Here is a 70419-nt window from a genome sequence, read left to right on the forward strand (position 1 = left end):
TAAATTATGTGTACGTGCAGGATTTTTTTCAAACTGTCAAACGTACACATCATTATTGACATTGGCGTAACCTAATTCTTTCTTAAATTATGCTACTGGCATTCGAATTTGTTCTACACACGTGTGTGAAAATGTGGCAATGATTCATAGTATTTCATAAAATATTGTAATTTTTCTGTTTCACCAATATTTAGTTGATTTCAGCAGCATTCTCACTTAAAGCCGTGCTTTGAAACTTGATGATGTCGCCAAATCGGCTATTTTTAGTATGATCGGTATTACTTCTCTCATAAATATATGTACATATGTATATTTGCAGTTTTATTTTCAAAATTTGAACGTTAATTAAAAAAATATATATGTATATAGGTATACTTATATGTAAAAATATAAATAGTATTGTTCAAAGTGTTGCTCATCTGAAGATATAACATTTTCTCATCTTTCTGGCTATTAGTGCATTCCATCCCAGAAGAATTGCGCCGCCTTGGCCTGGAATCAATGGCTTAATTTTTGATACCCTGTTCTGTTGTGAACCGTATTTCATTGAGAGTAGTTTTCAACAAAAGAGACCAAGCACTGTCATAATGGAAAATTATTTTATCGTGTCTAGTCGCAAAAGCCGGGCATTCCGGGGCGCGCCCTTTTTTGTTTGTCGTCACTTATGCATTTTTTATCAGAAATTCATATGTATATGTTGCAAAAACGTCTCAATTTCCTTAAAGCTTTTTTCTTATTAAAGTCGAAAGAGGGAGGTCTAGCGAGTGGTATTTTTTCAATCTTCTGCGTTGTAAACTATTGTCCAGCAGTTGGATTGCAAATATGCATGATGATCCAAATGGAAGGGGTAACGTCTGCTAAATTCTTCGATTGATTCCTTTACAGTAAACAACTTTAAATCCATGGGGCACGCCAGTACGAACAGATCTCAACTCCGACTCAGCACCACGGTATCTAACGTATAACGTCCGATTGTGCAAATAAGACTTTAACAGCAAATAATAGGGCATTATGCCAGACTTTGTGAAATGCTTGGCGGACATCAAGGAACCCGCAGAACAATATTTCTATTTTTCCATAGCATCAGTTACAAAGGGTTCTACCCTATTACATTGCTCAATTGTGCCATGAAATTGTCTAAAGTCAAACTGATGATTCGGAATAAGCTAAAAATTATCTTTGGAATACTTTCGAGATAAGTTCCAGTAGACTAATTGGTCGATAAGAAATAAGCAAATATTCAGGTTTTCCGGGCTTAAAAATTAAAATAACCTCAGCACATTTCCCAGGACCTTCTTTGTTGTGCAAGCCAAAATCACCACTCATGTCGAACATGTTCATCCTAAACGTCTACCAGAATACGATGACTTCGAGTGAAGTTTTCTTCACATTAAAGTAATGAGAAGAACTCTAAAAACACCTTTCCAGGCACAAGGTATAAGGTTGTATATTTGAGTAAATTAAATTATTGTAGTTTACACTTCAAATGATTCAAATAGCATAAACTGAAATAGACGCGTAGCTTTCCAACGAATATTCGGAATATTGGAACAATGGAATCAAAGTCAAAATCAATCTTATGGCAAACCGCACAATATAAGTAGTTATATATAGCACTATACCACTTGTCTTTCTCATCTCTTTACTGAATCTGATACATGCCTCAAGCTCAAAGGATTAAAAGATTCTCAGTGTAACACTAATTCTCAATGTATAGCGAACGAGCTGAAGACAAATTTAGAGTATTGATCGTATATACAGTATATTTCTGAATAGAGTATAGAACAGGTACCTAGCTGTAGAAATAGGTAGTTGGCACAAAGCAAATGCTCTTGAATCTAACTGAGAAGCAGCCAATAGAGTACCAATCAACATAAGTTTAAGCTTTAAGCGTAATAAATAATACTCCTAACTAACAATGTATTGACTGACACCCGATTCGAATGAAATGAGACCCCAAATCAGTTCTATATCAGAGATTATCGATGTCGAGAAATCTAACGTTTCAATATACTCTCCAAAGACCTGGTCGTTATCCATAGCACCAGCTGAACATAAGTTCATCCTTTCGTTTAAATGTATGGGCAAATTCCGATATAAATGAAAATAACATCTTGGGCACTCAGGATTAGGAAATTCTTCACCATATATGTATATATTTAATTTTGAATGCACCAATTTTCAAAAGTTATAAATATACCGATTTTCGCTTGAAAACGATTTCAGTACATTCTAGAGAATTAATGCTAAATAATGGAGTGAGCAATTCCTTGGACCATACATTGTCCGAATTCAATATTATTCTGAACTTTTTTCTCCGCGAAGCCATATACATACATATGTATACGTAGAGTTTACGTGTAGTGGACATCATAACTGCATTTCCGTCCACAGAATGCATAACTCTAGAGGATCTCGCATAACACTTACTACGGTATTTCATAGTGTAATGGCTGATATGTACTCGTATGCAATTATATAGATACATACTTACAAGTAAAAACGGACTTCAAACAGATAAAACTGAAAGCTAGAACTTTTCGATTTTTATTGCTGCTTTGGCATAATTGAGGTCGGAAATTTCCACCCACATAATGCTGAGTTATGTATTTTCGGCGATAATTAAAAACGCTCAATGCAAATGAATGAGTGAGTGTACGCAGCACTACACACATACATATGTACATAAGTATAAGAAAACACTTAAAGACTAAATGCACATATGCGTGCGTTACCGGTTAAATACCCAGTAGAAAATAGGAAAAATAAAGACATAAAGTTGCAGAGCAGAATAGCAAAAAAACGAACATATTTAAATAAAAACGAATTATAATTTTATAAAATTAGATATACATACATCTATGTATGTCGCTTTGACTTGATAAAAGTGGATTATTTAATGATTGTTATCCTTTTTGTTATGAAAGGTAAATATGCCTTTCTTATGTGTGTTTCCTCGGTAACTGTTCTTTGATAAAGCTCTCAGTAGAGCCTTCCTAGAGACTCCGCCTTCAAAATCTTATTGTTATACATATATCCTCAGTTTATTATAATAGCTTGATCACGAACTTATTTTTGATACTTATTTTTTTTATAATATTCTTCTAAAATTTGAAGTTGACAAATAGTTTTGGAGATAAAGGCATTTTTGCTAGGATACCAAAACATTAATCGCTTTTTTCTCTAATAGACTTTAAACGCTTTTTTTCGTCGGTGAGGAAAATTTCTCCGAAACGGCTGAACCAATCGCCTTGAAATTTTCACACAAACTTCTTCAACATTTTTGTCAAGATCGGACGAATACGATTTTTGACAATGATTTTATGGTTTAGGCTACTTTGAAATGCAATTTTTTCACAAAAACGATTTTTTTTGTGAAGTTGCCATTTTATCAAAAATTAATTCTTTGACTAGTTCTTCGATCATTATCTATATTCATCTACAATCTACATTGTATTGTATTACCTTTTTCATTAGGTTTTTGCATTTGAGATTATTTTGAGCAGAAAAATATATAATAAAAGCAAGTCCTTCTTACCGAAAACGGCTTTTTTCGTAGGTTCTTCTGGAGATCGGCAACGGACGAAGTGAGTGGAATTTTTTTTTTAATAAATCGCCGATTAATATAATGCATTCTTCAAGTTCAAAATTTTTGTTGGAGTTACCAGACTTGGCATATTATGATTAAAAGTGAGGACAAAACTAACTTCCTTATTAGCCAGTCCCCAAATGTGAATGGGAAGGGCTATTTAACATAACTCCATTAAATATGCATTTTCCTTTTTCTTTGACCATAGTCCAACCTTTGTAAGACTGATGCTGAAAATTCTATGTAACCTAAGCTTCGGCGAACTAGAAGTCTTAGACGAAACTGATACTAGCCGTCTCAACAAATTTGTGGAGACTCAAGCGGTTTGTCGATCTGTAAGGGTCTTATAATCCAGTATTTAGGAGTTTAGAGGTACAACAACGGACCCGCGTTCTAAACTGTACAAATGAGATCCTTCTTAAGATCGAACTTTTAACCTAACCTAACCAATTTTCTGTGCTGCAAAACAACTCCCACCAATTGTTCCAGCCGGGCAAGCGGAGTATATAAATATGTAGTTTTGAATATATATGTATGTATTGTATATGTATCTACTAACGTAAATAAAACAGTGACAAAGCCAGGTATCGTGTGACAACAGCCGTAAAAACTACAACAACTACAAAACAATCGACAAGTAATGTCTTAAACAAATAAAGCGCGGCGTCCGTCCGCCATAAGTCATACATATGTACATATTTACATAGCTTGACGCTGACGCAGAACTCACGAATTTCGGCGAGTTAACCAACTTTTACTTGCGTTTTCTTGGCGAAATTTTTCGTGTGTGCAATAAAAATACCAATGGGCTAACGGCAAACACAACAACAACAATAACAGCAACAGCGGCAAAATTTATGTGGTAGTGACAACCGTAATCGACAGCAACGGACACAAGCAACCCAAAGCGGTTCGTCGTAGCGATCGTAAAACGCAACAGCAATAACTGTTCTTTTGTTAAAAACCGAAATTCTTGCTGTATTGCTTCACCTTTTTTCCCTCCAACTTCATTTACGGCTATTTGTAGTTTTCGTCGTTTTAATTTCTTTCAGTGTTATTGTTGTTTTTATTTTTATATTTTTAATTTATTTTCATTTTCGTTCTTTCGCTTGTCGGTTTGGCAATTTGTATTTCAGAAGCTACTAAACGTAGCGGTATTTTATTGTACAAGCCAAAACATTGCGAGCGCGAGCGGCGCGTCGCGGCTCATTGACCCCAAAGCATGACGCCACAAAGTGTGTGCAGCTAGCTAGGCGGTATTTTGGAAGCGATTTCATTGCGGCTCATCTGCGTTGCTGTTACTTTCATAGCGGAAAAATCTCGACCGTACATACAGCCATGTGTAAATATGTATGTAAGTATATTTAAGTACGTGGTCAATGTAAAATATGAAAAGCGGTACCTTTTTCTATAATTAGCTGCCATTTAGCCAAGCATTTGCAAACGTTCGCGCCAGCACATATTCGCTCATGCATTTAACTATACACACACACGTACATGCATACACGTGACTGTAGATATGTAAGCATGCACATATGGTGATTTTAAAACTGTATTTTGGCCATAATGAGCTATTGCTTATTTTTAGATTCGGCTATTTTTTGCTCTTCCGTTTAAAGCGGAGCGAAATTCTAACATAAAAATAACTCAAAACTTTACTTTCATAATTTACGCGATCTCTCGCCAGTGCGCGGCTTGCACTTGTGAGCTTTAGTATTGCTCCATGTTAAAGCTAATCGTAGCTTAGAAGACAAGTGAAAATAACGGTAAAATGTATCATATTACCAGCATCACAGTAATACCGTTAACCACCCGTCATGCTGCTTTCTGATTGGCTTGCCAGCAATGCACCATGGCGTCGTCGTCTTTTAACGAGGCAATCGCTCGGCCAATACGAAGTTCTAGACTGCGTAGCTTTGGCATCTCGACGTTAAGGACATTGTGAATTTGCTACCCTTTCGTTAGTGGAGCCAATTGCAAGTAATGTCGTTTGCTAATATACATAAATATATTTACAGTTGATATAAGTATACTTGTATATTAATGGCTGTTTAGGGTCTTATACAGTTACTTATAGGCATGAGCAAGGTCTGACATTCGGTATAAATAAGCATCCTGTGTGTGAAGTGCTGCAGTCGGTGATGGCCCTCGGCCATGCTCGAATAGTTCAAAGTTTCAAGTGAATAAGTTATATAAAACATTTTTACCGAAATTGGTGTGAATATAAAACAGGCATTAAGAAAATATTTTCAAGCAGAATGTAGTGTAATTATAGAAAATTAAATGTAAATGTAATATTTTTCTAATTTTATTTAAAATAAGTTTGATTTTATTATATTTAAGGGGTTACATGGGTTTCCTCGGGTAAAAAACAGTCTTTTTTCAATAATTTTTTCTCATATAAAAAATTAAATATTTTATTAGATTTATTTATTGTTACAAACATACGCTATTAACAAAGAATTTTTGAAATTTTTGAAAACAAAAATTTTAAACTCGGCCATTGCGACGCCATTTCCGGTAAACCCGCGGAAAAAAGGTGCGCCCGCGTTAGCAGTATAACTTCTTGCAGGATCATCTGAAGTGCAAAAATACCTGTTTTACTTAAAACCTTAACTTAGAACTTGGACGAAGAAAAAAAACTGAAAATTGGATTTTTGGCAGACATTTTTACAAAAAATTAAAATTTCAGTGAAAATTTCGCGACATTTTTTTTTCAAATAGTTGTAATCGAAAAAAATAATACTTTTTCCAAGTCTTTAAGAATTGTTTCTCAAAGAAGATTCATGAAGATTGGTTGAGTAATTCTCGAGAAATCTTGTCAACCGGCTTCAAAAACACTGTTTCAAAAAAACGCGTTTAAAGACGGCGCACTTTGCCTAGCTAGGAGATTCATTTTGAAAGTCGATATCTACCAGAATCTTCGAATTTTCTGCTTAAAATTATCTCATACACAAAATCCAAAATTCAAAATATTTAAATCCTCAATTGAGTCAAAACGGTGTCCTCGGAGTGATCATTTGAATTTGCTGAATAGCCAGAAGTTACACGAAAGTAAATCAGGCGAATGCGGTGGTTGCACGATATTAGTTAAAAATGTGGCGAAATGATCACGAATAACCAATCCAGTATGAGATGGTGCACTTCTTTGTTCAATAAATTCAGACATGGTAAAAATCGAAGAATTCACTTTTAGAGCCTCACATCGACGCGTATCTCAAATACTAAAGAATATTTTGATGTGAAATTTAGCATAGATGTCACCATCAGTACTTCCAACTTACAAGAAAACAATTTAGCTACACGAAAATTCACCTTTCAATTTGATCACAGTTGTATCTCGTACATTTAGTTTTCAGTTGTAAGAAAAACGTAACTTTGGCAAGGTTCCCACGAAGTTTGAACCACCTATAAAGTGTATTCATGTATTCCTGTGTGCAAATGATCGGTATGACGAATTGCGTCGATTAAGCCAAGTTCGTCTAACGGTCTGTCTATATGTATACACGCGAATCAGTTCCTCACTCAAACGTTCGTTTCTGCCCAAGAATATGCTCATCAATCTGAATCGGCGATTTTGGGCCACTTTAGGTTACAGCTGCCATACAAAGTGAACGATCGGAATCAAGTGCTTGAAGTGAAAACTTTTTGCAACGAGATACTTATCTTCAAGAAAAATAGCATGGATTTGTCCAATGCAAAGGGGCAATCTCCGAAGAAATTGTTCAGATCCGCTGCCACAAAAGCTCACCGATTAAATTCAAGATATACATACATATGTAGATTTTTTAAACTCTTTTATGCTATAAGAAAGGCATAATAGATAATGAGGGGCGTTATAGCTTCGATGCAGCCGATTTTAACATTTTTTTTTTCTTTTTGGCTTGTATTCGGAGAATTAGAGAAAGGAAAAGATGAAGCATTGAACCTGAGAAATATGCTTCTAAAAAAGCATGAAACCACATGACAACACATCTATATATAAGTATTTATAGGTATATTTAAGTTTGTCTTTGGTTAAAATTTTGTAATTTGCAAATATTTTGTAGGGACCACCCTATCCCTGCTCACATAGAAATGGGACCAAGTTGGAGCACCTTTGGCGTCTGGGTTTTACCATTGAACCAATGGACCTCGCGTGCGCTTAACATCCGCTGGTCGACGAACAGTTGCTGTACCACTGCGAGGTCTTTCTGGCCTAGAGTAGAACGCAAGAGATCTACTGAACTTCTTGTCCTGAGCAAAGCTCATCTTGCCGCAATTATTTTTTTTACCTATTCTTACTGGACACTGTCCAATAGATTCATGTGGTAAGGTTTAAAATCTTATCTTATGCTAGTTGTCAAAGTGGTATGGAGGAAAAGGTGGAAACATCTTGGCACTTTCTCCTCCATTGTCCAGTCTTTTTACGACTAAGGCTAAAACATCTCGGTACTTTTACCTTCCTCAAACCAGAAGACATAGTCGAAACTGACATTAGCCATGTCAACAATTATACGGAAGCTTAAAGGGCTTCGTTGATTTTTAAAAGTCTTATGATCCGGTTATAGGAGTTTTTAGGTACCACGAGGGATCGACTCATTCTTAGCCATCCAAGTGAGATCCCTGTTAGGATCGACCTCTTAACCTAACTTAAATATTTTGTTCAGTCGTAAAGCTTTTCGCAAATCAAAGAAAAATTTTGTTATCGTTGTATTCAAAGTTAATTATGATAGAATTGCTGAAGCCCCGTTGCGTGATACTATGAAAAATAATTTTAAAAAATCACTCATTTTCAACTAATTACATAGGTCAGGAATGCTCAATGATATAACCGACAAATTTACTAGACAACAACTTCAATGAAAATTACACCAAAGTATTCAAACATGTACCCTGTCGAAGAGCTAAAATTTTCCCCATTTACTTCCACTGAACAATTGCGAGCCATGTGGCTCCAGCATGTTCATTTACGTATATTTTCTTTACAAAAGTGTGATGATTGTTGTAGTGAAGCCAAGCTGTATCGTAGTTATTTTTTAACCGAGGGAGCTACTGATTGGGCACCTCTGAATTTCATACTGTTTTCTTAAGAGCGCTTTTATAAATCTGGACAACTGCTTGTACCACAAATATTCCCTTACAAACAGAACAATTAACTAACTTTCATATTGTGACAAAAAAGTACCCGGAAGTTGGAAGTATAATGCAAAATATTTAATTATAAATGAATATTTATTTTAGTCGCCTTCAAAGTAATACCCACCAGATGTAATAAACTTATGCCAACGATTTTTCCAGTCTTTGAATCACTTTTTTGGGATGCCCTTCAAGGAATTTTATTTTATTTCTTTGATCCACTGAACCAAATCTAGTGAATATCGTAGTTGATTGATGGTATTTATTGCGTTTTTGGTTTTAAATTTGGTCTCAATTGTGGCTCAATGCGAAAAAATTCAGCTTTATCGTTTCATACCCATCCATCCATCTTTCGAACGGATTCGTGAGAGATGTCGAGCTCTCTTGCCATCTCTCTAACACTTGCCTGATGATCTTCAATTACCATATCCTTCACATTTTTAATATTTTCATCAGTTGGAGAGGTCGAAGGTCGTCCAGAACGATGATTGTAAAAATCGCAACTCATTACTGAGGTGTACCGACGTAAGCAGCTGCTGTAAACAAACTAGTTGACAGATCACGCTCATATTTGGCATATTAATTAATAAACCTACCAACTTAGCCAACTAAAATTTTTTGAAATATCATTTATACAGGGAATCTAATTACAATTTCCGGGTGCTTTTTTGTCTTAATGCAGTCTACATACTTTTATTTAACATGTAATAAATAATATACATATGTCCGAATATGTAAGAACGTACCTGCATAAACATATTGAATAAATATAAATATTTCCATTCACAATTTACAGTAACACCAACGTGTATCGTGGTGCATTTTTCCGGGCCCAAATGTCAACTAATTGTCATCTTACAATAACCAACCAAACAAACGCCAATAACAACAACACCGCCAACCGCCCACCCAACACCCCTAACTGCATGAACATTAACGGTACACGCTTTTGAAAATATTTTCGCAGCTGTTACGTGTTTTCGGTAAGCGAACATTGTCTATTCTCATTTCCACGCATTCTCCTCAACGAAATCAAGAAGCCTTACAAAAGGTCAATGCAAACACACTGGTATGTGTGTGTGTGTGTGCTTTGAAACCTTTTTGCGTGAGGCGCTCGAGTCAGCTGTGCGTGTAGGCGTTCGCTAGAATCGTGGGCGAATTTATTTTTCCGCAACGAAATTAACGCTTCAACCGAAGCAAGCGAGTGTTGCGCTGCAGCAGGTGCAAGTAAAGGGCCAAAACGTAAGACAAAGCGCATTTCGTGTATTCGCCCACGTAAATTGGTTTTTCACTCATACGGAATTTTTATTGGACATTGCGGAGCTGCATTAGAAACCACAAATCGTCATTCTCGACTTTTGCCCAACGCAAATATCCAAAATCGCGATTTGTGGTTTCTAATGCGAGCTCCAAAGGTTAAATTCAAATAAATTGAGTTTTTTCTTCTCATTTTACGCTTGCAAAAAAGTGACTTCGAGGAATTTCTCATACTCAACTTAAAGTGCAATCACTTTGAACACACAACTGGAACCACAGCCAAGAACAAGCATTGATTAATTCAAAGCGACAGCAGCAGCCTTTAAAAAAGCAATGGATGTGAACGAATACCGACGACGGGGTGAGTAATAAAACGAAATTTATATATTTTTAAGCCAATCTAAATGAAAATAGAAACAGTTACAATAAATGGTGTGAACGGAAAATTGCTTAGGAGCTGCAAGGAAAGGAATTCGCAACCAAACCTCTATTAACTAAGTCCGCTCTGTGGGTGTCCACATATAAAAATTGCATTTGCTGCGTCTATGCTCGGCGAACGCAGCTAGCGCAGCAGCAGATCCCGTTATTCCAATTTTATTCGCATATAAATTTCAACTTAATTTAATTTGCCAATCCTTTGAAAAATGCAATAAAAATAACAATAACAATAACATATACACAGTGTGAAAACCAATGAAATACACACACATATGTGTATGTGTGGTTGTGTGTGTCGGCTTTGTGTCTCATGTAAAATCATTTGCACATTTGCATTCCATAGTCTAAACTTTTCGTTTCGCTCGCACATAATCAGATTTTCAGAATTTCTTCTGACATTCGGTTTGCCTTCTCGACTTTCCCACTTTCACCCATCCCTTGTCGCTTGGTTCGGCTTCGCTTTGCGTTCTGTCTTGTTAGCCAGTTTAGCTAAAAGTACGTTTCATCATTTTTGATTTCTTCCGCCTTTATCCCTTTCGCACAAATTCGCAAAGTCCAACATTTATTTTGAAATACGAACGAAACCCCATGAATCATTTCGAAATTTTAACTTAATGCAAATAAGCTGACTCGTTACAACGTCATGTGACTAATGAAATAAAGTGAAAGTATCTCTTTTGTATATTTAATCTTAATTTTTTTGATTTGCTGACTGCGCATTACTTTGCAGTGCAAGCTTGTTTTTTAAGTGTTTCATTGTTGTTGTGAAATACGGGTTTAAAGCGCACCCAATTAATGTTCTTTGGAATGCCACTCTTAAAGGTCCGCCTTAAAATATTGGTATTATGTTAAGTAAATCAAAGTTGTTAGCATAAAAATATAACATATTTGAGGGGAATGCATGGAGTCTCCCCTGAAATTCTTTTTGAGCTACAAACTGAGGTTTTCAACAAATTTGTGGCGGTCTCTAAGCGCTTTGTCGATTTTTGAGAGATTTTTTTATCAATACTTAGTTGTACAAGGAGCGTTCCAAAGTAAACAGGACTTTAAAAAAATAGAACAAATCGTTTTTTGGCAAAATCAATTTATTTTATTCAAAATAGTCTTCTTCTGCTTCAATACAGCTGTTTGCACGGTCCAAAAGCATGTCGAACGAGTGTTTTAGCTCGTTGGCCGGTATGGCGCCAGTATGCTGGTGCAAGCCTTTTGAATGGCCTCTACGTCTGAATAACGCTTTCCTTTCATGAGCAAATGATTTTTCCCGAAAAGGAAGAAGTCGCACGGTGCCATATCAGGTGAATATGGGGAGTGGTTAATGGTTAAAATGTGATTTTTGGTCAAATAGTCGTCCTTCGAATGTTGGATTCTGAGCAATTTTTGGTCGCCAGCCAATCTGTGCGGAACAAACCGTGCACACACCTTTCGTAAGCCCTAATCGATGTTTTGGAGATGTTCAACTCCATTTCCATGAATTTCAATGATGATTTCGGCTGATTTTTGATGAATTCACGCACAGTTTCGATGAAATTTCCGGTGATCACGGATTTTGATTGGCCTACATGTTGATCGTCATTTATATCCTTACGACCACTTGAAAACGTTGAAACCACTCATGCCTCCAGGGGAAGCTAGATTCAAAAAGTCCTGTTTACTTTGGAACGCACCTTGTAATTGAAATAAATTTCGCCATTTAGAGTGCCCAATAGTCATATTTCTAACAAAATAAATATTTACTTTCTAAACTTAAAAATTTAAAAATGACATACTCATTCGCTCTACTCGTAATTAATTTAATATCATTAATAATTTTGATATTATAATTATAATGTAGATATAATTTAAAAAAACACACACACGAAATGAAGCTACTACTTGCACCAATTTGATTTATTTTTGTCAGGCAAAGAGATGGTGGACTATATCGCCGATTATTTGGAAAACATTCGTGATCGTCGCGTATTTCCCGATGTCAAACCAGGTTATATGCGCGGTCTGTTGCCCGAGTTTGCGCCGGTCGAAGGTGAAAATTGGGATGCCATATTCGCCGATGTGGAGCGCGTCATTATGCCTGGCATAACACATTGGCAAAGCCCACACATGCATGCCTACTTTCCAGCGTTGAATTCGTTTCCTTCACTTCTCGGCGATATGTTAGCCGATGCGATTAACTGTTTAGGATTCACTTGGGCCAGTTCACCCGCTTGTACGGAACTCGAAGTGATTGTTATGAATTGGTTGGGCAAAATGATTGGCTTGCCAGATGATTTCTTGCATTTGCATAATAAAAGTCCAGGCGGTGGCGTCATACAGACGACGGCAAGTGAAGCTACGCTGGTGTGTCTGCTGGCGGGACGCACGCGAGCCATACAACGTTTTCACGAACGTCATCCCGGCTTTCAGGATGCGGAAATCAATGCGCGACTAGTTGCCTATTGCTCCGATCAGGCACACTCAAGCGTGGAGAAGGCAGCGCTAATAGGTAAGTGTTACGCTCAGTTGAAGTTTTAATCAGCTTACGAGCTAAACACACGCTCACGCTCTCTCTCTTTGTATCTCTTTTTAATTAATTCAAAGGACTCGTGCGTATGCGTTTCATTGAGGCCGACGACAGCTTGGCGATGCGTGGCAAGGCGTTGCGCGAGGCCATCGAGGATGACATTAAGCAAGGACTCGTGCCGTTTTGGGTAAGTCTACAACAAAAAATAAATAAATAATTTATATGCTATTAAAATTGGTTCAGCAAAAGAGCTTAGCAATTAAATTCCGTCACTTCGTCCAGTAAATGCGGTGACTATTACTCTTCACCGATGTCCATTAAAGTAGACGCGCCTGCTCTTAGCTGATTGCCTGTTACCCCTTTGCGTCGGATCCCATTGGGACCAATTAATATTAAAGTCGACGCGAAGTAGATGTGTTTCACCGCTAAGTCACTTGTCGGCAGGCGGCACATGTCATGTGGCATACAAATTGCTTGGTATTTTGTTACAATGATTCCAAAGAGGATTAAATCTTACATTTGCTGCCAGCAAAGTAATCTCAGTGTTTTTCGCATTTCGCCGAAGAATTGTTGGTATGAGCGCCGGTGAAAGGAAAATGGCAAACAATAAACATTATAAAAATAATAATAAGCAACTGGTGTTTTTGAAAGCAGTGGTGTCCTCATCATTCAAAAGAAAGTGAAATGTGCGGCCTGATTTCTTATTTGAACTAATTGAGCAACTTAATCTGTTCTACTCAAATGAGATATGAAATATATATGTATATATGTATAAATATAACATAAAGAAATGTTTACATATTTTTTCGGGTGAGAGGATTGAATACGCCTTCTGTGTCATTAAAGCTATCATTACGGCAACGGTATAGACACTTGCAGGATACTGAACACCTCCCTCTAAAGAACCGTCGCCTACCCTGTAACCACTTTTGCATTATTTCAGTGCAGTATTCCATTTTTATCATTTAGAGATTTATATCTGTGCAGCTGCGTCCGGTTTCTGGATAATCCTTCCGTTTGTGGAGGTACTTTTTGATATAATCGTGACCTAATACCAGATGTCTACCGAAAAAGTCGATTTCTCCATATATACCACTTGTCCATAAGTTTAGATCTCTTATGTGATAAGTCTGACTACCCATCTGCCGCGACTCTCTTTTTGCCCAATTTGTTCGCTATTATATTTTCTAATATTTCTTTAACACCCATATCTTTTTTTCTTTCGTAACCTAGAAAGTCAGTTAGGACAGAACGGTTTATAACAAATATTGCATCTCCTGACATTGTTGAAAAAGTTGATGCAAAAGCCCGCTATGCTGTGTATTTTGGCCAATATTTCACGCCGACTTTCCCTTTTTAAGACATCAGCCCAAAACTCTGTCTCTTATAATAAAACTCTGATAGTGGTCGACATTAGAAGCTTTCTTTTTCCTTGGATCGGCTTTTCTACGTTGACCAGTAGTAGTCTGTTAAGTTTGGAGATAATTTTCGCTTTTTGTGGCGTGCTGGATTTATGACTAGATAGTATATCAGGGGTCTAGTCTTACACCTAGGTATTTTATTGTTGTTGTGCCCTTAGAATTCCCCTATTGTAAGCGAACGTCGACTTACTTCTAGCTAGGTAGCTGTATTTTTTCGTAGTGTGCTAAAGATTGTGTGTGTCAAGCCATATTTAGTACCGTATCAGGACCTGATTTAGCTTTCTTCAGGCTTCTTCTGCATCTCGGGCTATAATTACTGCTGCGATGGATCCGCTTAGCCAATAAAATAGGATTCATTTAGCATCTGAAGTTCTAGTATATCGTCATAACTAATGTTCGCCAGGCCGATGTCCCTCTCTAGTCTATTACTTAGATAGCAGCGCAGCACAGTATTGAGATAATCCGGCATTCTAAAGCTTTTTTCTAGAACGTCAATCATTATCACCCATATCGCGCTATCGAATGTGTTTTATGTGTATTGCAGAATGATCGCCTGAGCGTTTTTAATAACCAGGACGACACTACATGTTCCAGGCTTTGATCTGTCTTCCAGATCTCTGAAATTTATGGAGAGATGGCACTTTCATTTTTTAATTACAACTCGATGATCTTAAATTTTCCTCTATCTAAAATTACTTATTTCTCACATCCTTCCTCGAAATTATTTTTCCAGGTTTGCGCCACGTTGGGTACCACGGGCTCATGTTCCTTTGACAATTTGGAAGAGGTACACAATCATAAATTTCTCACAACTTGAAAGACACTACAAGTATTTACTATATTTTTACTGGACGCAGATTGGTATAGTTTGTCGCGATTTCAATATTTGGCTCCATGTCGATAGCGCTTACGCGGGCAGCGCATTTATTTGCCCCGAATTCCGCACCTGGCTGCGGGGCATTGAGAAAGCAGATTCGATCGCCTTCAATCCATCTAAGTGGCTGATGGTACATTTTGACGCCACGGCATTATGGTAAGCGATGTTTCGATATGAGAACTCTATATTAAAGCGCTCCTTCTTTGTCAATCCAACAACCACTTAAGGATTAAGGACAGCACCGCCGTGCATCGCACCTTCAATGTTGAACCACTTTACTTACAGCACGAAAATTCTGGTGTTTCCATTGACTACATGCATTGGCAAATACCGCTAAGTAGGCGCTTTCGCGCTTTGAAAGTTTTCTTCGTATTGCGTTCGTTCGGCATTAAGGGTCTGCAAAAGCACATACGCGAAGGTGTACGTCTGGCGCAAAAGTTCGAAGCGCTCGTGTTGGCCGACCACCGTTTCGAGATACCAGCTAAACGGCACTTGGGTAAGACTAGGAAATGGAACCAAAGTAACGTTAATGATAATGTGACTTCTTAAAAACCCCAGGCATGGTGGTGTTTCGCATCAAGGGTGAAAATGAGATCACTGAACGTCTGTTGAAGCGTCTCAATCATCGCGGCAATCTGCATTGCATACCTTCCTCTTTGAAAGGCAAGTATGTTATACGATTCACGGTGACCTCTACAAATACAACTGTCGACGATATTGTGAAGGATTGGAACGAGATAAGGCGCGTTGCGTCCATGATACTGGACGAAATGAACATTACAATATCGAATAGAAATAAAGTTTACCTTAAGGGTAAGTTTGGTATTTCAATCATATTTTTTATAATGCTTACACTTGTGTGAGTGCGTAATCTGAATAATTCTTCGACTTTAGTAAAAAAGATGATGTGTATGTGAACATGTGAAGAACTTAGAGACATTTTTGTGACGTTTTGTGAAGATTCTTTAGATAAGCGCCTAAAACTATGCAACTTTCAGCAAACACTTAGAAAAACTGTAAGAAGGGCGGACTTATAAAGAAGCAGCCACTGTGACTTGCTCGAAAACAAGTAGGTTTTTTATAAAGGGCGATTTGGCTCATGCACTTTGGACAAAGTGCAACACGCATATAGAAAAGTCAGATCCGTAGAGACTTCACTATCTGGAGCACGAAGAAGGTGTATTATTCACCTTAAGGAACTTGGTCGGCAAAACCTCCAAGATAGTGGCATAAGCAGGCACCATTGCCAATCTTAATAAGAGGAGCCATTAGTAAGTTTATGGCCACTTCTTACTACACACTCCAAAGTGGGCATCGCAAGCGGGCTTGTGATTGAATCTGAAGGAAATGGATCTGCTTGTTCTCACTATCTACCGGCTCGCTACGCTGTACATAACTGGAACTCTAAGAACCATTCCAATGGCGCTTTTGAACTAGTGCTCTTCGCTGAAAGCTGCGCGATGAAATCAGCCGGAAGGACTACATGGCTGCAGCGGAATTTTCATATAGAACCTTCGGGCATAGCTCGGTGGATAATGGCGGTTTGGCAAGCACATACTACATGATCCCATTTTTCAGTTGGAAAGGAAGGTATGATAGCTGCGCGCAACACATTCAATATTTATACGGATTACTCGAAGATGGAGTACGGAATTGGTGCCCAGAGTTAGGCATAAGCCTTTTAAGCTAACCACTGCAGTATACTTCGAGCAGAGGTCTTTGCTATCTGGAAAGCCACAGATCTAGCCCCTATTGTATCAGTAGGCAACTCCAGACTAACATATCGCTCCGCATATCAGCCAGAAATGTCTACGGAAGCTAGCCAGCAGTGAAGAGTATCACCAGGAACAAGCGACTTCTCTTCTACTGGCCGACGATGTGGCATAAAGTGGGGTCACTCGAAAACGTCACCGACATTGGTAAACTCATTTTCTTTCTATACGACGATCTGAAATGGAGCATAACAAAGAAGATGAGGCCAAGGAGTCTGTTGAAATTCGCGTCAAATGCAAGCATACTAACGGATGACTACTTCTCATGGCCTACGAAACGGCCCTCAAACTGGTCTATGTGAGGCCTAATAACCTATCGGACTAACCTAACCTAACTCCTTAATAATTATAATATAAAGTCTTTCAATGTTCAGCGATTACACAAGATGGGTAAGCTTTGACGATGTTGAAAAGAGAATCAAAGAGAAGTTGGGGAGGGTTGTTCGATGTATTTATGGGAATGTGCGAAAAAAATTAAGAACAGTTAGAGTCATCTTATCACTAAAGAAACTTTTCAATCACATGGAGCTTTGCGGTGCTCCGAAGAAGTATTTACTGAACTCTAAGAGACTATATACTTAGGCAAAACGTTTCTATAATTGAAACATTGATTGTGAGAAATATGAGTGTTATATTATCAAAATTATATAAGAAACTTTTACAAATATAGGAAAAAGTCTTAATACCTCTCACATAACATTTGTAAATCCACAGATACGAAAGATAAAAGCGAAGCTTTTGGCTCCAGTCTTCTGCTCTCAAACTCACCACTCTCCCCGAAAATCGTCAACGGTTCTTTTGCGGCCATATTTGATGCTGACGAATTTTTGGCCAAAACCTATGCTGGCGTACGTATTGCTGTAAGTTTCAACGAATTTATAGTTAACCAAAACAAATTCTAATATTTTTTGGTTTAATTTGGCACAGCACCAAGAATCGCCATCGATGCGGCGACGTGTGCGCGGTATACTCATGTCTGGTAAAAAATAAGTGGCCTTGTGTTTTAAATTTACATATATGGATTACCACTGTAATATTTAAATTACGGTTTCTCTCTCTCATTATAAACAGGCAAGCAATTCTCACTAGACTCCCATATGGATGTGGTCGTGCAGAACTCCTTCGATTCGGGTACGAATAATTCAAGCACTGAGGCAAATGGCACCACAACACCAGTAAAAAAGAATAAAAATCCAAGCTCGATATGCGAAGATAGTGAAGAGTCCGCGGAAGGTATGCCGTCAAGGTAGAGTAGTCAGCTAACGGCTTCCGCAAAAGCTAAATGTTCTATTGTATTTGTATTTGTTGTTGCTATTGTTCGTATATTCCTTTAAGCTTCACCTGCAACGGCGTGTAGTGAAAACCTGGCTTGATGAATACATGAATATATAATTATTTTAGTTCAATATCGGTAAAGGTGCTCCTGTAGGAAGTTTCTGTGGGCCCAAAAGCGAAAACTTCGAAGAAAACAATAAACACTAGATTTTTATTATCATAAAAGTATGCTAAATTTCAGACGATATTTAGTAATTGAAGTATATGCTTTTAACATCTACATCATAACCTCACTCTGTGCGCACCCTTTACCGATCGCTTGTACACTGCATTCGTGAAATATTTAGTTTTACCAACGCACCTTGCTCAAATAGATTATCCAACGGTTAAACGAACCGCCACGTCGCCGAACTATTCAACGATGAAGATAGCGGCTGAATATCTGAGCCAAAACTCAATTTCCGCTACAACAAACCTCGCAGCACTACGTCGCAAAAGCACCGCCACGCAAACACCGCAACATCACTACAAGCCGTTGCATGCCACTTTGGATGAAGTCTCCGATGAGACTTCCGACGACTTGCTCTCGGAGAAAAGTGTGCTGAACAGTGCGAATGCGCAGCTGGTGGCCGCTAGTTGCAAGTTGCTTTTGGCAAACACACTGCCAACTCTTGCCGCAACCTCCTCCACGGCGCCTGCCTCGCTGCGCACAACGCCATCACCGCCTCTGCCAGTGCCGCAACAACAGCGCGCAGGCAATAATAATAATTTCACACAACAAATGCAAGCGATCAGTAATGCGGCAAGCGCTTCAACGCGCACCATCATGCGCGCGAATACAATGCAAGAGGTCTATCATGGTAAGCGTTACCTCGACACAGGCGTGGCTGTGGGTCCAGCCAACAATTACTTCTCTAATACCATAACCAATGCGAACACGCCGAGCGGCGGCACCACACCGACTACACCGAGCGCCGAAACACCGGACGCTGAGTCGCAATGGAGCGCGCTATTTCACAGTTTCGACACCGCGCCGGCGCCTACAGTGCGCGGTGTGAGCTATTTGAGCGGTCGTCTACTAAATATGGATAGCGTTTCGGCGCGCTCCACTTCTACGCTACCGAGTATTGACGAAAGCGCTTCCGAATGCATGTCCGTCTCATCGACGTCCACACCGGCGGACACATTCAGTATGCCTGCGCAGCTGTTGTCGAACCGGCACAATGTGACACGCTTTTACAGCGCGCCAAGTGCGCGTCCCGGTGCGCCGCCCGCGTCAATGCCAAGCACGTTGGCTTCATTTTCGTTAAACGCTATGACACTCTCCGAGGACGAGACAGACGCGGATGCGTGGCAGGTGGCGCGTTGCGGCAGTTCGGAGGATTACTCCATCACTTCATCGGGTGCACAATCGCGTTCGTCGTCGTTAGATCTGGTTTGATTTTGGATCAAAGTTAGCTGTCAGAGTGAGTATATACATATATACATATGTATATATGTACATATGTGGTTGTGGGCTTTAGTTTATGATGAGTTGTGTTTTCGTTTGAGTTGAAAATATAGCAAAATAGTAAAATATATCGAAACTGGTAATGACTTGAAATGAATTTGGAAAACGTGACACTAAAACTAATGAAATATATGGAATTTGCAAATATCTACAAACATAATATATTCAAGATTTACTAATTAAAGCGTTATGGAAAAAACAAAAATTTAAATAAAAAATAATATAAAATTTTAAACTATTAGTAAAGCCTTGTTTTTTTATTTTATTCTTTTTTAATTCTTTTTACAAAAAAAACTTTTTTTTTTTTAATTGCTGAAATTTATTTTAAAAAATAATTATAAAATCATACATTTTAAAATATTTTTTTTTTATTTTTTTTTATTCTTGTTTTTATTTATTTTTTATATTCAATTTTCAGCTTAACTTTTAATATTTGTAGTTTTGTATTTAAAATTTTTTAAATATTTTTTTTTTATCATTTATAAATATTTTATAAAATTTTTTGATTTGTATTTTAATGTTTTTTGTATTTCTTAAATATTTTTTATAATTTATAAATATTTTGTATAAGTTTTTAATTTGTATTTTAATTTTTTACATTTTTTAAATATTTTTTATTATTTCTAAATATTTATATAATTTGTTAATTTATATTTTAATTTTTTATATTTTTTAAATTTTTTTTATCATTTATAACTATTTTTTATATTATATTATATGTAATTTTTTGATAATTAAATTTTTTGTTGTATTTTTAAATATTTTTTATTATTTATAAATATTTTGTATGATTTTTTAATTTGTATTTTAATTTTTTTATATTTTTTAAATATTTGTTATCATTTATAAATATTTTATACCATTTTTTAATATTTGTTATTTTAATTTTTTTTCTAAATAAAATTGAAAAAAAAAATTAAATTCATAAAAATTAAATTATTTCCTAAAAAGTAGCATTCTTCTGCTGTGCTAGCAATAAATAGTGCATAAAACTCTACTAAAAACGTAGCAAAAATCCAAAAAAATATATAAACTTATCGAATTATAAACTATATACTTACATATACAAATATATTAAGCGTTATAAATCTGCTTTATTATATAAGCCTAACTTTCACACTTCAAAAACAAATTGCTTTATTGAGGAAGTTAAAAAAGAGCCAACATTGAATATAAAAATATATAAAGAATGGTTCTGATGAAATAAATGTGCGTAGGACTTACTACAGAAAGCGGAAAATGCTTGCTCACTTACTATATCTTATTATAACCAAATATGCTACCATCATGTTGAAGATACTATATATTATAACCAAAATATAACCAAATATAACCAATATATCAATATCTATATCAAATATATCTTACTCTATCGTAGGGGTGTGTCCCCCCCAAAAGTTATTAACATTTATGAAAATCACTGACTTATAATGAACAATTTTTCTGGCAATCAACAACTTAGCCAATGCGATTACGGAGAATAAGTTTAGAATTTAGGAACAATATATATATATACATATTAATCAAAATATTTATGATTCCTTCGATTATAATAAATACTTACATATGTATGTCAAAAAACTAATAATTATATATTACTATAAATAATACAAAAATATGTATCAATACAACTTAAAATATATAAGAATAGTCTGCATGCTGCATACATTTGTGCGCTTGGCAGTATCGTAGATCGTAAAAGTTATATATACATACATATATTCACATACGAGCACATAAGCTTATAAATTAACAAAAAGAAAATGCAAAAATGTAATGAAAATGGAATTGTGGATGGAAAACTCGGTAGTTAAGCTTACAGGTACATAGGTAAAGGCAGCTTAAGGCGAAGATGAGCAGAGCGCTTAATAAAATATTTCATTAATGCTTAAAGATTTAAAACGCAAAGTAAAAAATAAATTTAAATCAATAAAAAAAAAATAAAGAGTTAAAGAGTTAAATTTCGAACATGTTAAAGTACTCTCTGTGCTAATTACAAATTTGTAACAGTTTGCAACATTGCAAATCTTAAAAGAAAATATAGTAACAATTGTGTTTTTAAATGGAGTTACTTATATTATAATAGAATGTCTGTCTAATTACAAAATTTTATCGAAATCAAACGAAAATAAATGTTCTAGTGTTACCCAACACTGTTTAAATGAAAATCTTTCGAGGATCTTTTATTCACCACACACAATTACACCATACATTTAATGTTACATTATATCTAAACGTTTAACAAACAATGTAATTAACGCGATATTTTGAAAACTCCCGACGAAATTCGCAATTTACAGATAAATCGGCCCCACATTGTCACTGCCGCTGTTATATGGCGAGAGGTCATCAGAAAGCGATCTGTTCGATGCGCCAGAATAGTTGCCACAACTGATTTAAAAAAATAAAAACAAAATTCATTAAACGTTTTTTTTTTCAATTTTTATTGTATTGCTGGTTCTGATACTCACCAGGAATCACCGTAGAGTGATAGACCTTGGCCGCCTGCCAACTCATATATTTTGGCAATCAGCAAAAAGGACATGATCAGTAGTATTGTTAGATCGTGGTACAGTATGAGCGCGGCCAGCAGATAGTCATTTAGACGCATTTCCGCGTAACGGTAACCATTTATGGTTTGTGCATGGTACATGACGAACTGCAAGGCGACAAAGAAATTGTTATAATAATTGTAGTGATTAATGGTGAAAAATATTATATGAAACTGACCATCAGCACCGTTATTATTATGATCGTCGAATATATGAAAAACGCTATTTTAAGACCCGCCAAGAGCTGTAGCATTACGAAGAATACCGAGGTGATAAAAAATATTACAGCAGCCACAAACAATACTACAACGTCCAGTGTTAAATCGTGCTGAAAGCGTTAAGACAGAAGACATGTTTTATATAAAGAGCATTTTTTTCAAGATGGAAAAGCGTTTTTGGTGAAAACTTAAAAACAATTTTTAACTAAGGGATTAATGGCTTAAATTTGTGTATTTCAGTAAGGATAGAGACAGTATAGCGACTCGTGACTTGCAACTTCATGAACGAAACAAACTTTAAAATTTGCATAGCGATTGTAAATAAAGCCCTGCTTTCGTTGAAGATATTATGAACTAATGAATTTTTATCGAGAGCAGTAATGGTTTCACATATGACTATATCCGGCACAAACTAAAAGGAAAGGCAGAGCCAGACTTTGACTGCTGATAACTATAAGGTTAGGTTTGGTTAAGTTATCCGGTAGGCTAATAAGCCACGCATGGACCAATTTTGGTCCTTTGCTATACTAGATGGAATTCAGTTGCTAGGGGACCTTCATCCTTTAGGATGCCCGCGAATTTTTAGCAGACTCCGCGGTCTCAATATCGATACCTCCTCCAGTCTGTCATACCGCGGGGACCCCAGATGTTTACAGCGCAGTCTTGCCAATACGGGACAAATGCATTGTTTCACTAGTGCCCTCGTCTAGACATTTTCTGCAATCTTCTCGATCTATCAGCTCCATCCTGCGCGCGTGTGTCGCCACCAGACGGTGACCAGTTACTATTCCCATCACATTCCTACAGTATTTCCTATCGAGTGCCAATAGAAATTTTGTGTACTTTCGATATACCGTTTTGCACATGACTTTTGCAGTTTTGCACCCAGGTAGCTCGTTCCATCGGGTTTTGACTCCTCATATAAGATTCCTGCTTAAAATTATGCCCGTACAATCAATAGCATCATGATACGTCATCAACGAAACGAACTGTTAAATTCAAAATCTTCAACTAAAGAATTTTTCACTGAAAGTAAATGGAGGAATCTCTAATGCTATCAATATATGGGGTAACTAGAAGGAAAATGACTTCGGCTCGTCGAATTGTGGGATGTCTCTCAAGATAATACGCCACTTACACGAATGTGCACACCGATGATTATGAAGACAATGCCTAAGACGGACACGAACAGCAGGGTTATGCCGAAAAGCGCCAGAGTTGGTTCGACGATAGCACGTGAAATGCCCCAAGTTGTCATGAATACCTGCAAAGAATTTTTATTATAATTAATGTTGCGAAGTACACCGTTATATACATACTATTATAATTGTTATCACCCAATTGATGGGCTTTGTAAAGCGCAGATTCTCGAAGAATACGAAGGACGTCACCAACAACATGCCAATAAGAAGCGCAATTATTGAGATATACGAAAAGTCCATGATAAAGTTGCGCAAGCCATCACTAAAACGCGAACAAACGAGAGAGGCGTTGAGGTCAATGAGAACGTCATGGGGAAATAAGCACTCACAGCGTAATCATTAAGATCCATTGCACGATTGAGATGCAAAAGAAGATCACTGTTAAACTATAGGCGATGCAAGCGAATCGGGAGCGATCTTGTCGATACTGGTACATGCGCGGTGTTCTGCTATCATCGTCATCCATTCTGCCATTTGGCACACCAAATACACACCCTAATTTGGCTAACGAATTTAGTAAAGTATTACTAAATGTGGAATATTTTTAACGCTTCGTAATTTTGTTTGAATTTATTTTTTCCGTTTTTATTTACACCAAATAAACTTGTAATTTTCAAAACAATGAAATTTTCTTCTTCCACACAAAACGTAAACATATATTTTCTTTGGAATATTTCAATAATCAAAAACGAAAAAGAAGCACTGATTAAATAAAATAAAGTGCGAGAATTCACAATATTTATTAGTAGTTAATGAACGCAGAAGGTTTCCTGAGTATTTACTGAAGAACAGGATCATCTCCCACAACTCTATTGCACCGGTTATCAACTATCAAAATGTAGGATCTGAATAGTTTTAAGTTGTGACTTTCATTACTAGAAGTTGGTTGGTTGTTTCCCACTATATAAATGTAGCTGATGACTACTAACCTCTTCAGCAAAACACAATTTTTATAACGGATGATCAAAGTAGAGGTGCTTTTTATAAAGACCTACGTCTTAACAACGTTAACAAATCTTTCAACTTTATTACGTTATTGTCAATATAATCAGCTTACTGAGTATACTATTCGCAACGCGATGATAACCTATCTTGAGACCTTGGATTCATTATTGGATAATACTCGACCGAATAGACCACATCCAGCATGCAGTGAAAAAAATACAGCAGCCGTAGCTGAGAGTGTACACGAAGGCCATGGAGAATCGATTCGGCGCCGTTCGCAACAATTCGGATTGACGCATTTTACGTCGAGATCTCAAATTGAAAGCGTACAAAATACAGCATGTGCAAGAACTGAAGCCACTCGACCTGACACCGACATCGCTTCGCTATATAGGCGAGTTGCAATAAGTTCTAAGAAGATCTGAGGTTTTCTATACAAAGCTTGCTCAGCGTTGAGGCCCATTTTTGACAAATTTGACGACCTGAAGATATCCAAGAGCTGCCATTTTATCCAGAAAATGCAACGGTTTGGTGATAGGCCGGTGGAGACATCGGTCCATATTCTTTCAAAACTTATACCGGTGAGAACTTAACCGTCAATGGTGACCGTTATCGCGCCATGATAATCGACTATTTGATGCCTGAAAACGTGATCTCGGCGACATTTGTCTTCAAAAAAGGCGGTTCTCTTGAGAGAAAACTTCGGTGAGCAGATAATTTCACGTTTTGGGCCGGTCGATTGGCCAACAAGATCGTGTGAAATTACAGCGTTAGACTTTTTCCTGTAGGGATAGGTATGTAAAGCTTAAAGTCTATGCGGACAAACCCGCTTCGATTCGAGCCTTGGAGCAAAAACTCAATCGTATCATTCGCCAGTTAACACTCGAAATGTTCGAAAGAGTCATCAAAAATTGGACTCAACGGATGGACCGTCTGAGACGGAGCTCCGGCCAACATTTGAAAAAATTAATCTTCAAAAAATAAATCAAAACGAGTGTTCTTTCGTATGATAATAAACATTCCCCATAAAACTTGAAGTTTCTATGTATTTTCTTTAACAAAAAAAGGAACCTCAATCACCCTTTAGGAGAAAAAGATATATAGTCTATCCTTAACAGTCCACGAAAGTTAAGTTAAATGTAACCGTTGAAGATCGCCTAACATTTTCTACCCTTGAAATAACAATAATGACGACCATATTTGTATTCGATCATCAGAAGGTCGACGATAGAATATACCCTCGAGAACTAGATAGGCTCGGAGGAATTGTTTTCGATTTCCGTCCCTCTCTCGGTCACTGTCGAAGATGCGCCAATATACATGTAAACTATTATCAAATATATGTAAACGGTATGTATGGCCACACCAAAACACAAAAAAAAAAAATAAAAAAAAGCAATGAAAAGCAAAAAACAAATTCAAAATTTTATTACATCAAGACGAGCATTGACATCGAACGTCAACAAAGTGTAAAAGCTTTTGCTTTTACAATTCGCTTTGTATATAAATAATAGAGATTTGGGCAATCTGAAGTGCAATGCCGTTGGTAAAAGTAATCGGCGCACAGCCAACCATCGCGGCGGCGGCCGCAGTAGCGATCGAAGCCGCCGCTTTTAACAGACAGCAAGCGGATGATATTCCAGCTGAAGCGCCAAGGAAATACAAATTGCCAGTGGTGAAAGTCGAAGAAGAAGAGGAAATACAATTCTTTGGTAAAGTTCCACTGTGGCAGGACGACACGCCGGAGGCTGTACTCGCCGTGCGTAAAATACACACAGACTTCATTGTGGAGGTGCATCTGCACGCGCTTGGCTACTTGGTTGTGAGCATCAGTCAGTGGATATTAATATATAAAATGTATGTTTGTGTTTGGTGTGCTTGCGTAGTGCATTGAACCGTTACTATTATCTTGGTTTCATTTTTCTCGCTTTGGTTGCATTGTTGTTTTTGTTGCAGCAACGCAATTGCCAATTATGTGAAAGCACACTACTGTCTCTCATTGCTGCCGTTCGTCTTGAGTTTCACAATGCTGATTACCTTGGTATTCTTTTATGACGACATAACGAAGGGCCGACATATGGCGGTGTTTTATTGCTATACAGTTATAATGGTACGTTGATTAACTGCCCGAAAGTATACTACGCCGGAAATGACTAAACACCGCACAAGCATCGCTTTACAAATAAAAATATGCTTACATACATACAAATATTCCAAGTTAAAGTATACCCTCTAACTTTGAATTTTCCAAAGCTTGAACTTTCCAGCGTCCCAGTAGCGATGCCATTGTCCTCATATAATTTGACTCAATTGATGTGTTCGGGTTTCATATCAACAGTTGTCATAGTGGCGGGCATCTTGATCGCTCATTCGAAAAAAGTAAGTACACATCTTCAGGACACGACAATGAAAAACAATAATATTTTGCTATTTCCTCACATCCCTACAGGACTATTATGTATATAAGCCGGCATTTATATTCGCTTGGACATGTCGTTGTTTTTTAGTCGCCTCAATGGGTATTATTGTTGGGATTTCACTGCAAAGTCCTTACTTCGATGTGGTTATGACATTAACCATGACATTTTTCATGTCGCTTGTAAGTATTAAAGATCACACGTACACACACAAACACACTTTCACATTATAGTTTAATAAACGTACTGAGCATTCATACAGTGCACCATGTCGTATGAGCAACGCAAATTTTATAAGGAAATTGAATGAATTCTCAGTCAATTGAAGACGTTTGAATAACGTAATCACAGGTGACGAGTCGTGGATCTTTGAGTATGATCCCGAGTCAAATAGTCAATCTTCCGAGTGGCACACTGCGGCGTTTCCTCGCCTAAAAAAGGGAAGAATGAGCAAATCTAAAGTGAAAACGACCCTCACTGTCTTCTTCGACATCGTCGTTATTGAATTTATTCCTCCTGGACAAACCGTTAAAGCCAAGTTTTACTTCGAAGTCCACAAGAGACTCAAACGAAGGGTCAATCGGCTTCGCTAAGACATCGCAGTCGATTGAAAGTTGCTCTACGACAACGCCCCTGTTCGCACAGGCCGGCATCCCAGCGATTCCGCAGCCGCCCTACAGCCCAGATGTGGTCCCCGGACTTTTCCTTGCCTGAGGAGCCGCTGAAAAACAAGAATTTTGAGACTACAGAAGAGATCTAAGCAGCATGCACCTCGGTTCTCAAGGCTACCCCGGAGAATGCCTTCCATGACGCCTTCAATGCTTGGAAATGGCGCTGGTAGCGCTGCATCGACGCAGAAGGAGCATATTTCAAAAGTTTTTAATGAATTGTAACGATTAGTTCAATAAGTTTTTTTAAATCGACTCAGTCCTATTACTTTCCGGTCAAACCCTTTATATAGCCGTACGCTCAAGTCACATATTAACAAATTAACAATTATTTATTGTTACACATTATGCGATCAAGTATTTCATTTTTTTTTTTAATACAACTCTTTGCAGTACATCTTGATGTGCGCGAAGGCTATAAGCAGTGCCGAGTTCATTTGGATGGACACATATGGTCCACATATGTATGGCACGTTGTTCTATATCAATTACATGACGCTCTTCTCGATGAACGTCTTACTCTTTGAGGAACTCGATGCAGCAATGAAACGCCAACACCATTAGCCAAGTACAAAAAAGAAAAGAAATAGTGTATAAAGTTCACCGATCCAGCTTCCAGTTAATGATTATCTTTGCGTTCGCTTCTTTTTTTCTTCTTGCAATTGTATACAAGAAAATTACGTTAATATTTGCACAAAAGTCAAACAACAGCTGTTCCATAAATAAATATGTATGTTCCTCATGTATATATGTATGTGTATATATATTTTTTACATATTGTATTTTGTCATGCCATTTACTATTGCTTAATGGAGTAATAAACGCGTTTAATGTTTTCCAAAATGTTGCTTAATTTATTTGTTGTATGTGTATAGTTTACATTTTGTAAATAGTTGTTTGTTTCCTCTCATACACCGTTAGAATATGTATATTGTGTGTAAATACTTCGAAAACGCTAAAATCAACACTAAAGTATTTTATGTTTATGTAAATATACATGTATATAGTTTTATATATATATATGTATGTGTACTCTGTATATGTATATAACAGCAATATAATTTTACAAATCGTTTTAATATTGTATATGTAAAAATGTCAAATGGATTTCGGCTTTTTTAACAATTAAGAGTACGACAAACGTTTTTATATTACAAAAAACAATTAAACAAACACAAAATTAAACAAATACTTTGCTTTGTTATGTTTTACATTTCCAATTACAATTTCATTCAGATATCCGTTGTATAATATTTAAGGCATACATTTTGTATATTACTTGTATATATGTATAATGATTTATGTATATATATTTTTGTTTGTATACTGTTTAAAGACATTCAGTTAGAGCTGTATTAAAGAAACGATCCAATGCATATTGATTGTGCGCTGGCATTTTGTGCATTTTTTAAAAACCACGTCTAATGCTTTCAATCAAAACAACAAGGAATCATCATAAGGCCACTGCGGTCTGAGCTTTTTAAGGTGATGTCGTGTTTTGAATTTGGTTATGTGAATCAGAGCTGCTACTGCCGGATGGCAGGAAGGATACTGTAAACGTTAGAGAGAGGAATATTTAATTATTGTTATAATGATCGAAAAAACAGTTGTCTTACAATCGACACATTATTAGCAAGCGTTTACTTACACTTTAAAAAAAATGGCTTTCAGACGTATTGCGTCGGTACAAACTTCTACTTTTCCTACTTAAACAATTATTTACTGCTTTTTATTTCAAAAATGCTTAATTAAAGAAACTGAAAACACTAGACACATACATATATAGACAAAAACACACACTTATAGAGAACATGTATATATTTAAAAGGTTGATCTTCAACTGCTAATTGGTACCGGTTAATAAAAGAGCATAACTGAAAATAAAAAAGTAAAAAAAAAGTGGCGAAAACAGCTATATAATTTTGAATTCAACATAAAAAATTTTGTTTCTCATATAAAAACCTAAAAGGTTAACGAACACCAAATGAAAATGCGAAAATTGAAAAGTGATAACGGCGATTAGCTGATAAGTTAAGGTCAAAAGAACCCGTTGAAAAAAAAGTTGTTAAAAATTTCATATTTGCAAACATGCATGCATTTAGTATTATTATTTACTTAATATAATAACAAGTATCTCAAAATTAAAAAAAAAATTAAAATTATTACTAATACTAAAAAAATCAAAAAAAAAAAAACAAATAATCGTTAATAAAAATAAATAAATGAAATTAGTAAATAAAAATTGCATTTACAAATTTTAGACATTGAATTAAAATAAAAACAATATAAAATAAATTTGTTATATTTATTTTATGTGAATCCTATTAAAAAAAGTACCTTAACTTATTTAATTAATTGAAAGATAATGTATTTTAAAAACTTAAATGATGATAAGTACATACATATATAATATATTGATTAATATACCCTAAAACCTTCTCATAAAATTGCACCAACAATAATAAAAAAACACAAAAAATGTAATTAAAAAATAAAAATAAAAAAAATAAAAAAATAAAAAATAAAAAAAGTAATAAAAAATATAAAAAAAATTTCCCGCAAAACATTTTAAAATATAGAAAAAATAATAAAAGAACAAGATTAGTTATACATACAACGTAATGTTCTTCCCCTTGACATAATTAATTAATTAAAAAGTTTTCAAAAACCTTAAAACCAATAATATCGATTAATATACTCTGAACCCCTTATTAAATTGCACCGCAGTCCAAATGTCAAAAGCCATTTATCATAATTTGTAATTGACACAGTGAAAGAAATTGATGACTGTACATTTAATTACTTTCTATTACATTGCTAGATCCGTACTCACCGATTATGATAATTAAGAGAACCACACCGATCACACCCATAATGATCATCATTTTCATGTTAGCCCACCATTGTTTGCGTTTCAACTTGCCAGCTTGTTGTTCGAATTGCGAGGCACCGGCTTCCAGCGCATCAGCACGCTCACCCAGTTCCGATAGTTTCTGATCGCGCTCCAGAACCTTTTCCACATTCACGCGCATAATACCGACCACTTCATCGACCTTGGCTTGGGTTTGTTGAAGTCGCTTCTGCGCTTGATTATTATTGCTGGGACTGGCAGAGTTCGGAGGCGGGGGTAAAACAGGAAAACTATACAATTTTATACGGGTTAGATTACAAAATATAACAGGGTGTCCATTTCATTTCGTATGTAGAAATTTTTGGCGAGAAGCGTGTCAAACAGCTAACCCACCTAAAACACCCTGTATAAACATTTGTACAACACACAGACAACACAGGCTAGACCAAGTTCTTTACCAGAACTATTAAGTATTCATTGTATGTACGCAACTAATAGGCTGACAAGTGCACGATACAATTCTTTTTTAAGCAACTAATGATTGCATGCAGCACCAGCTGTGAAGTATTTCCCCCACTTGCCCTTATGGTATTTGCAAAGTAGTCATATCAATTGTAATACAAATGTCAGCTAACTTTTTAAGGCCATTGAGGTCATACCGGCAATAGCGATGAAGTTAAGCCACAAACGGTCACATGGATATTAATGTATGTACACATATATATATTAACTAATTCTATTTCTGCACTCTGAAGTCACTAATGGATTTTAATAAAACGTTATTTCAATCCACGTAGTTTGATGTTTGTATGTAAATTGTCTGCAGCAATAAACCAACCCACGTATTAAAGATAACCAAACATTAGGAAAATACGAGTACATACGTATTTAGTGTAGGTACAAACATATGTACGTTACCAATTCTATTGCACTGGCCAAGATGGCGAATATGTGCTAATTGCAATAATAGCACTAAAGTCTAGCGGACTGATAACACACTGACATGTAATGATTATAACTTTTATGATTTATCACACTATAGAATAAATAAATCTGCATTCTTACTCAGTTGTTGATCCAGATGGTGCCGGAAAATCATTTGGGTTCTCCATTTCTTAAAATTTTGTTGTTCTTCCGAACTTTGTGCGTCAATTGCTGGAACAAAGCGAAAGGCAAATAATGAAACAAATCGTAATTAAGCGCTCTAGCTCTCACAAAAGAACTGTGCTAGTAGTCAAGTCGTCACGCAAAACCGGATGAATCACCACAATGAAATGTATATATTTTTCTTGTTTCACTTAGCGACTTGTTGCACAGTTTTAATTGAGCTTCAAAACACTTGAACTTACCTTTATATTATATTTTAAATCACAACACTTTGTATTGTTTTCTTTTTGTGCGTATTTTATTTATCGCAGCAGCTAAAAACACAACCTTTGCAATTTCTTTTAGGTGAGAAACAAAGTAAATTCAGAAAGGATCGTGAAAAATGAACTAACTGCTCGGCGTTTTTGTCTGCTTTTCGCCGCTTTGTTGGATGATGAATGTTTGTTCAAGCGAAATGAATGGTCAAGGGTTGCTGTTGCATGCGAATTGTGTAGGAGACTTGTGTCGGCATAGCAGTTTATTCTGTAACAAAAGCAGTGGAGAATGATACATGTTGGTCTGTCTTTCATAACTAAGTTAAACTTTTATCTTTATAAATTGAAGACGAATATTAAACATCGAATATAGTAAATATCTACCAATATCTATTTATTTCATTTAATTTTGTTGGGTTGAAGTGTGGTTAATATTTGTTAATTACAACACTGCGGAAGGTAACACCGGGTGCACCAAAGGAATGTATATTCCGCAGAGACATAAGGCGCTCACAACAATTCAAAATATTAAATTCATATTACCATATATGTATATAATATTTAAAAGTTTACAACAGGAATTTTTAAATTGAAAATAATATGTATATATATATATATATGCGTATAGGGGTATGGGGTGTAATTAAGCAAACTAAAATTATTGTGTGTGACCCTTTTTAAATTATTTAGGGTTCACTTTATGTTAAGCGAAACATATTCATTCACATTCATGTATGCGAGTCTATGGATGTACATATATATGTACATATACATACACAAAAGGATGGAAATCACTAGTTTGGTATAAGCACACCCAATTCTCGCCAGCAATCGATGAAAGTAAATATACATATGCATATTCTTTGAAGAAAGCCTTCATTCTATGTTGCCAGTACAAGAATTTGTATGTAACTTGACCAGACCCCGACTTTTATGCGGCCACCTCCAAATCACATCAAGGATATCTGTCTGCCGTAGAAACATTAATGGATTTTTTGGGGTTAGAAGGTCTAAAGTCTTAAAGAGCTTTGATAGGTTTCCTATTGCCATAGGTTTCGAATTGATAATATAACTAAATAAGGAAGATTTAAAGGCTTAGCAGAAATATAACAATGACCATGAAGTCAAAGGTCTCTTCATCTCATTATGATTCTCTGTCATCCACGGTCTTAGCTACGCAAGAATTCGAACTTGATTATTTCATGTAACTACGTGTGTGTGTATGTATAATGAATATTTGGAAATGTCGCCAAAAATTGATAGATGAACTTGCCTACTGCGACGACCTTCTTTAAGGTCCGTTGATCATACGATGGTATCGCAAGCAATTACATACATGTGTGTGTAACATACAAACGTACAAGTATGACCAAATGCCATAAACCAACATGTGGCAGCAATAATCTTTATTAATTTGAGTGCGGCAACTAAGTAAACGTCTACTTACAGACTCACATACAAAGAGACATATGTATGTGTGTATATATTTATTTGGCAAACGAGTATACAAATTAATTACTCACTGCGAATTCTAACAAATCCGTGAATGCACCTTACATTGCTCGGTTAAGCACATGCCAATGTGTATGTTTGTGTGTGTTTGCTTTACTTCACGCCTAAGTTGGACAATTTTCCGCAGCGTACCGTAAAGTTCGTTATGTCATAAATAAATTCCTTAGAATTCGAGCGCGTAATAAAGAGGCGTCCATATTTGTTTCGCAATGAGATGCCTTGCGTTGCCGAACTCATGGTCACGGTCAGGAAATTAGAAAATTGTAACGAGTTCAACACCCACGAAAATTGGACAAAACGAAATTTGCAAATAGAAGTGTTTACTAGCAAATTGTTTTGTATTTTGGCCAACAATTATGTTTATTTGAAGTGGAAAGACAAGTTCACTCTTCTTGGAATGGAACAGAAAAATGAAGTTCTGTGATTGTATGCAGATAAAATTTCAAGCCCCAACTAATTATTTTCGCAAGACTTACCTCCACCAAGATTACAGTCTAGTGATTTTTCTGTGTGTCTGTTCTACAGGAGCCTACAATTTTATGTCGTCGAACACGATGTCATCCCAAGCCTTTCTGATGTTTCTTGGAACATTTAATGTTCCCACACTGCCACTTGAGTGTTGAACTCCGCCACATTTAAAAATAATCCGGCTATTTACTGCAGCAAAAAATTTAATTTGAATAATTGATATTTTCTTTCTCTCAATCGGCTCCAAGGAGATGGAGTCATGTGTGGAAGTTCACGCAAAGGATTAAAGTTATCTGATCGCCATTCACGCGGAAGTGGTCAGAAACGATTTTTTTACATATGGATCAAGCAGCTCATGACTTCCGGTCTCAGACCAAGTGTCCTCTGAGTAGCCAAAGAACATCCGTTTGAAGGCGAGCTAAAGTGAGAAAGCGAAACATCGTTTCTCAAAGTTGTGCGCTGGACTCGGTTCCCGCTACGTAAAAAATGCGCCCAATGACAAGGAAACAACAGCCTCCGATTAGAGACTCCCCTTTTGATGTCGACCACGGGAAACGCATTAAGAATTACTATGACAATATCTGGTGAATCAACGTTACGAGTTTTTGAAACAAAGGTTCTGCGGAAGGTTTATGGTCCTTTGCGCATTGGCAAAGGCGAGTATAGCATTCGATGGAATGATGAGCTGTACGAGATAAACCACGTCATTGACATATTTCAGCGAATTGAGAGACAGCGAATTAAGAGACAGTGAATTAAGAGACAGCGGCTACGCTGGCTAGGTCATGTCGTCCGAATGGACGAAAACACTTCAGCTCTGAAAGTATTCGACGCAGTACCTGCCGGGGGAGCAGAGAAAGAGGAAGACCTCCACTCCGTTGAAAACTTGAAATCTCTAATTGTCATCAAACTGCGAAAAGGAAGAACGACTGACGCGCTGTTGTAAACTCGGCTATAATTTAAGCGATCTCTACGCCAGAAGAGAAGAAGACGAATTGGCTCCATAACCGCTGAAGTGATTTAAGTTCACAGCGAATCACAGTTGTTCCAATTCGAAGCAGCAAGCTAAGTTAAGTTCTATTTTTCATGGTCCTTGCACCGCATTGAAGTCTTTCCTCTTTTGCTAGCATCCTCGAATACTGCGATATAAACTTTCAGAACAGGAGTCTTTGCATCCATTTCAATGCCGTATTTTAGTCCGTCAGTCAATGGGGAGTTTTGTTGAGCTATATTGATAATCTCACAAAGTTCCAGCTTGTCATTCTATATCATACGATATATACTAGGTCGACAAATATTTATCGTAAAGATTCCAAGAATCGGTTCTTGTAATCTTCAAGTCTAATAACCAATGCTATTTAATCTTGGTCATCATCATTATTTCCTGTATCTGCTCTTGGAGTATACTACATCTCGCTTTTTTGTGGTTTCTGCTATAGAACACATGTTAACGTTACCGTTGAACCTCCAAATTAGTTGTGTAGGCTTTCTCAGCAGCGGAGTTCTCGATACATAGCAATCCCTTAGATACTTTCCAATCTTGATGTTTTGATTCATGTAAAGGTGAACTTTTATTCGAGGTGGTGAGAGGAAGCAAAAGCTTTATAGCAACTACCTTCTTTTGTAGGCTAAACCCATTGTAGTAGACTTAAAGTTGTTGGATGATATCGTTGGCTCATTCGGAACTCTTCCGAAAGCTTCGTGTTTCGGCGTCGCGCCTCGGTTGTTAGCATGAATAGTAGTTTAATGGCGTCGAACATCCCACCCAGGGGATTATTACTTAAGAGGAAGTCCAGGCAACCCGAAACCCTTTTGCCCTTTTCTCACCAAACCTTTGTGAGAATCTCTCTCCTAGCTGCTGAACGTTGTCCGTGACTGCTTATTGATTATTTGCAGGTAACTTTGATATCTAAAGATCTCTCTATCCGCAAACTGTGACCCGTCTGGTCGTCCCAGATTTCCTCTAATCCACGACCGGATATACATATTCATGGATTCCTCAAAAATACTTTGGGATTATTGTAGGATTCAACAACAGCAGGACAGAATACATGATTTTATGAGTAATACGGACTGTTTCTTCTGATTCCCAAGTTACACAAAATGGTCTAAGCCTCAAAAGTTTTGACTGTAAAGAGTGATATAAGAAAGTAAGTCTCTGCCCTCTTTCCACTAATTACCTAATTGAAGAAAATCCGACTAACGCCGAGCTTTACTAATGTCTTGGATCTAAGGAGTTGATATGTTTAGCATAATCTTTCCACGATTTTCGCTTACCTTCTCAGTATTAGTGTTTCGAAAGAAATCACTTAATTCCTATTAGTCAATTTTATTTAATTTTACTGCACAGCAGAACGCAGAAAATCCGCGATATCCGCTTTTCATGAAAAGTCCAACTCATCCCAGCCTAAGTGTGATGAAGTCGTTGACATTGAAATAAACGATTTTTAGACCAACTTTCAACGTAATTTAGGTGGAAATTTGCATATGTTTATATAATCGCATAACATACGAACACAAGCGCACACTCACATACATCCACAAACCGAAGCCCCTCGTAGTCACCTGCTTTTAAGCAGACACCCATGTAGCAGTCGCAGCTTTTCTCGTGTAAAATTGCCACATTTTTATTGTGTTTGTTTGTGCTTATTTAGTTTTTATGTTCTCCCTAGTTTTACTCTAATTATTGCATATGATTTTTATGAATTTTAACTAACGACTTTTCCACGCTCAGTTGGCACTTTGGCGCTTTTTCTACACTTTTATTATTAGTATTATTTTTTTATTCTGGCTAAAACTTTGAATTAAATTGTTGGTGGAGATTATGTGCTCTCGCCGCTGGCGGAGAGTCAGACCCAGCCGCCCTGCGCCGTTAATTCGGTCTCTGATCCACTCAGGTAGCTGCGCACGGCTTCTCTTCGGTTCGTCGTTAACAACAACAACAATAACACAATTAATGCTATGCCAAAATGATTTGAGCCAAACTAAGCTACCAAAAATGATTACAATGCTATTAAGCGGCTAACTGATGGATGGCAAAGTGGAAAATATTAAATAAATACCAGACCAAGAGCCGGGATGCGCGCATTCGCAGTGTGTTTACAAAACAAGAAAGTCAGCGCGGTTCGCACGCAGACTAATTAACTCTAAAATTCTAACTCAGCCAAATCCACATCACCTGAGGCTTTGTATGAGTAGTGCTTAAAATATTCTAATTTAAGACAACTAAAGACAATTTGGCGTGAGTTTGCAAAGTGTTGGACAAATGTGGTGTTAAAGTGAAAAAAGAAGAAAAGTTGAATTTGTACTGCTTGAATAAAAAATTGTGAATTCTGCAAAGTGATCGTCGTTGCTTTAAGGATTAAGGATGAAACAACTAAATGTGGTATGTAAAAGCTGTGGATATATTGGAAAAACCAGCAAATTTCTAGGGATTTTGTAGAGAATCAGTGCCAAAGGCTTTGAATAAAGCAAAGGAATATTTATTAAAGCTTTTAAGTTATATTTAAAACAAAATAGTGTTTTCGAAAAGGTCCCATATATTCACTAATTGACCGTAAAATCATCTCTTTGAGGTCAATTTATACAAAATATATAATTTTAAACTGTTTGGTAAAGATAATTAGTATAAAATTAAATTTGCGGACATCTAAGAGTACCGAATTGTTATTCAAAATTTAATATTTTCGAATTGTTGGAATGTTTCTTCATATTCATAAACCCTCGTCTCGCCACCAGTAATGAAGCATTTCATGAGTTTGAGGTCTTCAATTACGTTGTCAAGCATCTCTGTAGCGACCCCTACTCGATATCGTTTTTGCAAAATATTCAACTTCTGCAATATTTTCAGCGATTCTGTTACTGTGATTCCATTGAAAACACAAAATTTTAGCAAATTTGTTATTGAAATTTTTTTTAAGGCAAAATCGCCACTTAAACTTCTAGTGTCGTAAACCAATTGTTTCCACACCACACAATTGGTGCGTTGATAAAATATTGCTTTTTGAAGAGGGGAAAAATATAGATGAAGCAACAATTTGACTTGGTGATGAGTTTCCGGACACTATCCCAGAAAATCAAACATTAAGGATTGGTATGCTAAGTTTAGACGCGATGAAATGAGCACCGAAGACGATGAACGCAGTAGACGCCCAAAAGGCGTTGTTACCCACAAAAACATCAAAAAAGTCCACAAAATAATTTTGAATGACCGTAAAGTAAAGTTGTTCGAGCTAGCATGCACTCTAAAAATATCAACTGAGCATTACATCGTTCGCGAATATTTGGGCATGAGAAACCTCTGTGCAAAGTGCGTGCCGCACGAGCTTACTTTTGACCAGAAACACCCACGATGATGACGGGTAGATAATTCGGAGCAGTCTTTGGAGATGTTCAAGCTTAATAAACCCGGGTTTTTGCGTCGATATATGACAATGTATGAAACATGGCTCCATTATTTCACTCCAAAGTCTAATAGACAGTCATCCGAGTGGACTGCGCATACGATGAACCCGCTCCAAGGCGTGAAAAAACGCAACATTCGGCTAGCAAGGTGGCGTCTGTATTTTGCGATGGGTATGGAATAACTTTTATTGACTACCTTGAAAAAGGAATAACAGCGAAAGACGAAATCGTCCGAAATCCAAGACAATGCACCGTCTCACAATTCAATGAGAATGATGGCAAAAATTCATGAGTTAGACTTCAAATTGCTTCCGCATCCACCCTATTCTCCAAATCTGGCCAATAGCGCCTACTTCCTGTTCTCACATCTCAAAAGAATGCTCGCTAGGAAGATATTTTCGTCGAACGAAGAGGTGATCGCCGCAACTGAGCAAAGGACAACTTGTATTACAAAAATGGTAACGAAAATTTAGAGGGTCGCTATAACCGGTGTGCCTCTCTTGAAGGAACTATGTTGAACAAAAAACGAATTTTGCCAAAAAAAGGTTTTTTACTATGCTAGCCCGGGAACTTTTCAATTGGCCTGTTAATTGAGAGATAATTGCTAACGCTGACATAAATATCCTGCTGCTGAAATCTCCTTGAGGCAACTTGTGCACCTCCATATCAACTGAATATATTGAATGTGCCTAAAGCGTTTCACGAAATGTTCGGAAGCCCGTATTTCCCTCAGTGTGGAGAACACTTTTATTTTCAATAATCGAATGAATGAATACAGGCAATAAAACAATTATCATATTTCCCTCCCCTTACAAACATTTGAATTGACTGTTTGTCATAGACATTATCATAGACCATAGAAATGGTATGAAGTATAGAATAAACGAAAGTTATTAAAAGCCAAAGTACATTTTCGAGCTCCCGCGCGAATTACCACCACGGACCACAAAAATATTTACATATTTATACCTATTATACAGGCATACATACATATTGTATATGTGTACATTCATATGTGTATCTTTTACATATTCGTAAATATTTTCTATACCACAACATAAGCGGAAGTGGCTCCTGATGCTTGACTAGCAATGCGTGGAGAGCGTGCGCGCGCGCAACATTTCAACATTCTGACCAATTGCCTGACTATTCGATTTGACTTTATGTCTTGCTGTTGTTGTTGTATTTGCTGTTGCCACTAAATAAAAGTGTAGTATACTTCTCGTTGAAACTGCCTAAGCGCCCCTCAGGGCTGTTGCCGCTGCGCGCCGCGAATGATGTCAATGTTATTTATCATAATTTCATAAAAATGCTAGCGACAACAAAAACAAATAGGCCCAAAAAATGGCGTCAAATGTTTAAACAATAACTTTAGTATTTATATAAGCCAAATTTATGGTATAACCAAATCATTGTTGCAGAATTAATACATATGCAGATGTGTGTGTGTGTGTGTGTGCTACATATTTACTTTACTTGCATTAATTAGATCCGGTGAGTGGTTAATGGTAAAAGCGCTGACATAGACAGTTTTGTGACCGCCGCTTGTGGTCGTGGCGTTAACAACGCTGCCCAGCCAGCAAAGTGTCAGACGCACTCACTCGCTTAACTATGGATACGCCATATATTTACGCACACACTCACACACCCACACATGTATGCATAATTAGAGCTACAATATTGTTACACAATTATGGCCGGCGTGCCTCAATTTGATCTGTGCTGATTGACATTCTGCCGTGCGTTGTTTGCAGCTTTTCGCCACTTTGGGAAACGAGCTTGCTCGGTAGCGATCGTTGCCTTGCTGGCCAATATTTATTTTCATAATTGCAGTTATTCCATATCGTGGCACATTCTGGTAATCGCTGCCGCATTTGCTCCAAATAACTGTTGAATTGTGAAATTAAATTGAACAAATGCCTGCGCGTTCGATGAAAGCACCGTTTGAAGATCGACGAGTTCACTGGCATGAAGATCGATCGATAACGAGATTATTGCCCTCATTTTCGAGAAATTATACGTATGTAGTTCTATAGATATGCAAATATCATTTCCATCGACAACTACAAATAGTACATAACATAAATATTTGCCAAAGAAAATTTTATAAATTCAAATTGGATTTATAGAGCTCAAATAGATTAGAGGAAAACCATACAAAATTCCATCGTATTTGGTTAACTGAGATTGAATGGCTTTTTGAATAGAATTCCGCATTCTCTTACCCTGAACCATTTCATTTCCTTTTCCTCTACTAATATATAAGCAAAAAATGGAAGGACTTTGTTCATAATTTTAAATTTTTTATTTTATAGCTCAAAATCTATGTCGTCCCCCTCAAAGTAATCTCCTTTGACCCTAACACACCTGTTAGAACGTTTTTTCCAATACTTGAAAAAATTGTTAAAGTCTAATCCAGGAATAGCCTCCAATGCGCGTAGCGATTCACGTTTAAAAGCTTCAATTGACTCAAAACGGTTTCCCCGAAGCGGTCGTTTGAGTTTGCTGAATAGCCAGATGCAACACGGAGCTAAATCAGGTGAATACGGTGATTTCGGCCTGATATTGGTTGAAAATTCGGCGAAAAACTCACGAAGAATCAATGCAAAAACCAAGAGTTGTTGGCCCATAATACCGGCCTCTTTTTACGAATAGCTTCGCGCCCATGACACATAACACTCAAATGGTATTCCTTGTCGACAGTTAGTCTGGTCGGAAGGAATTCGGAGTTCACCACACCTCGAATCGAATCGAATCGAAGAAAACTGTCAACATAACCCTGATTTTAGACCTGATTTGACTGTTTGTTTTCGGTTCCGGCTCACCTTTGGCCGATTGATGTTAGGCTTCCGGGTCGTTAGCATACATAGATTCAAGACTCATCGCCAGTAATAGGTAGTCTGGAAGCATTGCTTATCATCTGTACTTCACCTAAGTCCACAAACTAAATTAAATAAGATTAAACTACAGTTCTCATCTAATAGTAATGTAACCCAAAACTTCTTAGACGCATATCTACATATACAATATACTTATAATCGATTCTCTTTTCACCCATTTTAGGTAATTTGGTTAGCTTTGCTGCTGCACCAAGAATGGCTAACGTTAACCTCAGCAGCGCAACAACAACCAGCTTCCTCCAACGCACAGTCTTCGATTGTGCAATTGTACGATTCGAATCGTGGCGATAATGCGGCGGCGCCACAATCGGAAAGTGTTTTAGGATCAATATACCGCAAGAGCAGACAATCGAGATGCGTGCGTTGCTACGAAGACCGGTGCGTATAATACTACGAAAATCTGAGAAAGAAATTATGAAAACCGAAAATAATTGTCTTTTTAAATTTTAGTTACGGCGATGATCGCAGTCGTTACTATGGAACTGGCGGTTATTCCAGTCGTTCATCGGACAACTGGTACGTAGCATTGTTATTTGCTAGAGACAGCTGTATGGTTGGTTGAAAGGGCAGACCACAGATAGCCGCGATAGCTATATTATAAGAAAATATTATTTGTTTAACACCCTGTCACTAAAGTTCGAATGAATGATTTTATTTTATATTTTTTTAGGTATTACCCTTACGATCGTTACGATGATCGTTATCGTTCCGAAGACCGCTATCGCTCGGAGGATCGCTATCGACCGGATTATGATCGTTATTCGTCGTCTTCATCCATGGCATCTTCATATTACCGTGATAGGTGAGTAGATATACAAGTATCCTTACTATTTTAGAAAAAGATTTAAATATTCTCAATCTAGTTGAAGGCTATAGTCTCATAGTGCTGGTAGTTGCATTAAATGTAAATTGTTCTTGTTAGTGTTATTCAAAAGTCATAAGGAAGCGTCGGAGATGCTAAAATTATATGAGTGGTGATCAGCATGACGAGTTGATCCGCTTTTCCCCGAAAGAATCCATGCTCGTCTAGATATACGCGACCATTAGTCGTTCCTCAGTGTTTGAGTTGTCGTTCTGAAAATTTTCAGAATATTATCCAAGATAATGCCACCGTATTTCGTGAGATAACACGTTCGCCAAACTTGGGTTTCAATAAATCGATTGTGATATTCGCTGTGTGGCTTGTGGCGTCGTCCTGTTGGAACCACATATTGTCCAAGTCCATATCATCCAATTCGGGCCAAAAATATTCGGTTATCATTGAGCGGTAGCGATTCCCATTCACAGTAACGTGCCGGTCTTGATCATCACGGAAGAAGTACGGCCCAATGACGCCGCCGGCCCATAAACCGCACCAAACCGTAATTTTTTCGGGATGCAATGATGACTCATGGAGTGCGTGTGGATTGCTGCCTGACCAATAACGCATATTTTGTTTATTGACGAAGCCATTCAGCCAGAAATGAGCTTCATCGCTGAAGATGATTTTCCGATGAACATTCGGATCATTTTCGAGTTGTTGCTCAGTCCAATTCACGAACATACGACGATTCTGATGGCCAAGATCTTTTCGCAAAATTCGCAATGACGTTGCAGAAATGCCCAACGCTTGAGAGCGACGTGTGATAGACATATTTGGATCTTCCTCAATTGATGCGCTAGCGGCGGCAATATTCTCGATACTACGGCACTTTTTTGTCTCACTGGTATGGGAACATTTTGTACTGTGCCTATAGATTCAAATTTTTCCACTAGATGCTCAATTGTTTATCTGACAAAACGATTATGTTGACCATAAATTAGACGTAGCGCTCTTAAAGTTTAGGCCACTGACTCCAAATTCCGATAGTAAATTTGAATAATTTCGATTCGTTGTTGGATCGCATATTTTTCCATGATGAAATGGTAAGCCTTACTGAAGATAAATGTCAAAAGAGCGGGAAAAAATATGGCGTCGTTTGCTGTCCCTATCGATCGACTTTTGTAGCGTCCATATTGAAAAACCCATTATTTTCGGTGTTTTTTTTTTATATGTTCTCTTCAGATTTATTTTAACTTTGACTTTGAAATACAAGTAATTAAATTGAAGCTTGAATGATGAGTATTACGTCATCTATAGTGATTTATTGCCGAACGCTTGTATGATACCTGCAGTGTAGTTCCGCTTAGTGCTTAGAAATTATATACATACGTACATATGTATTTATATGTACATGTGTAGTAGTTTTCATGCCACATAGTTTGCGAGTTTGTATCTTCTCTAGTAGCTGAAATGTGTTTACTTATTTTCATTCAGAGATGACCGCTTGGGTTCGCGCACCTACGATCGCTATGATACACGTGGTTATGATCGCTATGATCGCCGTGGTGGATACGAACAGGACCGTTATGGCGATTATTCTCGCGGTAAGTTTACAAAAGTTTCGATTGAAATAAATATTCTAATTCAATATTAATTAAACCCTGCCAGATCGTTACTATGAGCGTCCACGCGGCAGCGCTTACGATCGTGACTACTACGATCGCTCCACCTCATCGCGCTATGACTACCGCAATTACCGTCCTTTTGATGAAACCTACAGGTAATGTGGCGTAGTTTATTGAAGTTATAACTTTTGTTATTTTTACTTGTCTGTATGTATGTAGTAAATGTTTGTAACTCTCGCATATATGTACATAAGTACTATGTATATATGTATTTGTTTCGCCTTTAACCACTTTTTGCCTTTATTTTATATATGCAATTTCTCTTTTCTTATTCTCATTGCATATTGTCTATACTACCGTCACTGTAAAAAATACTGCATAACAACAACAACACTAAATTACTTAATATGTACATATGTTTGTGTAAAACAACAACACCAAAAACTCTCTGCCCGCTGATTCTCCACTTTGTTGCACTTGAATATCTCTAAACTAAACAAATATAAAAATATATATGTGTGTATACATGTGTGGTAACAACAACATCACTGCTTCCAAACACGCGCACGCAAACACACAACTACTACTTACAACTACTTTTGCTTTATCTACGACGCCGCGCTGCCCCGTTGCGCCATCCATAACGCAACTGCAGAGGCCAATCGGGATTTGACAATTCCGGACGCGGTTATTATTTCGCGAGTGAAGATAGTGATCGTCAACGTTACCCGAGCAGTAAATCTGGCTACGATCAGCGTGCTTACTCTTCACCTTGTGGTGTGCGGGTCACTGACTGTCCCTACGCTTCGAGAGGCGGTAGCGCTGGTAGTACAACACAAGTGACCTCGCGGCCCATAACTAGCCAACATGGCTATGATTACGGTTACAGTTATGGTGCGGGAAGTAGTAGTGGCGCTGGCAGTGCCAGTAGCGGAAGCGGCGCAGGCGCTGCAACACGCAACACAAGTGCAAATAATAGCAGTAATTCTAGTAGTAGTCAAGGTTGGAACTATGTAGATGAGCGCGATAAGGCGTCGAGTGCACGGGGGAGCGGTAGGGATGAGAATAGAGGACGCGAGCGGGAGCGTGAGCGTGACAGGGATCCGCAGAGGTAAGTTGTAGTGTTTGGTGGTTGGCAAGGTGTTGGTTTATATTAGTTGCTTCGATTCGCTATATCTCTGCTCTGTTGTAAAAAAATTTTCAAGTAAAAGCTACAACAAGGTTAGCGAGTTTAATACTTTAGTGCTGCCAAGTTTTGTTTTACGAATTTTAGACCATTGTTAATGGCTAGTATGGCAAATTCCTCTCAAAAATAAAAATTCAATTTTTTTTATGGATTTTCAAAACTTGAAGCTTGATGTAAATTAGAGTTCTTTCGATTCGCTACTCTCAAGCCTTGGCGAATCAAAGGCGGTATTGATGACAATATCATATGATAGATTCGCTATTATTTTCAAGTGTTTTTAATTCCCTATTTTATTTAAATCTACCTAATTCTAACTTCTAAGTTGGTTAAAAGGGTTTATCTAGAAGGAAAACTTTCAAAATGTTCGAGCTATCCTTTCAAACCAAAAACCTGAATACGAGCAAGGAAGCGATCATAGTAAACTGAATACCAGAACTCAATAAATATTAGAACCAAAATTACAAAACGAAGTTTATATTGCACACTTCTAAAAATTTGTTCCCATATCCAGAATGTCTACTAAAACATCACTTATTTTTTCCCTGCAACATAAAAAAAATTATAAACTCATACAAATTAGTGACGATTTGATTATCACCCACTTGTAATCCTACAGTGAATGGGTAAAATAATTAAAAGAAGGCTTCTACTCCTCTCACCTCTTACAGCTCTTCCTACGGTAGCCGACCGCCACGTCCATTAGGTGGTAGCTACCTCTTCGACCGTGACTCGAATACGGTAGGGGATGAGAAGACGGCGGACAATGCAGCAGATAAGGATACCAGTGGTGGCAATGCCGATGGCGTCAGCAATATCTCGTCATCATCAATGGTTGCCGAACAAAATCGTGATATGAATAATAGCGGCGATGGCGGTCGTGGAGGTAGTGATGGCGGCATGGCAAATTCAATGCAAATGCAAACGAATGTCAGGGATAAACAATGATCAGAACAGCAAAATCAAAAATGATAAAAAAACATATAAGAATAATAATAAGAGCATAACATTATTTAATGTAATATTTTCCTAAAAATAAATATTTTGTAAAATCTAATCACAGAACGGAAAATATATGTATGCAATGGGTGAAGCAAAAGAAAAACTTCAATCTCCAATAAAGCGTTTTGTAAATGTAAAACCATTTACAACAAAATTTGTATAAAAATAATTTGTTGTTTTTATGATTAAGTATTATTTTTTTAATTCTGGAGGCAACCGGCGACAGAGGAATCTTCATATTCCCAATGCATGCGTTATAAGCTGTTTTCATCAGCATTCATTTGCGAAATCAGCCTCATCTTAAGAAGTCTTTACCGCCGGATAACGCTTAGAAAAGACGATCATACGGATCGCGAGACATCGCCCAACCCATTCGTATCGAACTTCTGATTTCTTTGATACAATGCAAACAACCCTTATGTGAAAAAATAGTGTATATAGTATTCCTATACATGTGAGTATGAAAAAGTAACAATTTACTCTTTGTTAAATAAAAATTAAAGATAAAATATACGTATGTCATTCTAGAGATGTATATTTGACACACAACACATCAATCATACACAGATCTAAGGAGAGTATCGATAACTGGTGATAATTGCATGCAGTACTTTTTCTTTCTTTTTTTGTGTAAATATTATAGCATTTTATTAGTATTGGAATAGATACCGAGAATTGAAGAGGGAAGCGATACGAGAGGCGGAAATGGGTGAGTGAAGGGAACACTTCTCCTGCCTGCTGAACGGCAGTGACAATATAACACCAGGAGAAGGTGAACCCGATTCCCCAATCGATGACGATGGAGTGGACGTTCCATTGCCCGATCATGAAGAAGTTCAAATAGCAATTACCCAGAACTAAAGAACAACAAAGCGGCGGCGGCCGATGGATTGCCGGCTGAGCTATTCAAAAACGGTGGCGTTGAATTGATAAGGAGTATGCATCAGCCTTTTTGAAGAATATGGTCGGACGAAAACATGCCCATATATTGGAATTTAAGAGCGCTCTGCCCAATCCTCAAAAAGGGAGACCTCACAATCTGCGCCAACTACCGTGGGATAAGTTTGCTCAACATCGCATATAACGTTATATCGAGCGTATTGTTTGAAAGATTAAAGCCCATCGTTAACAAACTGATTGGACCTCATCAGTGTGGTTATAGGCCTGGAAAATCAACAACTGACCAGATATTCAACATGCGCAAAATCTTGGAAGACACCCGTGAAAAAAAGATCAACACACGTAATTTCTTCGTCGATTTCAAAGCTGCTATTGATAGCAAGAAAAAGAACTACCTTTATGCTACTAAGTCTGAATATGGCGTCTCCGCAAAACTAATACGGCTGTGTAAACTGACGTTCAGCAATATCAAAAGCTCCGTCAGGATCGGGAAGGGGCTCTCAGAGCTGTTCGATACCAAACCAGTTTTCAGATAAGGCGACTCCCTAACGTGCTACTTCTTCAATTTATTCTTGGAGAAAATAATTCGAGCTGCAGAGCTAAATAGAGAAGTTCAGTCATCTATAAGAGTTTACCTCTGCTGGCGTACGCTGATGATATTGATATCAATGTACTCAACAACTACGCTGTTAGTTCTGCTTTCACCAGACTGGATAAGGAAGCGAAGCGTATGGGTCTGGTTGTGAACGAGTGCAAGACGAAATATCTCCTGTTATCAAACAAACAATCGTCGCACTCGCGACTTGGCTCCCACGTCACTGTTGAAAGTCATAACTTCGAAGTCATAGGTAATGTCGTCTATCTTGGAACCAGTATTAACATCAACAACAACGTCAGCCTCGAAATCCAACCCATAATAACTCTTGCCAACAGGTGCTACTTCGGACTGATGAATCGGCGTAACGAGTTTTCGATAAAAAGGTTCTGCGGAAGATTTATGGTGCTTTGCGCGTTGGCAACGGCGAATACTGCAGTCGATGGAATGATGAACTGTACGAGAGATACGACGTTAAGAGACAGCGGCTATGCTGGCTAGGTCATGTCGTCCGAATCGATGAAAACACTCTGGCTCTGAAAGTATTCGACGCACTACCCGCCGGTGGAAGCATAGGAAGGGAAAGACCTCTAATCTGTTGGAAAGACCATGTGGAGAAGGACCTGGCTAAATTTGGAATATGCAATTGGCGCCAACAGCGAAAAGGAAGAACGACTAGCGTGCTGTGGTAAACTCGGTTGTAACCGCGTAAACGGTGTCCACTCCAATAAAGAAGAATAAACTCACCTTAAACTCTTTCCGATTACCACAGCTCTATAGTAGCAAATCAAATCAATTACAGAGCCACCCTAATATTATCGACATTGCTAATGAGGAATTAAGAGAAATAATTTTATATAGAGTTCGAAAGAGTTTTCGTTTTTCTCTTTTAAATATAGAAAAGAGAAAAAGTGGGTTATTTTTGAAGGAAGTGACGCCACGCGCAGCGAACAGACGAGTTCCTGAAGAACTGCTGTCTTGGTTAGATTGGAACCCCTTTTAAAATGTGAACGTGAACCGCAGATTATAAGCTTGGCCATAAAACAATCGCATGTAATAAAACTACTGTGATACATCCGGAGAGAACTTGGCACGTAAACGTAATCATAAATTATGTGACTAATACTCTATTATTATTGATTGCATAAAAATACCACCAGGCAACGAAACAGTAGAACAAAACTACCGGACTTCAGTCAATTGAGTATCAACTGCAACGATAAGATGTAACGAAGTTACGGGCTGAATGTTATCGGACGATTCCAGTGTCGCTAGGGGAACCTTCGCAATGCCCAAAGGTCGAGTGAGGAGTGATGAAGTGCTGGAGAGGAGAATATTATCTTATAAAAGAGTGGTATTTAGTTTAATAGCATTATTGACTTTTCAGTAGTTGGCTACTGAATCAAGTTTTCTGGGGCATTAAAATATTTACACCAATTTATATGTTTGTGTGGCACAAAGTAAAGAGCTCGTGTATTTTGCAAATCAATCCATCATTCGGTCTTATTTTATCTTACATGGCATTTACCTGGTATCATGATGGCAAATAGAACAAACAATTGGTATAAATGCTATAGCCATAGATAAGCGCAAACCCAAGTAGGAAATCTTAACAGTAGCAACAACACATTTCCGTTAACGGCCATGTGCTCTGTGAACATTTTTAAACTCGTAAAATGACGCTTTGCTTTTATTAGTTTTCCAAAAACCTTTCCGAGTGTCAAAAATACTTTATCACCATGTTCACCACCTGCTGATAAGGAGCATAGGAAACCGGTATCGTTTACGTTGGATAGGTTGTGACGAGTGCTTATGATTGCTTGCGCGTCATTTACAAGTTGGGTAGCGCAGTGCGATGTTGGCGTGTCCATATCAACGTTCATCACTCGGTGTTATCGGCATACTTGTTGTATTTTATTTTTTATACTGGAATCTCTACGTGTTTCCTTCTGTGAGTGTGTCAGCTAAGTATGATGAATTTATAAAAAAAAAAAACTTTTTAAAGATATTGAAATCCACTGAGTTGATTAAAAAACGTCACATTGAAGAAGCTCATGTGCGCGCAATTCGCTTTCAATGTTTCTGCATTTGTTTGGAAGTGCTCATTGTGGGCTGCCGACGCATGTGGGCGCGCCGCTACGGAATTTTCGGTAGAAATGACGCGAGGCACCCACGCGGCGACCATGCCGTGCTGCTTGCCGCGCGCGCATATTTTATGGAAAAGTGAATGCGCTTGAGAAAATTCAGAATCTGAAAATGAAACGTGCAGTAAAGTGAAATTTTTATTGTTTTTATGTGTGTGGGTGTGTGTACCAAAGTATTTATAAAGCAAATAATCCACGCGCCATTAATATACGAAATGCCGCAACCTCAGCGCTCGGGCTGACATATTGGTTTGGCCTATACTTTTCTATATTTTCCAATTAATTTTGTCTGTTGTTTTGTTTTTCTCCGACACATTTGTCGGACTAAAAATAGCGCGGAACATCTCATCAAAATTCGAATTAATATAAAGCATGTGCTACATTTACAAGTCGAACGCGCTCGCGTTTCTGCTTTCATGCAAGAGGCGTCCGAATGAAAGTCCTCAGAAGAGCTGCGCCGCTTTTCGGTTTAGTACTCTCGCTTTTGCGCGTCTAAACTGAATGTTGCGCGCTGAACAACTTTGGTGGATAAATAGCAAATATTTACAAATACCCGCGTACATATGTACCGATAATCGTGTGAAGATTTCGCAAGTAGTGCAATGATATCAACAGGTGTTCTTTCGAAAATGTTAAATGTTAAATCTTAAAGTGACTTATAGTGTTTATGTGTCGGTAGTTGTAGTGTGGAAACAAAACGGTTTATGAGAGTAGGCGTGACGACAGCATTTTGTTTCACAAGTGTTAATCGATAACAATAAAAGTAATCAAAGCATTAGGGTGCGTTCAGTCTTGAATGCTATTTATGTTTGCATAGTTATCAAATGCGAATTCATGAAAGATATTGTGTGTTACGTTTCGATCAAGTTGCTAGAAAAGGAAAACAAGTGAAATACACTCAAGATCAAAATTGATCCGGACAGGTGAAATTAAGGGTTACATGGGTTTCCTCCGGTAAAAAACAAACTTTTTTCAAAAAACATTTTTCCCATATAAAAAATTTAATATTCTATTTCTTTATTAGAAATTCTGAAATTTTCGGAAAAAAATATTTTAAAACATAAATTCTGAAATTTTCGGGAAAAAATATTCTAAACTCGACCATTGCAACGCCATTTCCGGTGATCTCTCGGTTTATCCCAGATGCGCCTGAGTTTTCTTCAACGACTTTAAAAACACAGTTTCGAGAAAAACGCGTTTAAAGATGGCGCACGAAGCCTAGCTAGCCTCGAGCACACAAGTTCTTAGGGTGTATCTTCAAAACTATCACTCGGATCAATTTCAAAATTTAGGGCAATATTCTAGAGGTGTTGTAAAATTTAATAAGATAATAAAAATTTTATTTTGAAACTCGTGAACCCCTTAAACTACGCGCGCAGACCCAATCGATAAAGAAATTTTGTTTTCCATATGTCTATAAATTCGTGTTTGGAAGCTACCTGTTAACTATCCAATAATTAGTATTTAGAGACTGAAATGTTTGTTTTGGTTTTTAAAGGGTTGCCAATGTGACGTCATTGAATAGACTGAAATTTTTCGATCTAAAAGAAAAGTAAATATATTTTCAGTATCGTGTTGGGTCTTCACAGATTTTTTTTATACAAAAATAAAGTACTTATTAAAATTTTGATTTTTATAGCTTGTAAACAAACCACAGAATACAATAGTTTGTATCCGTCGTTATAAGAACCACCCTACCACATAAACCAATATATTTTCTATTGGTTATAACGACAATAATAATCAATAACTTAGTCGCAGAGATAGCAAAAAAAGCACACACATGAATTATTAAAAAAACATTGTCTGAAGCACCAACACGAGTATTCACAACAAAAGCAAAAACATCGAGCCTAAACAAACAACAAACACAAACGCATTGAGCCAAGAAAGCCAGCGATAATTAAATAGTAATGTCCGTGAGAAAACTGTCAGCTTTGCTTTTGTTGGAATGAACAAAGTTGCTTAAGAACCGCAAGTGACAAGTAGACAGTTGAAAAAAGAAAGCTTAACAAGCGTGCGTTCGACCAGTTAAGCAGCAACGGCGCACGCGATACGTAGCATATGCACAGGCGCTTGTGCCGCAAAAATCAAAGGCGCACCAAGAAATCGGTTGAGTGAAGTGTTGCCAAATAATATATTTTTTTTTGAGGAGAACATTTGTAAAAATAATAATTATTAATGCGTGCTGGTGAAATAAGTTAATCGGCGAAGAAATGCTGTCGGGCAATGGCAATCAAGCGCAGTATGCGTACTTTCTGCTGTCGGGCGCAGTGGCATTGACCATCATTATACTCGCCTATGTGTCAGTGCGCACAACACTCGTAAGCAATAATATAATGCACAGATATATATGTACGTACTAATGCTTGTGTACATTACATTGCCAAAAGAAAGAGAGACAGCTAACGCTTGCAAGCAATTAAATATGAATTAAATACAACTAACAATGTTTAATTAGTATTAACTTTTGTAATTAATAAGAAAAGCAACACGAAAGTTATAATAGCTTTTACAGATGCATTGCATAGAAAAAAAGGGTATAAAAGAATATTCATCTTAATTTTATTCAGTCCATTTGTATGGCAGCTACATGTTAAAGTGGTCCGATCTCGACAATGCAAGATATTTTGAGGTTGTGGCATTATTTTGCAAAATATAATTGATGAAGATATCTTGTCAAATAAAACAGTTTCTCCTACAAGAACTTGATTTTGATCGGTCAGTTTGTATGACAACTATATGATGTAGTTAGCCGATATCAGCTATTCCGATAAACGAGCTGTGTTTTATGGAGAAGAAAACGTGCGCAAAATTTAAGATTTAACGGATGATCCATTTAGAGGTACTTTTTCAATAGAGTTTTTTTTGACAGATCACCTGTGAGTCGTGTCAAACTGTCATGTTATTTTTATTCAGAATTGCTTGGCCTTACACTATGGAAAGACTAACGCCTAAACAACGTTTAGAAATCGTTCAACTTTATTAAGAAAATTCACGTTCTGTAAAGAATGTGTTACAACATAAATGGCCTACAGAGCGTACTATTCACAACACCATCACCCATCTTGAGACCTAGCCTTAAGTACTGGATAATATTCGATCGAATAGACCACGTCTAGCACGCAGTGCAGAAAATATAGCAGTCGTAGCTGAGAGTGTACACGAAGACCGTGGAGAGTCGATTCGACACCATCCGCAGCAACACGGACTGACTTCCATACGACTTGGCGCATTTTACGTCAAGATCTTAAATTGAAAGCGTACAAAATACAACTTGTACAAGAATTGAAATCGATCGACCTTCGCAAATGACATCGCTTCGCTCTATAGGCTCTTGAAAAGTTCCAAGAAGATCCGACAAATGTTAATCAGCGATGAGAGCTGCCATTTCATACAGAAAAATCAACGGTTTGGTGTGGTTTGTGGCCCACTGTAACCATCGGTCTATATTTCTTCAAAACTGATGCCGGTGAGAATGTAACCGTCAATGGCGACTGTTATCGCGTCAAAATAACCGACTATTTGATGCCTGAAATTGGAGCTCGTGATCTCGGCGACATTTCGTTTCAACAAGATGGCGCCACTTCCTACTTGTCGCATCAATCAATGGATTTATTGAGTGCACACTTCGGTGAGCAGATAATTTCACGTTTTTAGCTAGTCGATTGTTGAGTTTTTCCTGAGGGGATAAGTAAAGTCTAAAGTCTATGCGGACAATACCGCTTCGAATCAGGGCAGAATGAGTCATCGAAAATCTAACACAACGGATAGACCATCTGAGACGCGGCTGCGTCAACATTTGAAAGAAAAAATTTAAAAAAATTAAAAAATGCCAAAAAATTTTCTTTCCAATGATAATAAATATTCCCTATTAAATTTTAAGTTTCTGTGTTATTTTTATTAAAAAAGTAGGGTACCACGAAATGGATCACCCTTTATATCTCAAAAGCAGAGGAACTAGTTCACGTATACACGGCGAATACGCCGAAATCGATTTAGTCGCCATATTCCATCAAATCGTCATGCTGATCATTTACATACTACAAGTATATATATTTTATCCCTCATAACAAACTTAATATACCCACTTCAGGGTATAAAAAGTCAAAAATGATATATTGATTCACATTGCTTTAACTAATGTTATTCTGATATATTTGTCACGTTTCCTTGTACTCGCAGGACTCCAAATTGCGTGAAGATCTGAGTTCGCTACAACAATCCTACATTTATATAAAACCATCATGGGGATACAACAACTCTTGGCGACAAATAGGCAGCAAAGCAAACCACTTGATTTACTCGGCATACTTTGATGATCGATTGGATGTGCTCGGTGAGTAACCGCTGTACTTAATTAAATTCTTTACATATTAACTCAACCAAAAAAAAAAGTCCTTCGAAAATAAGGCCTAAGTTAGTTGTGGTTTCCCTTCACTTCTATGCGGATAGAAGCTCTATTGAGCCTTGAAGCAGAAGTCCTTTATGAAAATATAGGCTATTTGCTTTATCGATAACTCTCTATCGGTCTACGAGTATGTCCTGGTGAGCGGTTATTAAAGTTTTGATCGATAATACGTGGAAGAGAAATAAATATAGATTTTGGCCATATTGCTGTCGCGCAACCCAGAGCCATCATTGAAGTTAATGCCGGCTTAAAAAAAAATTTAGAAGGAGAGCCTCCGTTCACATAAATACAAAATTTTGATTATAGTTCAGTAGTAAGTGTGGTAATCATTGAGCCCTTAAAACTACTTGATTTTCTTAGAAATATTAGAAATCTGTTCGGGTCTCTTAAATAAAAATATTTTAATATTAAAATAAAAGCCATTAGATTGAATAGATTGTACTAAATATGGAGCTAAGAAACCCCGAACCATCTTAACACCTAATAATATACGGATATGTATAACCGCATTAAGAACCACATTTCATTATGCAATAATCATATGCCAGTAACTAACCTAATAAATATTTCAGAAACAATAAATGACCACAACACGAAGGTACCAATAGGCTCTTTGCGTATTATCGCCATTTTACCACGAGAATTTAAGGAGACCATAACCTGCACCATCAGGTATTTACATTTTCTAATATTTGAAAGTAGCGGAACCATTCGAAAAAAAATGTTCAATGTTCCCACAGATTCGAGGATTTCGTTGATAAAAGCATCCCAATTGGGAAAGTGCAACCGTTGATGGAACATCATGACCACAAATACGCGGCTTACTCCTTCATGTGCCCACTCTATGTAAATCGTAACAGCACTACCATTCATCTGCCACAATCGGTTGCGATTTCTTATCCCTCCAACAGGCTAAGCCAACTGAGTCCAACATTTGTGCCGATCAGGTAGGTGAAGTGTTTGTGATCGCTATTTCATATAAAAAATATTACCTTGCTTCCAGCTATCCACGCGATTTGGAACAATTGTTCGCCATGTCACGTCCCGTGGTCTCAGTGTGCGTCGGGCCGCTGCAACAAAACTACTCGAATGTGCTGCGCGTCGCTGAATTCGTCGAAATGTATCGAATACTCGGTGCTCGACACTTCTACTTCTATCATCTCTCCGCTAGCGAGGAAGTGATGCGTCTATTACGACATTATCAAAGCGAAGGCATCGTCGATGTACTGCAGTGGAATGTGCCAGCCGAGCTGTTGTCTCAAGTGCATTACGGGGGAATCATGGCGCAAATCAACGACTGTGTCTATCGCGCCATGGTTGTGGACAACTATCGTTATGCGGCCACTGTTGATCTGGACGAGGTACTCATACCGTTGAAACACAATTCGCTGGCGATTTTTCTGCGGCAATGCGATGAGGGTCGTACCTCGGCGTACGTCTTTCGTAATGTGTTCTTCTATAATCTCGACATTAACGACAGCTTCAGCCTGCCGGCTCACACGCATAACCGTTTCCTTTACTCGCAAATGAAAGTGCGTCGCACTTTGGAGGTTATGCCCACACATCAGCGCAGCAAATGCATTGTGAATACACAGTCCATTATCGAAATGGGTAATCATTTTGTGTGGCGCAATGTGCCCGGTTATACGGAGACGACTATGCCTCTAAGTGTAGGTCTACTTTTCCACTATCGCGATCAGTGCATCAATTGCAAGGCTCCACTGATGGTCGACTATACGGCACGTCGGTTCGGTTCGTTGATTTGGGATCGCGTGGACGAGACTTGTGGCCAAGTGTTTACCGAAAGTGGCATATGTCCGACGTAGGCAGTTAAAAATTTGTCAATTGCCAACACAAACAAATGGAAGACTTTACAAAATGTTCATAGATCTAAGTTAGTAGATCAATTAAGTTCGTATATTTTAGTCAGTTTTATATACAAATATTAGAAGTTAAGGAAAACAGTGAATAAGGAACTATTTATGTGTAAAGTAATAGGAAAATATATAAATACACAAAAGATATTCGACTTAATTGGGTAAATTTCATCGATCGTTCTATGGTTTGCTTTTTCGAACAAAAGTTTTAGAATATTTATTTTGATTATTCGAAGGAGATCGATCGTGAAAAGTATATATGTATTTGAACAAATGTTATTCGACTTTATGGACCGATCGTTCTCTTTGGCTTAAAAAAGTTGTGTTTCCTTCTTCGATCGATCTCATTCTAGAAACAATTGTGGTCGGGAATACACAGAGCGCTTAGTCTACTAACGTATGAAGAGGGTTCTAGTATTTTCCAAATTTTCATGTTTTATAAATGTTCAATGATTGGTTTCCAAATTAAAAGTTTATATCACTCAAATTGATCCCCCTCTTGCTCCGCCACTGGTATAGTTTTTATTGGTTTTTGCTGATAATTTTTCAATCTTATCGCATTCGGCTAAATTTGTGCGTAAGTGAATGACACCCGATGTGCGATTTTGTTTAGACGTTTGTAAAGAGAACTTGCGTTGATTTCAAATTGAGTTTACGCCCACCAAAAAGGGGAAATTGAAAGAGCGCGTTAAATGCGATCAGTTCTTTTTTGAAACACAACGTGTTTAGTTTAGTTAGACAGTAACTGTAAAAATAAACTGTAATGCTGAAATTTCGCACCTCAAAGTCGGCTAAAGCGGAGAGTCTTAAGGTGAAATTTATAAAACAATCAAAAATATAAATTAATAGTAATATGAATGTATCATAAACGCTTGCAGGATGAAAAAACGCGGCTCGACGATAAACAATTGGTGCAACTCATACGTGCAACACCCGCGCGCAGTTCGCTCATTTTGGCGCTCAGTTGGTAAAGTAGTGAGAGAGGGAAAAATTTTTAAAAGAATTTTTGAGGAACATATTTCAATTTTAAAGAAAAGAATATAGTAAATTTCATAGTATTGCATCAAATCAATATTTATAAAAAAATCATTAAAAATTCCGATTAACACTAGTGAGAATCTACACTTTTTTATTACAAAATATTTAACATAATTTGTTTTTTTTTTTTTAGATTAAATTTAAATTTATTTAATTTTAAGATTCGAAAAGTGTGCAATTTATTATAAGCTACTTTATTTTAATTTAATATTTTTTGATTTGTAATTAAACTCACGCCCCTCGTAGTCATCAGCCAGTTGAGCGTTGCAGCAAGTGTGGCAGTTTGAATGAAAAAATTACAACTAAGAAAACAAAAGCAACAAACACAGCAGTAGTACGCAGCAACAGTGGTAAGCTACCAACAATTAATTGCATCAAAGAATATATTTAGAAAGCGTTGGAAATTTATTTATTTCGATAAGATTTCTTGAAAGTGCAAATAGCAAGCTTTTTTGGTAAAAACTCTTCATTTTTACTTACTACTGCCATAAGTTCTGTTACAAGTTCATGCCGTTAAAAAAATTATACTATACAACATTTTTTAATGAAGATAATTTTGTTTAATAATGCATGCATTAAATGAACGGTGTACGACATATTATTCGAAAAAGTAACCGTTTTCTTTCAACCATTGATCAGTAGCAGCACGCACAGTTTCGATTGATATTAACGAAGTTGCTCGAACCAAACATTTTTTGAGACTCTCTAAAATTTTGTGATGCATTCAACAAGCCATGTTCTCTAACTCTGAACACAAACTGTAGTCCAATGGGTTCAATTGTAGACTTTCAAATAGCCAATTATCTGCTGTTATGAAACTAGGAATATTGCTTTTAAGCGATTGTGGCGTCATTTTTGGCTGGTGTGCTGGAGCAGAATTTTGTTGGAAGATCCAATGGTCTTACTTGATTATATAAAAACATCTTCAACAGTGAATATTCTTTAATCTGTGGAAGATGGCAACTTTGATTTTCTTTAATATTAATCTTTAGGTTTGGGTTATATTAAATTAATATTAGTATGTTGATATTTTATTTTTGGAAACAATGCACTTTTTATGGTTTTAGTAATCGTACCTATATTTATATGAAGAAAATTTCAACTCTTAAATTTTTATAAGAAAATTAAAATGGTATTGTAATATAAATTTGGCATGAAATATTTTTACACATTTTTTTTATTCACTAATTATTTGCTAAACTTTAATATTATAAAAAAGTTACAAGAACAAAATCAATAATATTTTTCAAAACTCTGCTCTTGCCGCGCCTTTGAATGCACCAGTGTAGGTGCGGGGTAGTCGACTTCTTGGCAATGGATCCAAGCTTCAGAACCTAAAACCAAAAATCAAAAAAAAAAATTTTTTGATGCTTAAATTAATTTTAAATTTGGCATGAAATTTATTCAATTATTTACATTCTTACTTGATCTTCAAGAACAAATCTCTGGAATAATAATTTTTTGAAAACTCTGCTCTTGGTTATATTAAATAATATTAGCCCCAGTGTATTTTATTTTTTGGAACCAATGTAGGTGGTTTTGTCGACTTCTTGGCAATGATCCAAGCTTAAAATAACCCCAAAAAAATTTTTTTCATGACCAGACATAAGCTTTTTTGCATATTTGCCTCTTTGAGACATTTTTAGCGGGAATCGTTGATTGAGCTGCTTTTTCTTTTGTCATACTTAGTTAAAATTTTGTGGAAGTGTAGTTCTTGTATGAAGATACATACATATACATATATGTATGTATATATGTATGTAAGTTGATATCGATTTTTGTCTCACATTTTCTTATTCTTTTTCCTTCATCACTCTATATCAAATGCTTTAACAAAATTCTTTGGAAATGCCAACATTCATCAACTATTACCAGCGGCTACTACTTAATAGTTATTACATACATACACATATTTGTACATACATACGTAAACATAAGTATGCGATCTTTTATTAATAAAGCGCTTTGTAATTATTAGCAGAAGCTAAACGCAGCAGAATGGGTTTATTGTTAAGCTTAGCTGAATGGGAGTATTTTTGCTACAATTGTTGTTGTTGCATGCTTTCTATTTGCTCCAATTCCAAACAGACATATAAGAAATAATGCCCATATACATACATACATATATGCATATCTATAAACTTAAATAGTCATGTGAGTATGTGCAGCTGATCGTTTGCCCAACTGGCAAACTGTAAACTATAATTTCAATGACGCGACTTCAATGACAGATGAGCCACTTAATGACAGAACAGAAATATGTGAAATATATGTATAAGACGATCTACATTCACAACTAGTCCATGAAGAGATCGTACTAAGTCCATTTTAAAATATTTGTATTAGGGAAAGAAAAGAGTTTTTTGGATGAATAAGAATCAAAGTCGTTAACTTCGGTTGCACGGAAGCTAATACCCTTCAAAAATTAAAAAAAAAATCCAAATATTTTCCATATATTAAATATATAGCCCGATCTGAATAATTTGTTCGGAGATTCTTGTTTTTTGGTAAACAACAATCCATGCAAAATTTCGTGAAAATACCTTATCAAATGAAGAAGACTTTCTTAGAAGCACTTCATTCCGATCGTTCAGTTTGATGAGAGCTATATGCTATAGTAGTCCGATACTGATATTTTCGCTAAATGAGCAGCTTCTCGGAAAGAAACATGTGCATAATTTGAAATCGATAATCTAAGGGACTAGTTCGCGTAATTATCTTTAAAATCAGTCATAAATTCCCCGTTTATTTAAAAATTGGTAATATCGTATTTTCTATTTTGAGGCAAAGGACATTTAAATATAATTTTCACATTTGTGTCATTCATAATTTTTTAAACAACATTGTTAATAGTTAAATTAATCGGTATTTTATGTTGACTTCACATGGTGTATGGCAACAACAAATTGCACGCTCAGTTTGGCCTATGATGAGATTCACTTGTAAAGAATTTCTCAAATTCCTGTTTGCACATCTCTTCACCGTCTGAATTTATGATAATGCAACTATCTTTTAAAGCAGTTGGAGAGTCTAAAGAAAAGCTTTCGTCCAAATCTTCTATATTCCCGCATCTACTAGAGGGAGCTGGAAAAAATATTTAAATAAATAAAATATTGAAATACATATTTGCACATTGTGGATTTCTCACTCGGGTAAAGACCATCCAATTCTGGATAATAATTTTCCTTTTCATTTTCCAAGTTGATCGTTTTGCTTTTGTCACAGTCCAATATACGCGACTCTATAACTTTTATAGCTCTCGCCAATATATCAGCATGGTCCTCAACTACACGTTGTTGCGACGAACAATTTACCATTTTCGCATCCACGCCTTGCCATGGGTAAACACCCTCCAGATGGGCAGCCATGTTCTCATAAAAAGCTGCTCTAAACTCTCTTTTAATTAGTTCGTGCATTTCGTTGGGCTCCCTGGCTTTCACAGCTGCTCCTTCTGAAATTATTATCAAATTAAGAATTTATTTTATAAAGACAAGCGTATCCACTGCGCGACAATTTGGGTTATTGGTCTAACACAAATATCCAGTAATACTTTACAGCGAGCCTATTATTTGTTCAGCAATTTATTTTAGTTGATTTTAGTATAAATTTAAAATTTACCTTCAGATATTTTTTCACCATGTTCATCTACAATTACGAAGCAGTCCGAATTCTTTTCGCTGCCACTTAGCTGTTCTATGTCTGTTTGGCGAATACTCCTGAGTTGCGCTCTCATTGTACGGATGTCTGTTTAAAATTTGTTAAATATAAATTACGTAAGTAAACCTAAAAACGTATATACATAAGTTAGAAAGGACAGTGAAGCCCAAAAATATCTGACAGCTGAGCGATTGTAACATTTGTTTCAAGGCTATCAAGGTAGCTTAGCGAAAGCCAAAAATTTAAAAAATAAGTCAAACTGGTCCACAATAATGTTGTTGTAAGGCAAAAGAAACCAAATAAGCCCCACCTCTGCAACCCTGATTTAGAGCAGGCTTTTAGTAAAGCAGACATAAATTTTGTTTCTGTTTAGTTAAGGGATTACATGCGTTGAGGGGTAAAAAACTCTCTTTTTTAATTTTTGTCTCATATTAAAATTTAAATATTTTATTAAAATTTTTTATTCTTACAAAGAAATTCTGAAATTTTTAGAAAAAAATATTTTAAACCCGGCCATTGTGTCGCCATTTCCGGTGACTTCTCGAAAGAAGTTGTGCCCGCGTTGAAGGGATAAATCCTTACGTGATCATTTTAAATGAAAAAAATACGTGTTTTAGTTAAAACCTTAATTTAGAACTTGGACGAAGGAAAAAAACGGAAAATTGGATTTAGAAAAAAAGGGAAATTTCAGTGAAAATTTAGCGTTATTTTATTCAAATAGTTGTCATCGAAAAAAAAATCTTTCGTCCAAATCCTTAAGAATTGTAACTCAAAGGCCTGTGTAAATTTTCATGAAGGTCGGTTGAGTAGTCCTCAAGAAATCTTGCCAATCGACTTCATTTTATAGCGATGCGAGTATAATAATCCATTCCAAATTTCGTGACGAAATTTTCTGTTCTGAAAAACAAATAAATGTCCATACAACACTTAACTAAATGCCAAGTATAGTCTAGTACAAGCCTTCGATTCGCTCGAAATAGGAGAGTGCCGCATTGAACAATCAACTGGCATAAATCAAATACCTAAACTGTTGTTTAAAAACAGATAGTACAGAATCCATATATTCGCGCAACAAAACCATTATATCGAGGAAAGCTTCTAAACGAATATTTGATTAGTATCCATATTAATTAACTTACCTCTTTGGATGCCTTCCTGTATATAATCTATTTTTGAAAGCTTAGCTCGTGTGTGTGGGCTTACAGCATTTCCAGCTAATCCAATTTTTTTTTCTTCTTCTATTTTTACAATTATTGCACGCAGTTGGCAGACTTTCAAAATAATTAGCGTATCTTCTATATCAGTTTTGGTGTTGTTACCAATTTTCGGAATGGGTTCTACGTTTACCTCAAAATTTTCCGCCTTGAAAATACTCCCTAACTTCGGGACATTCACTGTGTTGTTGCTATAAAAGGCGTCTGCGAATGCGTCTTTAAGGTCTAGATAAAACAATCCCATCCCAGTAGCTAAAACAAAAATTAGTTGAATTAATACATCAAGAGTATATTGAGAATACTGTGCGGATATTTAGTATTGCTTGATAAATCAAAAGTCACAAATTTTTACTCATTTAATATAAAAATAAAATTGCATGTACATAATTTGGAACAAAATCTAGATTATTTGATCAAACTTGCACTCTTTCCGTATTAATAAATTGCAGTAAATATCTAAGTACACAATAAATGAAATATTTGTGCTCACTTACGATTAGGTTTTCGACTAGCGCGACTTGTTGACGGGCCATCCAGCGCCTCGTGTCTAACAACGAATTCTGAAATATGGCCTTTTATAAGTAGCCTTGACCTTTCGATAATTTGTCTTTCCCTGACAGACATGATTTGTTTGCCTTTTGACCTTGCCTTACTCTTTCGTCCCATTTTTAATTTTAAGAGAACTTATGAAGTCAGCTTTTATTGTTATTTTTATATTATCCAGAGATGATTCTTCTTTGATTTTTTTGTTTGCCTTTTTAGGAACACAATTTTATTCTAAATTAATTGAGACACCAAAACATTAAGACAGTACTTCTGAGAAACGATTATGCCTGTAATTAGAAGAATATTATGGTAGATAACTGCAGTCTTCCAGTGGTCCTATTCTCAGGCATTTGCCAGATCGATAAGGCAGTAGAACGAATATAAATGAAGGTATCTAGAATATAGCACAAAGTAATACGAAAACAATACAGTTCGAACTAAAAGCTCAAATTTTAAATAAGTATGGCTAACTTTTTTGTAAAGGTAAAGTAATTTTATTTAGTATCCCGTTTTCTTTTAACTATGAAGACAAATGTAAAATCTGTTAGAAAGTTAAAAATTTTCATTAATTTGTCCACACAGCCACCTGATGGACCTACCTTCCCTTGTCATACACTATATTATGGGTTTTGAGTTACAGCCCAGATTATGGCTTAGTTAGTTAAATTAAGTTAACGAAATCGGCTTATAACCACGCCCTGCAGCTAAACCATAGCACTGCTTACATTTACTTAAATTTTGACCTAGCTGAGTTAACAACAGCGCCGTTTCTCTTTCTTTCGCAATTTGGCGCCATTTTGAGATACCAAGTACAGCCAGGTCCTTCTCCACCTGATCTCTCCAACGGAGTGAAAGCCTTCCTGTTCCTCTGGTACCCCCGGCAGGTACTGCGTGGAATACTTTCAGAGCTGAAGCGTTTTCATCCATTCGGACGATATAACTTAGCCAGCGTTGCCGCTGTCTCTTAATTCGCTGAATTATGTCAATGTCATCGTATAGTGGAAGGATGGAGCCATGTGTAGAAGTTTACGCAAGGGAAAATTCTCTGAGGAAAGTTCAATGAGCACCATTCACTTTCAAGTTGCAAAAACGATTCTTTTACATATGAATCAAGTAGCTCACGACTTCTGGCCTTAGACCAAGTATCCTCTGGGTAGCCAGAAAAGATCAGTTTGAAGACGAGCTAAAGTGAGAACACGAAACATTCCCTCCCCAGGGTTTAGTGCTGGGTTTTGGGACCGGCCACGTAAAAAACACTACCAACGAAAAGGACTATATAAAATATATAAATAATCAGGATGACGACTTAAGCCGAATTAACCATATCTGGCAGATAGTCTCTCCGTCCATATATCGAACTAGTCTCACAGTTTTCGCATCGGAAATTTTGCATAGATCCCTTTCTCCCAAAAATGTGGCTTACTTGTTGGAACGGCCGATAACAAATAGGTATAACATATAGCTGCCATTCAAAACTATCGATCAAGATCAAGTTTCTGCATGTAAAACTTTTTTATTTGGAATTATGTATGTATGCATATCTTCACAAAGTTTGGCAAAAAGCATCCACCTATTTGACCACTATAACATATACAAACTGAATCATCAAAATTAAATTCTTGTATCGAAAATTTTTATTTGTGAAGGGTATAATAGTTTCGGTGCAACCGAAGTTAATAAAAGTACTTTTCCGTGCTTTTCCCATAGCTCTCAAATATCGAATGTAATGTTGTCTGTCCGTCCGTTGAACAACAGATGAACAAATTTAGAAAATCAGCAAAAATCCTCTGAATGTCGAACTTCATTCCGACCCAACTCGGATTCACTTACTTAACTTATTTCCCAAACACAGCCCAAGTCAAGTTTGCATTTAAATACTATCATTGTCAATTTATAATTACTATAAATACCAACCATGTATCCATTCATTTTATTAGATTTTCTGAACTTCATTTAACCCGCGCACTTGTTGTTTTACCTGCCAACATTTCACCACTGACCCATACTTCGCTGTAACGTCATTTGTTTCATTTAAGAAATTAAGATCAAAGCCGAAGCCGCTCTCTACAGTAAGCGGCCATATGTAGCGCTCGAACCAAAGCTTACTACTACCTCACAAATACATACTTACAAACATATGAGCAAAGAATTAATTTTATTTTGCCCTCTGCTTTTGTCGCAAACGATTTTTTTACCCTACAACCTACCCGTAAAAACAACAACAATGTAAAATATTGTCTGGCAACGCGGCTGAGCAGTCAATGAGAACACTTTTTTGTTGTTTTGTGTCAGTGCTTAGTCGAAACCCTAAATTCGCCAGCCTCCCAGTCAGCAAACCAACCAACCAACCGTTCATGCATCTATCTATCCGACCAGACAGATATACTCATTCATATGCAACCGGCCGACCAGCCGGTTAGTGAATCAGCGCCAAAGCGTTTTCGCTCCGATCAGTTGGAGAACAGTTGCGAGTTAGTTTTTGTTATTATTTTTATTGGTGGAAGCACAAAAATGCGCGAATAGTTCCTACAGTGGTGCTGGATTGAGCAAAATATCCGCAGAATATCAGACTTTGTCTCTTCGCCTTGCAAATTCGACTTTTTTGACGTATGTTCTATAATAAAGAACGCTCCATAGTTCTCATAAAAAATGTGGTAGTTTCTTAGAAACTTTTCCGGATTCCGGTTTCCGGCAATAAGTGTGCGATTAACTTGATTTCTATAAATGATTTTCTTTTTAGCCCAATGGAGTCAAAAAGAACCCATTTTTGATCCCTCGGGAAGTTCATATTTAGTAGAGCTGCCAGACAATACAGCCAAAGTTAAAAGTCTCTTCAAAGATCTCGAACGAACTATCTGAGGACTCTATTAGCTTTCCAGATACAATACTTGTACGAACCACGCTCTCGTTTGATATTCGGCCTTAGGGGGTAATTGAGCTCTCATTTTCGGTACCTTTAAGTTCAGTTTCGTATTTAGTAGTGCTGTCAGATATTGCAGCTAAGCCTCTTCAAAGATTTCCAAAATGTTAGAGTAGCATCTGAGGACTTTATGAGATCTCCATATATAATACTTGTACGATTGAGCCTTTTATGTTAGGTCGGACCTTATACAGTAATTGAGCGATCACTTTTGATACTTCGAAAAATGTCATATCCAGTAGTTCAAAAGGGCCTGAGGAACGTAATTTTAACTTACTTGTCATTGTTATATACATATGAGAACCCCTTAAAGTCGACGAAGCGGCGTACCGATAAAAAAAAATCCTTATTGTATGCAATTACACTTTTCCACCCACTGTACGGCCTGTTGATTCTAAGTTCAAATCCACACTTTGATCAGCCAACGCGCTGAAAGTATGGTGGTGGTTCTGGAGATTCGATTAGCCCAGCAGCGCGCCTTAGTTCGTGAGCACTGATATGATACCGTCGTCGTTCGTTTCATCTGCCGACGTCACCGACGACTACAGACTACAGCGGTCTGTTGAGTGATGGTGGTGGTGGTAGCGCTGTTTTCTGACTAAGCGAGCGGCACTGCCTGTTCGCCTGCTTGCTAGCCAAACGGCTGACGCTGACTGAGTGGCTGTTGGGTTGGCTCGTTGGTCGGCTGTTTGGTTGGTTGCTTGGATGTTTGGCTGTTTCGAGCCCCTCTGAACTTCAGCGACCGCAGCAAATGCTTTTTCAGTTATATTATAAGTTTCGTCAAGTCAAGTCGCGTTGATTACGAGAGGGTCTCTGTTGTTGTTTTGTAGTGCGTCGCTGTCGCTGTCTCTGCCGATGAACGCATCTCGTTTACGATCGTACGTGTGTGTTGTAATGCGAAATTTGCAAAAACAAAATAAAGTTAAATTATAAATAAATAAAAGCAAATAAAAACAAAAGCAAAAATAAATTATAGTAAGAAATCAGCTGTCGACGGCAAGAACAACAAGTTTGTACTATAACCAGCAAAGGTTCTCGACGTAAGTGATTAAAAATATGTTTAGCTTTTATCATTATATTTTCCGTCTTTCGCGTTTTTACGTTGTTATTTAACAATAATTAGACACAGACAGGGTTAGAATAATTGCGAAAAATTAAAACACAAAATATTAATTAGTGAGATAAGTGAGAAAATGCTGAAAACGGTCGAAGAAATGTGTGAATGTGTTGGGTTTTAGGTTTGTGAATGAGCGCGCGCCACTTTGTGTGTTTGTATGAACGTTTGCTGCTATTTCGCTGTGTGTGTGTGTGTGTGTGTGAATTGATTAGCATTTCTGTTTGAGCGCTCAACTGAACTTGCGCTGTGTTGTTTGTGTGTGTTTTGTTTTGTTTTTGTCCAGTCGACAACAAAGTGTCAAGTACAGCGATGATAAGCGCAACAGGTATTTACTTAGTTTGGAGGCAAAGCAAAGTCAAAAAGTGAAATCTACACCGCCCATCGGCGCCACCCTACAGGGCACGCGTTCGAATGACTTTCAGCATTTATTCACGCATTTTAAACGACCTGCGATGGTGCAACTATTTACGCACCCGTAACAACAACAACAACAATAACCACAACATATGCAGTAATAGTAGTAGCTACATTGACAACAACAATAATAAATAGTAAACAAAAAAGTCAAAAGCGCTAGTAAGCAGATAGTCCACCAAGCGCTAATCAAATGGATTATCACCCATAACAAGCGCAACGCGCGCTATTTGAAAACGCGAGTTCACATATAATACATATAAATGGAACTAACGTGGAAGAAAACGCATTTGCCTAGTTATTTGTATGCAAGCATGTAGATTATAAAAAGTACGTACAGTGTGTGACATAAAAATGAAGACACTTAAGTTAGAGAAGATAAAATTGATGATTTTTTATGGCGATCAGCATCTACTGCATTCACAATACACCGAACTGCATTCAAATACAGTAAAATTCGCTTCAATGTGTCACAAAAAAGGCAAGCATTTTGAGGTATTTAGCCGGGTAGGGTACTTAAAGGAGCCCGCTTAAGTCCTTCGAAGCGAGTACTAAGTCCAAAAATGTTAGTTATTTAAGCGTGGAGTACTTATTTAGGCCGGTTTTGTGAAAGAACATTCTTTGGCATATATTTTTCGAAAATTATCTCTTTCAAATGTCGGCCGCTGTTACGTTTTAGATGGTCAATCCGTTAAGTCCAATTTTTGATGACTCGCTCGGGCTGGTAATTGGAGCACGACACGTATGATGTTTTGCTCCAAGGCCTGAATAGAAGCCGGATTGTCCGCATAGACTTTAGACTCTACATATCCCCACATGAAAAGGTCTAACAGTGTGATATCAAACGATCACACGAAATCATCAAAGTCTTCTCTAAATAAATCCACTGATTGTCGCCGAGATCACGAGCTTCAATTTCAGGTATCAAATAGTCGGTTATCATTGCGCGATCACGGTTGCCTTTGACTGTTACGTTTTCACCGGCATCATTCTTGAAGAAATATGGACCGATGTTTCCACTGACCCACAAACCACACCAAACCACTGTTTTTGCTGGATGAAATAGCAGCTCTTGAATCGCTTCAGATTGCTCTTTGTCCCAAATGCGGCAATTTTACTTGTTTACATACCCATTGAGCTAGAAATGGGCCTCATCGCTGAACAAAATTTGGCTCGAAAACGTCGGATCTTCTTGGAATTTTTCAAGAGCCCATAGAGCGAAGCGATGTCGCTTGGGAAGATCGAGCGGCTTCAGTTCTTGCACAAGCTGTATTTTGCACGATTTTAATTAAGGATCTCAAATTAAAATGCGCCAAGTCGATACATGCATACAAAACTACAATAAAAAAGTTATTATTTTCCAAAAGAAAACTTTTTTTGACTTTTATTTCTGGTTTATTGGTAGACAATTTGAAGCTCTTATTTACATTGTTATTTTTTTAAATCTATTGTCTATTCAAACGATTGGAAAAAATATCAAAAAGAGGCGAAATGGCGACCAAATTTCGATTTTAGACAATTGTCTCCGAGTTATCACTCAAGCAAATTTGGGAAACGTTGTTGAAACGTTGCGAAAAAAACGTTTAAAGATAAACTGATAGAGTTTATTTAACTGAGCGGCAGTTTTAATAGGTTGGAACCTAAAACCTCGAAATCGATTTTTTGTTCGTTTCATACTAGGTATGCTCCTCAAAAAGCACGATTACAATATTTTTTGTAATTTTCACGGTTAAAACCCACAGATTCTGCTGTAAATAAAAAGCTGTCAAACACACATTAAATATCAGGTCTCACACAATCTTCAGCTCAGCACCCAAGAGGTTGAATCAATCCTCAAGTTATTTTAAACCCAGTTCAGGCCATTATTTTCAGCTGCTATAGTTCAAAAGTTTCAACTACTCATTGAGTGCTTATGAAACGTTGCTATTGCTACTATTATTGCGCTCGCATACTGTATTTACATTTGCAAACCATTGATTTCTCAAAATAAATGACATAAAATCAGCACACCTTCAAAATTTACGGTTTTGCCAATGCAACAAAAACAAAACAAGCACTGCGCGCATGCTGTCACCGCGCCCAGGTGCACGGCCCAAACGACGAGCCGAATATGCAGTTATTTAAATACCAATGAGTACTTGACAGACAGCATACTGGCAGCGCCGTGGAAGCAGTACGATGCGGTTGACTGACTGCAATTATGACAACTTTTCATGGAAAACAATAACAAAACTATAAAAAATAAATAAATATAAAGAGTATGTAATAAAAAGCAGCGGCAGTAGTTGAAATCAAACCAATAGTAATGACAACAACACCAACGGCAATAACATATAATCTGCATATGACATACTGCATGTACATATGTATGTATGTTATTGTATTTGTTATTCTCTCTGTGTGTGAGCCAATTTTAATGGTGATTACCTTGGCGCTGGGCGATCGGTGGTTCACTGTTTGGACTATTACAAGCTCACACATAAGCTTTTCTGTATGTATGTATGTGTGTTTGTGTGCGCGTAGCTAGATATTCGCCTGTAACTAGACTTGTATGCCACTTGTCCGGTTTGCTGGAGTGTGATCTGTCGTCGCTCGATCGCTTGCTGCTTAATATGCATACCGAAGTGATTGTGCCAGCGTACGCGAGAATATTGGAGCGTAATCAAAACAACAACAATAATGTGTATATATACATATATATGCATATATAGAATAATAATGTAATAAGCGATGACCAAACCGACAATAAACGGTTTCCTATAGCTGTTTGTGTGCGTGTGTGTAATTATATGCATGTGCCGGAGCAGCCAAAAACGGTAGCCAACATGACATAACAAAAATACAAAAAAAAAAAAATATACAAAAAAAAGAAAAAAAAATACAAAAATAGAATTTAAATAATTATATTAGAATTTCCTTATTTATATGAATGTAGTATAAACTAGTTTCGGAATTCCATTCAATTCATTGCGACGCGCACGTCAAGCATTAATTTAGAATTTAATTTCTTCTAATAAATGGACATTTGAATATACAAATGAGATAATAGTTAGATGCTGCTACTTAAAAGCTTGCTCCGAGACAATAGCGGTGTAGATATGTATGCCACGATCGGTATAGACTATTAGCATAGACTTCTAGAGCATCCTTTGTTTATGATTAGTGGTGATGTGCCAGCGCTCACATAGTTGCTGAATATTTGCTACATACTTACATATAAGCATACATAGATATACATATGTACATACGTATGTAAGCAAAATGTATAATACTTTTACCAAGAGATAAACAAGCGCCGACTTCTGGGGGCATGCGAACTTTTTCTGATTTTCAAGCGTATGCTAATTTTTCACTTAAAAACAAATTTGTGGCATTTATTTATGTGCATGTCTGTCTGTATGTATGTCTATGTAAATTGCCGTGCGCTTGATGAAAAAAGTCATGCGATTTTGCGAAATTTCAAACGGTTGCTGCGCAAATGTGGGACAGCATTTACATTTTGCAACGCGTAATTTATTCTATTTCCAAATTGAAACATTTTTATACCAAACGATATATTTACATACATACGTATAGTATATGGTTATATGTACCTTGATTTGGCATTCAATTTTTATGGCGCGCAATTTGTGCAATTTGGTGCGAGAAAATGCACAATTTTGATTTGAATTGCGCCAGGAAATATTAGGTTAACGTTTTTGGATTTTCGGGATCCCGAAATT

General features: G+C 37.0%; 8 protein-coding genes across 20 annotated transcripts in view; 5 read left to right on the top strand and 3 right to left on the bottom strand.

Moving 5' to 3' along the window:
• The first annotated feature begins 9591 nt into the window (after positions 1 to 9591).
• LOC126755120 (histidine decarboxylase) lies at positions 9592 to 20000 on the top strand. Of its 3 annotated transcripts, none has more exons than XM_050467456.1 (12): positions 9592 to 9690; positions 10176 to 10325; positions 12303 to 12881; positions 12977 to 13086; positions 15054 to 15107; positions 15178 to 15353; positions 15425 to 15693; positions 15756 to 16010; positions 17684 to 17829; positions 17897 to 17948; positions 18041 to 18202; positions 18619 to 20000. In XM_050467456.1, the coding sequence occupies exons 2-12, from the start codon at positions 10298 to 10300 to the stop codon at positions 19683 to 19685; spliced, it is 2898 nt and encodes a 965-aa protein (XP_050323413.1). In that variant the 5' UTR covers positions 9592 to 9690; positions 10176 to 10297; the 3' UTR covers positions 19686 to 20000. The 3 variants fall into 3 exon arrangements, with proteins under 3 accessions (XP_050323413.1, XP_050323412.1, XP_050323414.1); XM_050467455.1 differs by lacking the exon at positions 9592 to 9690 and adding an exon at positions 9875 to 9949; XM_050467457.1 differs by lacking the exons at positions 9592 to 9690; positions 18619 to 20000 and adding an exon at positions 18305 to 18600 and having other exon boundaries at positions 9995 to 10325; positions 18041 to 18215.
• Positions 20001 to 20659: 659 nt separating this feature from the next.
• On the bottom strand, positions 20660 to 24374 carry LOC126756066 (uncharacterized). Its single transcript, XM_050468879.1, has 6 exons — positions 24056 to 24374; positions 23844 to 23988; positions 23663 to 23788; positions 22485 to 22634; positions 22226 to 22413; positions 20660 to 22145 (listed from the first exon to the last, which is right to left on the bottom strand). The coding sequence occupies exons 1-6, from the start codon at positions 24190 to 24192 to the stop codon at positions 22049 to 22051; spliced, it is 843 nt and encodes a 280-aa protein (XP_050324836.1). The 5' UTR covers positions 24193 to 24374; the 3' UTR covers positions 20660 to 22048.
• Positions 24375 to 26208: 1834 nt separating this feature from the next.
• On the top strand, positions 26209 to 28480 carry LOC126756918 (uncharacterized). Its single transcript, XM_050470420.1, has 5 exons — positions 26209 to 26528; positions 26628 to 26781; positions 26925 to 27050; positions 27121 to 27270; positions 28150 to 28480. Exons 1-5 carry the CDS (start codon positions 26209 to 26211, stop codon positions 28318 to 28320), a joined length of 921 nt encoding a protein of 306 aa, XP_050326377.1. The 3' UTR covers positions 28321 to 28480.
• A 102-nt stretch (positions 28481 to 28582) lies between these two features.
• Positions 28583 to 32152, bottom strand: LOC126756937 (synaptobrevin). Of its 3 annotated transcripts, XR_007666655.1 has the most exons (5): positions 31957 to 32152; positions 31673 to 31762; positions 30590 to 30897; positions 29405 to 29630; positions 28583 to 29307 (listed from the first exon to the last, which is right to left on the bottom strand). XR_007666655.1 is itself a non-coding variant. In XM_050470446.1 (4 exons), exons 2-4 carry the CDS (start codon positions 31717 to 31719, stop codon positions 29237 to 29239), a joined length of 426 nt encoding a protein of 141 aa, XP_050326403.1. In that variant the 5' UTR covers positions 31720 to 31762; positions 31957 to 32150; the 3' UTR covers positions 28583 to 29236. The 3 variants fall into 3 exon arrangements, 2 of the variants coding, with proteins under 2 accessions (XP_050326403.1, XP_050326404.1); XM_050470446.1 differs by lacking the exon at positions 29405 to 29630 and having other exon boundaries at positions 31957 to 32150; XM_050470447.1 differs by lacking the exon at positions 29405 to 29630 and having other exon boundaries at positions 30590 to 30861; positions 31957 to 32149.
• A 5093-nt stretch (positions 32153 to 37245) lies between these two features.
• LOC126756950 (hornerin) lies at positions 37246 to 45967 on the top strand. Its single transcript, XM_050470461.1, has 8 exons — positions 37246 to 37333; positions 41416 to 41630; positions 41703 to 41768; positions 41923 to 42054; positions 43549 to 43658; positions 43723 to 43834; positions 44335 to 44790; positions 45534 to 45967. The coding sequence occupies exons 1-8, from the start codon at positions 37316 to 37318 to the stop codon at positions 45808 to 45810; spliced, it is 1386 nt and encodes a 461-aa protein (XP_050326418.1). The 5' UTR covers positions 37246 to 37315; the 3' UTR covers positions 45811 to 45967.
• Positions 45968 to 48613: 2646 nt separating this feature from the next.
• Positions 48614 to 55948, top strand: LOC126756900 (uncharacterized). 6 transcript variants are annotated; one of them, XM_050470395.1, is made up of 6 exons: positions 51870 to 52348; positions 52423 to 53552; positions 53689 to 53842; positions 54487 to 54586; positions 54655 to 54861; positions 54918 to 55948. In XM_050470395.1, exons 2-6 carry the CDS (start codon positions 53430 to 53432, stop codon positions 55738 to 55740), a joined length of 1407 nt encoding a protein of 468 aa, XP_050326352.1. In that variant the 5' UTR covers positions 51870 to 52348; positions 52423 to 53429; the 3' UTR covers positions 55741 to 55948. The 6 variants fall into 6 exon arrangements, with proteins under 6 accessions (XP_050326354.1, XP_050326355.1, XP_050326353.1 ...); XM_050470397.1 differs by lacking the exons at positions 51870 to 52348; positions 52423 to 53552 and adding an exon at positions 48614 to 48713; XM_050470398.1 differs by lacking the exons at positions 51870 to 52348; positions 52423 to 53552 and adding an exon at positions 49200 to 49310.
• Positions 55949 to 59543: 3595 nt separating this feature from the next.
• LOC126756909 (uncharacterized) lies at positions 59544 to 62541 on the bottom strand. Its single transcript, XM_050470410.1, has 5 exons — positions 62195 to 62541; positions 61626 to 61952; positions 60448 to 60573; positions 59978 to 60280; positions 59544 to 59913 (listed from the first exon to the last, which is right to left on the bottom strand). Exons 1-5 carry the CDS (start codon positions 62364 to 62366, stop codon positions 59744 to 59746), a joined length of 1098 nt encoding a protein of 365 aa, XP_050326367.1. The 5' UTR covers positions 62367 to 62541; the 3' UTR covers positions 59544 to 59743.
• Positions 62542 to 65765: 3224 nt separating this feature from the next.
• Positions 65766 to 70419, top strand: part of LOC126756866 (sorbin and SH3 domain-containing protein 1) — a 93405-nt gene continuing 88751 nt past the window's right edge. For 3 of the 4 annotated variants that reach the window (XM_050470323.1, XM_050470325.1, XM_050470324.1), the window contains exon 1: positions 65766 to 66206. The gene's annotated coding sequence lies outside the window, so the exon portion shown is untranslated. The remainder of the gene's footprint in view (positions 66207 to 70419) is intronic. The other variant, XM_050470312.1, reaches the window with a different exon arrangement.

Source organism: Bactrocera neohumeralis, chromosome 4, assembly GCF_024586455.1.
Source record: "Bactrocera neohumeralis isolate Rockhampton chromosome 4, APGP_CSIRO_Bneo_wtdbg2-racon-allhic-juicebox.fasta_v2, whole genome shotgun sequence".
NCBI classification, from domain to species: Eukaryota; Metazoa; Arthropoda; class Insecta; order Diptera; family Tephritidae; genus Bactrocera; species Bactrocera neohumeralis.

Coding starts and splice junctions, on each gene's coding strand:
- LOC126756066 (XM_050468879.1), bottom strand. CDS start 24,192: ATGGATGACGATGATAGCAGAACACCGCGCATGTACCAGTATCGACAA. Junction 23,989..24,055: donor TGGATCTTAATGATTACGCT/GTGAGTGCTTAT, acceptor TTCGCGTTTTAG/TGATGGCTTGCGCAACTTTA. Junction 23,789..23,843: donor GGGTGATAACAATTATAATA/GTATGTATATAA, acceptor AATTCTTTGCAG/GTATTCATGACAACTTGGGG.
- LOC126756950 (XM_050470461.1), top strand. Junction 42,055..43,548: donor TCTTCATATTACCGTGATAG/GTGAGTAGATAT, acceptor ATTTTCATTCAG/AGATGACCGCTTGGGTTCGC. Junction 43,659..43,722: donor TTATGGCGATTATTCTCGCG/GTAAGTTTACAA, acceptor AAACCCTGCCAG/ATCGTTACTATGAGCGTCCA.
- LOC126756909 (XM_050470410.1), bottom strand. CDS start 62,366: ATGGGACGAAAGAGTAAGGCAAGGTCAAAAGGCAAACAAATCATGTCT. Junction 60,574..61,625: donor ACAGGAAGGCATCCAAAGAG/GTAAGTTAATTA, acceptor AATTTTAAACAG/ACATCCGTACAATGAGAGCG. Junction 60,281..60,447: donor TGGTGAAAAAATATCTGAAG/GTAAATTTTAAA, acceptor TAATAATTTCAG/AAGGAGCAGCTGTGAAAGCC.
- LOC126755120 (XM_050467456.1), top strand. CDS start 10,298: ATGGATGTGAACGAATACCGACGACGGG. Junction 16,011..17,683: donor AAATAAAGTTTACCTTAAGG/GTAAGTTTGGTA, acceptor GTAAATCCACAG/ATACGAAAGATAAAAGCGAA. Junction 17,830..17,896: donor ATGCTGGCGTACGTATTGCT/GTAAGTTTCAAC, acceptor AATTTGGCACAG/CACCAAGAATCGCCATCGAT.
- LOC126756918 (XM_050470420.1), top strand. CDS start 26,209: ATGCCGTTGGTAAAAGTAATCGGCGCACAGCCAACCATCGCGGCGGCG. Junction 26,529..26,627: donor TGGATATTAATATATAAAAT/GTATGTTTGTGT, acceptor TTTTTGTTGCAG/CAACGCAATTGCCAATTATG. Junction 27,051..27,120: donor TGATCGCTCATTCGAAAAAA/GTAAGTACACAT, acceptor ACATCCCTACAG/GACTATTATGTATATAAGCC.
- LOC126756937 (XM_050470446.1), bottom strand. CDS start 31,719: ATGGAGAACCCAAATGATTTTCCGGCACCATCTGGATCAACAACTGA. Junction 30,898..31,672: donor CCATCTGGATCAACAACTGA/GTAAGAATGCAG, acceptor AAAATTGTATAG/TTTTCCTGTTTTACCCCCGC. Junction 29,308..30,589: donor TCTCTTAATTATCATAATCG/GTGAGTACGGAT, acceptor TAACGTTTACAG/TATCCTTCCTGCCATCCGGC.
- LOC126756900 (XM_050470395.1), top strand. CDS start 53,430: ATGGATCACCCTTTATATCTCAAAAGCAGAGGAACTAGTTCACGTATA. Junction 53,553..53,688: donor TGATCATTTACATACTACAA/GTATATATATTT, acceptor TTGTACTCGCAG/GACTCCAAATTGCGTGAAGA. Junction 54,587..54,654: donor ACCATAACCTGCACCATCAG/GTATTTACATTT, acceptor ATGTTCCCACAG/ATTCGAGGATTTCGTTGATA.